The sequence below is a fragment of the Carex rostrata genome, chromosome 7 (assembly GCF_964058835.1).
Source record: "Carex rostrata chromosome 7, lpCarRost1.2, whole genome shotgun sequence".
Classification (NCBI taxonomy): Eukaryota; Viridiplantae; Streptophyta; class Magnoliopsida; order Poales; family Cyperaceae; genus Carex; species Carex rostrata.
The window spans coordinates 8235260-8305318 of record NC_135924.1 but is presented as its reverse complement, the minus strand read 5'-3'; the positions used below and the strand labels follow the sequence as shown (position 1 = coordinate 8305318).

General features: G+C 35.5%; 6 protein-coding genes, 1 long non-coding RNA gene and 1 pseudogene across 10 annotated transcripts; 6 read left to right on the top strand and 2 right to left on the bottom strand.

The window, feature by feature from the left end:
• The first annotated feature begins 3556 nt into the window (after window positions 1–3556).
• On the top strand, window positions 3557–7465 carry TTA1 (class I heat shock protein, putative (DUF1423)). Its single transcript, XM_078304813.1, has 3 exons — window positions 3557–5454; window positions 5860–6281; window positions 7041–7465. The coding sequence occupies exons 1-3, from the start codon at window positions 3777–3779 to the stop codon at window positions 7188–7190; spliced, it is 2250 nt and encodes a 749-aa protein (XP_078160939.1). The 5' UTR covers window positions 3557–3776; the 3' UTR covers window positions 7191–7465.
• A 1770-nt stretch (window positions 7466–9235) lies between these two features.
• LOC144556963 (uncharacterized) lies at window positions 9236–11341 on the bottom strand. Its single transcript, XM_078305477.1, has 4 exons — window positions 11070–11341; window positions 10600–10682; window positions 9906–9961; window positions 9236–9544 (listed from the first exon to the last, which is right to left on the bottom strand). Exons 1-4 carry the CDS (start codon window positions 11239–11241, stop codon window positions 9466–9468), a joined length of 390 nt encoding a protein of 129 aa, XP_078161603.1. The 5' UTR covers window positions 11242–11341; the 3' UTR covers window positions 9236–9465.
• Window positions 11342–26595: 15254 nt separating this feature from the next.
• Window positions 26596–30502, top strand: LOC144556711 (G-type lectin S-receptor-like serine/threonine-protein kinase At5g24080). The gene is made up of 4 exons (XM_078305109.1): window positions 26596–27338; window positions 28051–28916; window positions 29213–29784; window positions 30069–30502. The coding sequence occupies exons 1-4, from the start codon at window positions 26624–26626 to the stop codon at window positions 30316–30318; spliced, it is 2403 nt and encodes an 800-aa protein (XP_078161235.1). The 5' UTR covers window positions 26596–26623; the 3' UTR covers window positions 30319–30502.
• Window positions 30503–30653: 151 nt separating this feature from the next.
• LOC144557117 (glutamine--tRNA ligase-like) lies at window positions 30654–42203 on the top strand (annotated as a pseudogene). Its single transcript, XR_013512550.1, has 19 exons — window positions 30654–30684; window positions 31004–31065; window positions 31149–31247; window positions 31335–31427; window positions 37347–37499; window positions 37588–37643; window positions 37841–37931; window positions 38031–38117; window positions 38509–38706; window positions 38813–38919; window positions 39227–39350; window positions 39869–40005; window positions 40520–40619; window positions 40703–40798; window positions 40878–40978; window positions 41075–41184; window positions 41294–41383; window positions 41735–41864; window positions 42015–42203. The product of XR_013512550.1 is annotated as a glutamine--tRNA ligase-like (transcript).
• Window positions 32512–33441, top strand: LOC144556590 (uncharacterized). Its single transcript, XM_078304972.1, has one exon. It carries the CDS (start codon window positions 32512–32514, stop codon window positions 33439–33441), a length of 930 nt encoding a protein of 309 aa, XP_078161098.1.
• Window positions 42204–46079: 3876 nt separating the features above from the next.
• On the top strand, window positions 46080–54799 carry LOC144556473 (uncharacterized). Of its 3 annotated transcripts, XM_078304828.1 has the most exons (15): window positions 46080–46279; window positions 46477–46980; window positions 47223–47300; window positions 47684–47841; window positions 48017–48080; window positions 48158–48225; window positions 48602–48842; window positions 49389–49535; window positions 50392–50495; window positions 50664–50717; window positions 50832–50915; window positions 51203–51366; window positions 52360–52533; window positions 52951–54285; window positions 54404–54799. In XM_078304828.1, exons 2-13 carry the CDS (start codon window positions 46659–46661, stop codon window positions 52499–52501), a joined length of 1626 nt encoding a protein of 541 aa, XP_078160954.1. In that variant the 5' UTR covers window positions 46080–46279; window positions 46477–46658; the 3' UTR covers window positions 52502–52533; window positions 52951–54285; window positions 54404–54799. The 3 variants fall into 3 exon arrangements, with proteins under 3 accessions (XP_078160954.1, XP_078160955.1, XP_078160953.1); XM_078304829.1 differs by lacking the exon at window positions 46080–46279 and having other exon boundaries at window positions 46446–46980; window positions 54130–54285; XM_078304827.1 differs by lacking the exon at window positions 46080–46279 and having other exon boundaries at window positions 46446–46980.
• A 980-nt stretch (window positions 54800–55779) lies between these two features.
• On the bottom strand, window positions 55780–63979 carry LOC144556472 (FACT complex subunit SSRP1-like). Its single transcript, XM_078304826.1, has 16 exons — window positions 63812–63979; window positions 63145–63330; window positions 62367–62472; window positions 61755–61891; window positions 61303–61386; window positions 61088–61179; window positions 60896–61004; window positions 60531–60617; window positions 60321–60413; window positions 59774–59971; window positions 59285–59436; window positions 58564–58711; window positions 57528–57629; window positions 57002–57169; window positions 56153–56231; window positions 55780–56070 (listed from the first exon to the last, which is right to left on the bottom strand). The coding sequence occupies exons 1-16, from the start codon at window positions 63863–63865 to the stop codon at window positions 55949–55951; spliced, it is 1917 nt and encodes a 638-aa protein (XP_078160952.1). The 5' UTR covers window positions 63866–63979; the 3' UTR covers window positions 55780–55948.
• Window positions 63980–64213: 234 nt separating this feature from the next.
• Window positions 64214–65358, top strand: LOC144556471 (uncharacterized). Its single transcript, XR_013512462.1, has 2 exons — window positions 64214–64356; window positions 64715–65358. It is a non-coding gene; the product is annotated as an uncharacterized LOC144556471 (long non-coding RNA).
• Window positions 65359–70059: the final 4701 nt, after the last annotated feature.

The window sequence follows — 70059 nt, the reverse complement described above, 5'->3', positions numbered from 1 at the left end:
ATTAAATTATGAAGTACCCACTTTTACCTTTTATTAAATTTTTTTAAAAAATTAGCATGTTTTAGAAAAATGTGATTCTATTTCTGAGGTCATTAGTTATTTCTTTACTTCTGATGCTTATACGGTGCTATTTAGATATATGATTGTGTAAGTATCAAGTACAGAAATGACTTGCTCTTGGGAACTAATCAAGTAGAATGACACTTTTTTGAAACATGCTACTAATTTTTTTTTAATAAAGGGTAAAATAAATATTTTATAAATTTAAATTGAGTTTTTATAGAAAAGACACTAACATGGGTAAATTGAGTTTTTGAAGTTTAGAAGGGTACATTTGATATTATGAATCTTAGAGGGAGATTTGTAATTTCCAAGTTTTTGAGGGGTATACATGAAATCCCCCCTACAAATTAATGGTTTCCACAGTTTAATTGTCATTAATTCATACAATTTTGCTAAGGTCTATCAAAACAAATATACTCACCAACTTGAGAGAATATTTAAACGCGTAAATGTTGATTCATTTTTTTTGAAATTCTCTTTGCCATTTTTCTTTTCTTCTCTTACCCATTGAGCTATCCCTGCAAACTAATAATAGGCGACCGAAAACATACATGCTGGGTATTATTGTACCGGGAGATTCCAAACAAAGTTTTATCTTAAATAAAACGCAGTGAGATTCTTTCTAGCTTTATTATGTAACTTCTCAAGGCGGAAGGTTTGGCGAGAAAAATCTGAACAAATCCCATGTTATATATATTTTTTTTTGGTATATGTCAGGTTGTAGAAAAAATCGAGGTAGGGGTGTCCAATGGGCAGACCAGAGTATGAGTCAGATAGAGACATCTTTGTATTCGCAGTTTCCCACCCATATAAAGTTAGTTTAACCATAAACTATTGGGTAAATTTCGTTGTAGGTCACTAAACTTTGTTACTTGTTACAAATTGGTCACTCAAGTTTGATTTGTTTCTTTTTAGTCACTCAATTTTGTTATTTGTTCCAATCAAGTCTCTCAATACTTTTTCATCCAAAATCTCAACGGAATATTCCTATTCCGTCCAAAATATTAACGGAATATACTAATTCCATCCAAAATATTAACATAATGAATATATTCTATCCAAAATACTAACGGAATAAGCATATTCCGTTAAGATTTTAGATGAAAAAGTATAGAGAGACTTGATTGAGACAAATAACAAAGTTGAGTGACTAAAAATGGACAAATCAAACTTGAGTGACTAATTCGTGATAAATAACAAAGTTTAGTGACCCATGACGAAATTTACCCTAAACTATTCTTTTTCTTATTCGTTAAGTATTAGTCTTAGTCATAAGTTAAAATTAACGGGTAATGAACAAATAATAAAAAAAAGTATTGAATAGCTTATATAATCTAACTTTAGAGAACAAACAAATAAATATATTAACACCCCATGTACGTAATATCATAAAATATAGATAAAGAAGAGTTGAGCTATTGTATTTCACGAAATAAAGGGCGTGTTGTAATTCATGTTCATATTTTTGTTTGTAAAGTCTAAAAGATCAATCCGAACAGTTCAACACGATCTCTATAATAAAATGTGTCTGGATACCAAATTTATATTTTTTAAAATTTCTTTACTACTTTTTAATATATATTCAAAATCATTGTTTTCATAAAATCATGGCCTGTGAAAAACATCATTTTTAAAATTCTAAAAAGAATAGTAATCTTTCTTTTTTTTTCAAAAAATGTAAAATTTGGTCTACCAACACAATTTAATATGGAGATTATGCTAAACAGTTTGGATCGATTGTTTGAATTTTAAAATTACAAAATATGGACGCGGAGTAAAATACATCATTTAGTTCATGAAGTACAATAGCCCAACTCATTATAATAATTAAAATAATTATTTAAAAGTATAAATTAATAAAACAATATGTAATGTTGTATAAATTATTGATTAAAAAATTATAATCACATATTGTATAAATTAATTTTTGTCATAGATTATTAAAATAAAAAATTGTAGTGCATATTGTATAGAAAATGTCATGGTCGTCTTCATCGTTATCACCACCATCATTATTGTCATTGTCGTCATCATCATGATAATGGGCTAGGCTACTATGACATTGGTGTTATTTGAAATTAAATAACACCAACTTTTAAACCCTTAGATCTGCCTTGAGATTCGTACAAAATAAAGTGCTTGAACAGTAAAAACGGATATTACGAATCTCAAGGCAGATCTAAGAGTTTAAAAGTTGATGTTATTTAATTTCAAATAACACCAATGTCATAGTAGCCTAACTCCATGATAATAATAAGATATTTGTAAGAATAAAAGTTATTATTATTATAATTTTTATTTATATTTATAGTTCCATTCGTACACTTGTCAGATAAGTTGATGAAATTATTTTTATACCCATGCTCGTATTCTCTTAATCGAACAAACGATACCGGGTAAACAGTAAAAATGGTTTGATTCGAATAGTCATCGACCAATTTGTTAGGTAAATTTTGCTGACTCGGATGGTCGAATAAAACAAAAAGAGAAAATGATAATACATGGTCATATATGACAATTTGTCAACTGCGTGGGAAGGAAAGAAGTAATGCCATTATGCCAAGCAATACAACATTTTTTTCTTATTAGTTTTCCCTTTAACAACTTTCAACTTAAGCCAATCCGATTATTTGCGTGTTGAGAACGGAAATTATTTGCGCCAATCTGATTTGAATGAAAAGATGGTCCCACACTTCTATAAAACATTCTTCTTCATTTCTTTATTATAAGTGGAGCACTTTCATATCTATTAATTTATTTCGATTTCTAGGTGGAGAACTTTTGAAAAATAATAATATAATAAATAATTCAATAATGCTGCTGAGCTTGGTCCCACACAGTTGGCCGATAAGCTGCCCCATAGACTTCCACCACATTTCGTGTTAATTCGTATCCTCTGAGATATCTCAAACTTTGCGTTACTTTACGGAAAATTTTAACCGTTTAAATAAGTTCTGCACGAATCTTGAAGCACAAATAATACAGCCCCTGCGCTATCACTGAATAGACGCCGGACACGTCGGTCACGCAAAAATTGAGATATCACAGAGGATACGCACTCATTTCGTGTAGGACACACGGTCTCATTATAGTCTTGTTCCTCTGTAAAACATTTTGTGTGACCTTTGGTGTCCGAGTAGCTGTCATTTGGTGCCTGCTTTTGTGAAATACTCTATTTGAAGTAGAAAGACTTCAAAAGACTAACAAAAACAAAGAAGAAAACATTTAGTAATATTTTTTCTTCAGAAGTACAAGAGTTTGAAATTGAACTAAGAGTTAGAAGATTAATAATGAAAGGCTAAATTAAAAAAAAAATATAGTAAAATACAATTGGGAACACATCGCTGTCAAGACGAAACCGCGTTCAATAAGTCAAAACCCACAGGCACCAGCTCTTAATGGCCCTTCAACAGTACTCAAAATAATGATGAAACAGTCACAGGACTGTTTTCAAATATTTTTTCTACCGAGGGCTCATTTGCATATTTTTGATAAAGGGTCCGTGTAAATGAATCAAAATCACGGCGTACCAGCTCAACCAACGCCACCTCAGTCCCGTCGGAGAGATCAACCAAAAGAAAGGACAACGGGAGAAAAACATAGGAAAGAGAAGAGAGAAGAGAACGAGACAGGAGACTGAGTCAAGATCGGTTCTCTCTGTCTCTCTTCTCCTCTCTAACAGTTTGTTTTTTGTATTAAACCCTCTATAAACCATGTTTTCTGAATCGGACCCTCCGAAGCCGGAACCCTCCCGATCGGACACTCCTAAGGCCTCCGCCGCTGCCACCTCATCATCTCCGGCAGCCCCACAGGAGCTCACTCTTAGCTACCTTTGCGAAAAGGATAATAATACCCCCAACCCCGATCTCCTGTTTGCACGAAACAACAACAACAAAGGTAAAGAGATCGCGGCTGCGACGGATTCACCGCCTCGAGAGCACGATTTTCTCCAGTTGGGACCTGTTGGGGGTAACAAGCGCCGAGATGCTGGAGGAATCCAGTTGTCGGAGCCAGAGGAGAAGAAACCTAAGTTGGATTCCTTGAACTTGTCCCTTTCCCTTAATTCCGGTGAACAGGCTGGTCACGGCAACGCCACGGTTCATGGTGCACACTCTAAACGGACATACAGTGTAAATACCCGTACCAACACCATTAATTCTGATGATTTCAACCCGTCTATGTCTTACTCCTACTCGGTCCCCTTTTCACACAACCCGAGCTGCTCTATGACCCGCAATTCAACTGAGAATTTTGATTTTTCAAGGGAAAATGAGCAAATTTGGCACGCAGGCGAGGGCACTAATGGATCGGTGCACAGCAAGTTCAAACCGATAGGGGAGAGCATAGTTTTTGCAAACCCGGGAGCCAGTAACACTGCATTCCTCAGGGGACATGTTAGTACTGGAGGTAATGGTAGTATTAATGGGGCTGAAAATAGCATCTCTTTCTTTCCTTCAGAGCTACCTGCTCGGCCCTACCCGGCTGGTGGTTCTGGACCAGGTCCTGCTAGGGTTAACGGAATGACTGCAAGCTCTGATAGTGGGCGAGGCTTAATGCTTGCCCGCCCTGAGAAGGTTTTGAGGGAGATTGTCTCAGAATCTGTACCATCTGTGGCTGGGAAACTACAAGATCTTCCAATTGAATCTCTGGAGACATTAAGAGAGTCTTGCCGTGCTTTGGTAACCGTGCAGGAGAGGAAAGAGGAGTTTGCTAGCCTCCAAAGGAAGCTGGAGAGGCGATCTGACCTAACCCTAGAAACCCTAACCAAGTGTCACAAGACCCAGATTGAGATCCTTGTTGCAATCAAGACTGGGTTGGCGAGTTTTGTATCTGGGAAGTGCAGGGTCCCTCAGAATGAACTGGCTGAGATGTTTCTCCTGATGAGATGCCGCAATTTGACTTGTAAGGGGTTGTTGCCAGTTGATGATTGCGAGTGCAAAATATGCGTCGCTAAAAAGGGTTTCTGTAGCGCCTGCATGTGCCCTGTTTGCCTGAAATTCGATTGCGCAAATAACACATGCAGCTGGGTTGGGTGTGACGTGTGCTCACACTGGTGCCATGCGTCTTGTGCACTTGGGAGGAACCTGATTAGAGCTGGGCCCACACTGAAGGGGCCAGTTGGAACCACTGAGATGCAGTTCCAGTGCGTTGGCTGTGGACACGCATCGGAAATGTTTGGTTTCGTCAAGGAGGTTTTTAACTGTTGTGCCAAGTTGTGGAGCCCGGAGATATTATTGAAGGAGTTGGATTGTGTTAGAAAGATTTTTGCTAGTAGTGAGGATTTTGAAGGGAAGGGCTTGCATGCAAAGGCTGAGGAAGTTATTGGGTTACTCAGTAAAAAGATGGTCGCGCCAGAGGATGCATGCAATAGCATGCTCGAGTTCTTCAAATGTGAGTGTTCCTTTTACTAGTTCCTTGTTGAGGTCCTCATACTATTTGTCTTATGTTGCAAGTAACTATAGACTTTACTTTCTATAGGGTGAATGATTTCATGTTAATGCTTAGGGGTCATTCCAATTTCCATTAGGCTAAAAGGTTTTGCTTGTTTGGTATTCATAAGAAAATTCAATTTGTTATGATTGTGACGCATTGTAGTACCAAATTAACGAGTTGCTGCAGCTTGTAAGTTGCTCGAGTGTGTGGGAATTGTATTGTGTTGTTCACCACACCAGAGGTTGCACAATGCGGGTCTCATGGAACACGTCACCAGCTGAACCATTTGTGCTCCTGAACTTATTTTCACATTTCAGACTGTTTTAGCTTTAAGATTTTTTTTTCTTGCCTTAACAATTGCAGATGGAGTTACTGAGTTCTCGGTCACAGGCAGCAAATCAAAGCCAACCTCAATACTAGCCCAAGCAGGTGCTGACATGGCCATCCAAGCTCTCCCATCCACACCAGTTATAACACCCACAGCAGGCTTCAATTTCAAGCCATCCACCTCCATCCCAGATATCAAACCTAACCCTAGCCCGAAACCAATCCCTCTTGCACTGGATACCCGTTTTGCAGCATCTGTGGTGTCAAACAGTGCTAAGGAGGAGGAAGTGAAGAGCCTTGAAACTATAGTAAAGTGCAAGGAGGCAGAGGCAAAGCTGTTCCAGCGGCTGGCTGATGATGCAAAACGTGAGGTCGAGAACTACCGTCAGCTTGTGCGGGCTCGATCTGAGAAGCTTGAGGAGGAGTATGGTGCTGCCCTTACTCGCCTGTGTCTCCAGGTAATTATTTGACTGAGTGCTGGCATCCTTGTCATTCAATTTATTTAGAAATCCTTGAAATATGAAGGTGCCTTGCCACGGAATATACAAAGAAAAAATAACAGCTTTCAGAAATAGATTTAGTAGTGTAATGGAGTGAATTTTTTTTAATCAGTAGAAGTAATATGAAAATTAAGCAGAGGTGGAGTTGTTTTTTATTTATTGAGGAACTTCCTTTTTTAATTAAAGTCATGGCAAGTAATGGTAAATACTAAATACATCATGTTTGAGTTCTTAATAAACGGAGGCTAGTGGACAATTGGTTTGCTTATGTGGTTGTCATATTAAAAGTTTGGGGTGTTTTTTTTAAAAGTGATTGTTTTCTTGTTGGGAGGGTAATTTTTTTTTTTTTTTTTTTGAGTAAGTGGGAGAAAATGGTGTTGCCTTTTTCTTATCAAATTTTTGGATCTGTGGATAGCTCAGTAAAATTGAGCAAATGATTGGGTTGAAAATTGAATCTTAGCTACTAAAATAAAACACAATTAGATGGTGAGTTTTATTTGTGGAATTGAACCAGATCGAGTAACTGCATGCTTGAACTTGGCCTAAGTTAACAGATGTAGGTTAATAGGGGATATATTGGGTTATTAGTTAAATTTAGTACAGGGGCAGAAGTTTAGCTTTGTTGAGGCATAAGAAGAGTGGCCTGTATTGAGTTTTGTTAAAGCTTTGTTGATAATATCTAGCATGTTTTGAAAGTTATATCATGGGTTGTGACAGGAGGCAGACGAGAGGCGTAGGAAGAAGATAGAGGAGCTAAAAATGCTGGAGAACTCGCAACTGGACTACCAAAAGATGAAGATGCGAATGCAGACCGAGATCGCGAGTTTGCTTGAAAGAATGGAGGCCACCAAGAAAATGTGGGTATAGAGGTCTTTTTATTCCGTTTGTTTTGTTTAGGATTTCTCTGTTATTTTGTGTCATGTTTACCTAGAAAAATATTGTGCTCTAATTTATGTTGGTAATTCGCAAGGCATGTTATAATATATAGTGTATGCTTAATTCAGGCCTGGGGTCGCTAACTCTAAAAGGATTTCAATGCATCTCAAGCGATTTGCTATGATGCATCAGCTCTCTTTCTCTTTAAAATTCAATGTAATGTGTTGTGTTCAAAGAGATGCCTTTGGTGATGGGTCTGATGCTCACATCTTGCCTTTTTTTTTTTTTTTTCATATTTTCTGGGAAATCGTGGAACGGGGCTTCACAAACAATGCTTCAATTTGTATATAGGTAGAATAAGTTTAATCAGATACAGATTACTGATCCTTTACCTGCACTAGCAAGTAGCAAGCCTGCATTTGGATTACTAACAAATTCAGACTTGTGAGATACTAAAAAATCTAACCTAGCCAAAGAACATCTAACAAATTCGGATGTGTGCGATGCTTAAAAAAATCTTACCCAGTCAAAGAACACCGCAAGTACGCTATTGGAAATAATAGAACGTGCCACTAACACCGAATTTGGTCTGGAATTTAGTCTGCAAACGCATGTCTACTGATGTCACACGGTAAAAGTTTTATTGCTTTATTAGTTTCTATCCTTCCTACTTCCTAGACTTTAAAGAACATCAACAAAACATAATATTTTCAATTATGTTTACCACGCGGGAAGATAATTTAATGTTAAGGACTGCATATATTGTGCAGTGTTTAACATTATCCTAAATTAAACGCAATCTCTTCTTTCTGTTTCTTAATGGAAGGTATTCAAGCTAATATGAAGTTTTTCTCTGGAATACTCTTGATGATTTCTTAAGAAAATTATCATCCAAGTTTCAGTGAATATAAGCATGAAACAATAAAAATAAAAAAAATAAAAGAAGGCCAACTCAAGAAACAAGGAACACCAGTACCCCTAAAAAAAGGAAACAAAAAAAATATTCTTAGGATATAAGGACTAAAATAAATAAAAACCAAGTGCTCAATTACAAAGGAGTTCCCAAAAATATAACTAAAAATATGACGAAAGTACGAAAGTTCGTAAGTTAAAGAAATTGCTTCCATGAAAAATAAATAAAAAGGCTAGCATGTGAGTTGTGTTTTGATTTCAATCTAAATAAACTTGGCATCACTGTTTGTTTGGTACGTTTGTGTTGGAACCTCTTACTATGATAACACAAACCTCTTACTGTTATGATAAAGCAGAGGCTCTCAGCGAATTGGTATTCACCTGTGCATTCCAAAAGCTTATTGCTTTGACAGAATTGAATTAACAAGTCAGATATAAGAGTTGGATTAACCAACAAATTAATTTATCATATAATCAATAGAAATCATAGAAACAAAGTATTTAAAACACAGGAGGTAGATTAACCTAGCATCATTGGACTGAAACTCATTGCTCAAGATTCAATTTCGAAAAAAAAAAATCAAGACTCTTGAGCAATTATTTGAAAAATCATCAGGCTTATTTGCCATTGTGGAAAACAAAGTGTACACTGGTGTCCGGATATATTTCTTTTTACCGGAAACAAATATAATACAACCAAACAATTAATAAATATAGATCAAATATTAAATAAATACTAATATGACTCGGTTTTACAACATAAAAATGAAAATACAGATATTATTAATATGAAAATGGATATTATAAGATCAAGTATTAAAGCAATATCTAGAATGAACAAAAAAATGAAAAATATTCTTGATGGTACTACGAATAATCAAAGACATAACACAGGGAGTTTGAATGAAGTTTTGGTTGATCTTAAATTAATAGCATAAACCTTGATGGAAGATTAATTCCAGAAAAATAAAATTAAATTTGGAAGTACAACATTTCTGGACTGTTATGCTCCAACAAACCAAAGAAAAGTACACATCAGTACAGTTATACTTCCCCAATAATCCTGCATCAAGTTTAACTGAACTAACCTTGGTACACAAGTTCTTTATCAGAAAAGCACAAAATTTTTGTTGTAGAAATATTATTTGCATACTGAAAGTTTGATACATCCATAAGGACGAAAAGCACCCAAAGCAAGGTGGGTCAGAAAAGCAAAAAAAACTACGACATAAGCAAAGAAAAGTATTGACATAAAAATACACACCAAAATTAATACTTCTAATGAGTAGTTACCAAAAAAATACAATATACTAATGTATCGACTTCGACTCAGCAACTGCATAGAACATCGGATCTAATTTTCCTTTAGGCGCTTCTCAGCCTCCTCTAATCCTTTTATAACCTTGTGAAATTTGCAGATGCGGGACATGCACCTACATGTGAAACATAAGCTATATTAACTGTTCTTCAAGCACAGTTTTGAGAAGCATTCAGCAATTGTAGTTGTTGTGTTCACTTTCTTTGAAAAATAATCAACCCCACAGTGGAACTAGATTTGCAAGGATCACCCTCCTCCCTCCCCCCTCCCCCACCAAAAAAAGAAAAAAGAAAGAAAAGAAATAAACATGAGATAAGAAAACAAAATAGACATCCGGTACACAAGAGTAACAAAACATGTACTTCTAATCTTCTATTGGGTAATTTTAATTTCATCATCTAGAAAGACTAGCATCAGAGAATGCTCCAGCAGAACTTGTGGTTAAGAGACAGTTTGATTGTAGTAAATAAACATACCAATAAAGGAGGCAAGCTGAGACACAAAGAATTGCATTTCTTTGAGCTTTGAAGATCTACATATATCCATGTGAGAAAAGTTAATTAAATAATTAAACAAAACGAACTTAGGCAAATGCATTTCCATTTATCGCAAGAGACCAAAAATTACAAAAAAGCTTAAAAAATTCTACATTTTCCTAGGAGTATGGGAAGCACTACATTCCCCATTGTAATATCCTTACCATTAAAATTAATGACCAAAATAACATTCCTATTTCACACTCACTCATAAAGGACAAGCTAAGATTGTTTCAGCCTTTTTCTGAAAGAAACATGAGGGACATGAAGCCCCATGGGTCTCTCATGTTTTGGTCCTGTACATGTATCATTTAGCGCAATAGAACATACAATAAAAAGTACCAGTTTTAGTTAAGATAAGATACACTTAATGTAGCTCATGCTTCATCATGAAACAAAGGGTAGCCGGAAGCTATGCTACTTTAAAAAAAATATTTTACTGCAGTAATTCAATTGATACTTGACTATGTAACAGTACAATAAAATTGTCAAGAAAATATATACATGAAAACAATAAAAAAAAAAAAATTGTACAGAATAATCAGGACAACTCCAAAAAGGAACAAAGCGATAGATGCAGCAATATAAATAATATATGCTGCAGTGGTACAACAAATAGCTTTTGAGCACATACCGATTTTTCATAGCGAGTTCTTTCCTCTGAGGTGCACATCTCTGAGGAGCATGTAAGCCTGTGCTCATTCTTCCAATACAGATCTAATAGTAAAAGAAGAATCATAAGTTCACAACAACAACACAAAGAGGTACAATTACATGAATTAGCTTCCAACATAACAACTTCCATAATAAAAGTAATATTTGGAGTGTAGGACTCATCCATAAAGTACGCAGCTTAAAACCTTAATTAACGCTAAACACAGCCAATCGCCATCATTCAGTTAGCAAATTAAAGAAACTTTCCTTCTAGCATAGAATTCCCATAAGACACCTCTTAAAATGACAAATTTGGAGACATCACCAGTCTGTCTTATGATAAAAAGCACCTTATTCCGGCTGACAATCGCGAACTACTCAATTGAATCAACTCTTCGCAATACAAATGGTATAAACGAAGAAAGAGGAAGAAAGGGAGAGAGTACTAACCAAGGAGCTGGAAGGCAGCGAAGAAGAGAACGCCAGCAGCAGGCCGAAGAATCAAGGAGACGAGAGAAACGATCTGAGATTTGATGAGGCGAGGCCAGGGGAGCGTAAGCAGCAGCGACAGCACCGCCTCCGCAGCCACCACCCAGGTCAGTATCACCCACTGCAACGCCATCGATCAATCCGAGAGACTGAGAGAGAGAGAGATAGGAACGGTTACGTGTCAATTATGAAATTTCGAAGATCTTCTAAGTTCGTTTCTTCGTGGCGAAGAGATCTGGGAGTGCGTATCCTCTGAGATATCTCAACTTTTTGCGTGACCGACGTGTACAATGACTATTCGGGGATAGCGCTGGGACCAGTTTTTTGAGCTTCGAGATTCGTGTAGAACTTATTTGAACGGTTGATATTTTCCAGAAAAAACACTGAAAGCTTGGGATACCTCAGAGGATGCGAATTCAGAGATCGGGGGGGAATGCGGATCCTCTAAAGTAATGCAAATTTTGGATTTGGATCCAGACCGTCCAATCAGAATTCGGTCAATCCGGTTCGGGGTGGAATTAGGAGTGTAAACGGATTCCGTTCGGATTTAAATCCGAAAAATTACCTAAATTATCCGATGCGTAGCCAAAAAATTATAAGTACAGTAAAACTTTTAACTATTCGTATCCGATCGTTTACACTTTTAAATCACAACAAATATGCTATATATATTGGCAAAGGCTTCTATGGACATAAGTATCTATTTGTAAAATGAACATATTTTTATTTTTAAAGTTCAAACAGTCGATCCGAACCGTTCATCTTGTTCTCCATATCAATATGTGCTTGGAGACCAAATTTTACATTTTTCTGAATTTTTTTACTATTTATTAAGATGGGTACAAAATTCAATGGTCTGAATTTGATATTTTTTGTACCCATCTTAATAAATAGTAACTAAATTCAGAAAAATGTAAAATTTGGTCTCCAAAGATATATTAATATGGAGAACAGGATGAACGGTTCGGATCGGCTGTTTGAACTTTGAAAATAAAAATATATTCATTTTACAAATAGGTCCTTATGTCCATAGAAGCATCACTCATATATATTTATTAAATTGCATATTGTACTAATAATTTATTAAATTGCATATAGATATATATATTTTGATGAACAATATAATGAAATAATTAGTGACAAATATTTTAATATATAATAAATGTTTTGTAACTAACAAGCTAATTATGAAAAATATCCCAATCCGTTCAATATCCGATTCGTATTCATATCCGTAACATTTAATATCCGATCCGTATCTGTATCTGAGACCATCTGTATCCGTATCTGTATCGAAAAATTATAACGCATATGGATACAGTAATGCCACTATCCGATCCGTATCCAACCGTTTACACTTTACATCCCTAGGTGGAATGCACGTCACCCGTTTAATAGTCCTGCCAGAGCAGATCGGACTGTCCAGATCCAAACTCAAATTTTGGGGATATCGGGTGATGATAATAATTTAGCCAAGCCCACTAGTAGTAGGGAAGGCCTCATAAGGTAAATATTAACCCAATCCCAATTTTGTAGAGGGCCTCAAAGACCCAATAATGTAAGAAGCGTTGTAATTAAAACTAGCTTATTCTATTAACAGACGGGAACTTCAGCAGTACGTAATATCCCTATATATTTTATTCATAGTCAATCGACTCTAAACTAGAGTGGCAAAAATGGCACGGCAGAGCGGGCTCCGTCACGGAATGGCACGACATGTGTGACTGTTTTGTGCTGTGATTCGCGTGTCTCATGCTATGACTATTCGCGTGCCGTGATCAGCTTTTGAAAAATTTGGCACGACATGACACGTCATGCGAAAGATCCGATCACGGCACGGTACGTCACGTAATCACGCGAGTCACGTGTAATTAGAACCGTTAGGTCTTAATCAAATGGTGAATCTTGAATAAACTAACTTAAATTATGAAATAAATAATTAAACGTGAGAAACGTAATCAGTTACGTTTGGACACGGCACACGAATAATCACAGCGTGACTCGCGTGCTGTGACTACCCCTTAACATTTTGGTCATGGCACGTGTAACTGTTCACTTGATTACGGCACAGCACAACACAACATGAAATCAAAATCACAGCGTGCTAGTCACGGATGTTTTTTCCACACTACTCTATACCATACAGAACAGCTGGTCAAAACTTATAACATGATGGGATGGATGATCACAGCCGTCTGATTTTCGACAAAACTGTTTCCGATTTAGACAGACAGCAGCTGGTCGCTTCTGTACAAGATAAGATAGCAGCGTATAATATAATAAATGAGGTTCCTGATATTAACAGAACAACTTGAGAGCGTAGAGGACTCAACAATTGACTTTGACCAGTCACAATCCCCTCGTCAATTCTATTGAATTCGTACAATTGTTCTTCTTTGTTTTTTTTATTACCCCCGTAAACGGGCTAGAGAGAAGAAAGTGAGCAATTATTTTGATTTTGACAGGTGTTTGTGAATAGGGGAGATTAATAAGCGAGCATGAGTGAGTTAGGGTATCCTCATGCTCGTTTATTTAGTAAATGAGTGAGTTTAAGCGAGTTGATAAATGAGAGAGTCGGAAATGAGCGAGTTATGAGTACTAAAATTTAATAAATTGTCATAATTTATTTAAATAAAATATAATAAAAATCTAACAAAAATAGAATTATATTACAAAAATCAACAGTATTATCAATACTTCAACGGTGATACTTTCACAGCTATCGTCCAATAAACAACAATAGAATATAACAAAAATCAATAGTATAATCCAACAAAGTGTAATAGTTTCAACTTATTTTGCCGAATTAAAAAAAAAATGTGTCACACCCCGCGGCCACGGGTAGTAACAGTCCCCCGCCGTAAGCATACAACGCCGTGTATGCTTACAAGGCTAATCAAAATTTAAACCAACAACACGCAATTCAAAACAAGTTTCTAATATATATAATCAGAGTACACAGTCTGGACAGTAAATAATACAATATAAGTATCTCATCCGGATACCAACCACGAGGCCTACCCTAAATCTATACAACAAAACATATCTAGGGTCGTATACTGGTAAGCTACTAAGGCCTACTACTCTCGTGCCTCTCCGGAATCCATCGCACCAATACCTGTAAAATAACGGGGAAGGTGGGGGTGAGAATAAATTCTCAGTGCGAATTTTGCCACATATGAATTATTGGACTTGCAATCAAACTCTATATTCAATAATGAAACCCAAACAATAACAATGCAACAGTATATAAGAAAACATAAATAACAGAATGCCACTACTCGACAACAGTTAATCAACCTGAAACACAGTTTACGGAATTTCAATATGGATTTCAAAACACAACATCTATTTTGGCTTAACTCGATTCCTAACTCAGTTCATTAGGGCTGGTAGCAATTACAGATGTTCTTTCGAGCTGAACCGTTATCAAACCCACATCTGTAGGGTTACAAGCACCTACAGATGGCCAACCAAGCTGAACCTTTATCGGACACCCATCTGCAATTGCTGTTTGGCTTAACCATTTCCTAAGGTTCGGTTACAAGTCACCAATACAGGTCAACTTGACACAAATGCAACACACGGAATCAAAGTTACCTATACAGGTCAACTTTGCTAAATCTCAAGCAAATATATCTCAAAGCCACACATACAGGTTAGTCTCACAAAATCATAACACATGGTCAACGGATAGCTCACCGTCACCTTATCCAGCCACCTTAACAGGTCGGTCTGGCAAATCCATAACAGGTCAAACGCATAAGTCAGCAGCGTCACCCTATCCAGCCACCTAAACAGGTCGGTCTGGCAAATTCTAACAGGTCAAACGCATAAGTCAGCAGCGTCACCCTATCCAGCCACCTAAACAGGTCGGCCTGGCAAATTCATAAACACCGGTCAACGGATAGGCCACCGTTACCTTAACCAGCCACCTAAACAGGTCGGCCTGGCAGATTCATTCACAACAAGAACAATTCATATAACTAAACAATTAATAACCGTACCAACATGCCAATCAACCTTAACTAAAACCATTCAATCCTTCTCATTTATGCAAGAATCAATATGCAGTATGAATTCCAAAATATGCAACAATTAATCATTCAACATGACAAACGAATAAACAGTTTAATTCCTGAAAATAAAGTATCAAACAAGTCCAAGAATCCCGCACCTTTTTGACGAGCGTACCGCTTAAGCTAAGGATCGGACGTCTCGTATGGTCTCGCAAGTTCTTACTCGACCGAGCCTACACCTATATCATACGTATACTAGGTTTAACATTGGTTCAGGGTCGAGAGGTTTACTCGAGTTACTTCTAGGGCTTATACCTTCCCTAATCAATTTCGATGTTTTTGGTATCAATTCGTTCGGTTCATTATTTCTTACCAAAATCCTCTAAAACCACACAAAATTCATCTAGGTCCTCGGGACCATACAAACTCCATTTGGTGACCATAAATCACCGTTTCACTACTTTGGTTCTCGGTTCAATTCAATCCACCGTTTGGTTAACCCTAATTTGGTCAAAACCTCAAATCGGCCGTTAAATGTTCTAAAAATTCACGATCAGGAGGCAACCCTACCGATTACAAGTCTAATTGGTCGGGTTAGGCAAATCAAATCACGATTATGCCAACTTTCAATTTTGGCACGAAACCCTAGAAATCAGATTTCATAAATCGGAAGAAATCGGGAAAAAGAATGACAAACAAACTAGTAAGAAGTGTAGAGGAACTAGTCCTCGAGCAATTCGAGCACAAATCTCGGGTTTAAAACGAGAATCCGAGAAATCGAGAAAATTCGAGGTTTCGAAAGTAAAAAGGAGAGAAAGAAATACCAAATAGAAGGGTTCTGAGAGATCCTCGGCTGCTTTCTCGGTTCCAAACTCGATTTCTCGCAACAATCGGGAGTCTGGAAGAAACGGAAACTCACGGGATCTTTTTCTTCTCTCTTAACCGAAAATAACTTAGAAATGGGGATAATGGTGAAGTGAGAGAGAGAGAAGGTTTAATTTGGGTTTTAGGGTTAAAATTACCCTGAATGCGGATTAGCTAATCCGCACTGCGGGTGACTTAATCCGCACTCGAGACTTAGTCGGTTGTCAGCCGAATCCAGGAAAAGTCCGAGCCTACTGCGGATGAACCTGATCCGCACTGCGGTTCAACCTCATCCGCACTCACTACTTAGCCGATTTCAGAAAAATTCACTGCAATACAGAAATTCATGAGTGCGGCTAAACCCATCCGCACTGCGGATCCCTCACCCGCACTCACTACTTAGTCATTTTTTTGTCAAAATTCCAGAAAAAGTCTGAGCCACTGCGGATGACTTCCACCCGCACTGCGGTCAATCTAATCCGCACTGAGCCTATAAAGTTCCGAAATCTCGAAATTTCGACGCGGTTTCAATTCACAATTAACTTACTTATTTAGGGAAACCTTGGTTAAGGTTTAAACTTCCATTTTATTAACACAATTAACTTGATTCTTTCTCTTAATTCATTTCAATTTAATTGTAAAAATTTCGTAACGTAACAAAATGAATGTATGATGAAACTATGAATATTACACATGATTTAATGAGGCAAGGCTGATGTGGCAGAAATTTATTTGAGATTGAATGTGGCAGGAATTAGATGTAGCAAATCCTAAATGAACGAGTTGGGAAATGCTCATGCTCGCTCATTTAATAAATGAGCGAGTTGTTAATGAACGAGTTTAAGCGAGTTGATAAATGAGTGAGTTTAAGTAAACATTTAATGAGCGAGTTATGAGCGACTCACGAGTTATGAGCAATTTACTCTCCCCTAGTTGTGAAACAGTACACAACGGTAGTTGTTTTAGAAATCTAGAGTTGGATTGTGTTTTTTTATTACCCCCATAAACGGGCTAGAGAGAAGAAAGTGAGCAATTATTTTGATTTTGATAGGTGGTTGTGAAACAGTACACAACAGTAGTTGTTTCAGAAATCTAGAGTTGGATTGTGGCGTTTGTTGGATCCGGTTTATTGGATTTTTAACCGAATCGATACATTTTGATTAAATAGTTTGGCTCGGTTGAATTTTTTATTACTTTGATTTTTCGGTTTAATCTTTTATAATTTGGTTCAACTAAATAAATCGAAATTTATTTCAATTACTTTGGTTTTTTATATTTAATTCTATTTAATTAATCTTATTTCAGTTCGACTGATATATATCTTGATACTTATTTATATTATTATTGCATGTATCTGTCTATGTATTGAGTTTTAAGATTTTGAAATTTAATCTTACTTATTTCGACTTTATAAAACAAACCGAAATTTAATTTGGTCTTTTTGATTCGGTTGACAAGTTGAATTCAGTTGATTCAGCTTAATCAAACAATCTGTAATTTACTTTGTTTTTTTTTGTTTGGTTGTTATTCGGTTGACGAGTTTAATTCGGTTGATTTGGTTAAATTTTTAAAATCTAAATAAAATATTGATTTGACTATTTTAATTCGGTTTTAATCAAACCGACTGTTAAAAAACCCCTAGTAGAAATAATTTAAAAGCTAAAAATGTATTATTTAAAATTACAAACTCCTGCCAAGATTATGCAATGCCAATTTTCTGAATACTTTGTGCTATGCTTAGCGTATATTTTTTAGGTAGAAGTGAAGGTCTAGTGCTCTAAGCCTTCACTTTTTCTTATTAAGAAAAGATATTCATAAAACACCTTAGAAAGCAGTTGCATCATTAAACAAATCTACATACTCTAGATGCACATCTTTCGTACATTGAATGGATGCTTTTGATTTCTGTTCAATATCTCTGTGCATCTCTCCATCTCTCCCGCCGAAGTAGTGAAAGAAGAAAGTTCATAATTGCCAAGTTTTGTTTTATTATTGCCAAATTTTGTTTTATTATTGCTAAATGGGTGTTTGGCCAGCGACACTCCATTGCACAATGCAGTCTTTTTCTTTTTTTTCTTTTGAGACTCAGACTCTATAAGTAGACCTCCATTGGACAGTCACACAGATTTTTTTTGAAGAACAACGAGGGTCAAGCCCTCCTTTGGACAGTCACACAGATTAAAACTTGAAGATATGCTCGACAGTTTTTTCCTCATTTCTGCTCGCATTTTTTTTATAATTTTCTTTTGCTTAATCATTTATAATCCGTTTGGTAGTTTCTAATGTTAATGATTCAATCATAATTTTTTAGACGTGGGAAATGAGTTGGTCAATGATTAGGTCGAATTTCAATTCAAGAAGGGAACTTTGACTCGTTTATTTAAGGGAGAATTTCATGTATACCACTCAAAAACTATGAAATTACATATTTACCATCCAAATTTTTGTAATTACATATTTACCACTTAAAAATTTAAAAACTCATATATTTATCCAATATAAATCTAGTATATATCAAATATACCAAAAACTCAGATTAATTATGTTTAACTTTCTTAAAATTATAATTAATCAAGGATTAACTTAGCACCTCTCTTTTTTTCCTTAGAACCGTTCTATACCCAATATAAAAGATTAAAAATATATATTTCAAACTAAGCCACTAATAAAACACAGATTCTCAAACTCAGTTACTACTTTGATAACGGTTTGTGATATCATCGTCGAATTCAATATGAGTTATTTTGTTTGAAAAGTTTGAGTGGTCACCTTGTTTTTAGACAATTAAGCTGGAGTTTGAATCCTTAAATCTGAGTTTGCTACCCCTTCTCTTAAAGTTTAAGCGGGAGCGACAAGATAAGAAGAGTTTAAGCGAAAATGAGAAGTTACGTCAAAAAAGACGAGAGAAAAATATGTGCGCAAAAGAGAAAGGAGGCGGAGAATGAGAAGAGACTAAATAACTTATTAATTATAGTTTATATAATCTTAAACTTAAATTAATTTTATTTTTTGATTAATTGAGTAAATACGTGAGTTATTAGATTTTTAGATGGTAAATATGTAATTATAAAAATTTAGATGGTAAATACATAATTTTATAATTTTTGAGTGGTATATATAAAATTCGCCCTTTATTTAAAATGGGAGACAATCAAAGGGTAGATTATCAGTCATCAATACATTGAAAGCTATTCAAATCCTATTCAAGATGGAGAAAAACCTCTACCTTTTTTGTAATTAAAAATAAAATAAAACTAGAGTGTTCTTTTAAGCTCATCAATTTTTTTTGGTGAGTATAACTTCAGAATTTATCGAAATAACTTTAAATTCGAATCTACTCCGTTGAAACTCATCTACTTCACTAGCGATGCGTTTACATGTCAAATTCACTAATTTTAGAATTAATTTAGTATAGAATCAAAGTGGTAAAAAAGTTTATAAATTAATTTTAATACATTTTATGGTTTTTTATCTCTTGATTTTATACTAAATTAATTTAAAATTTTATAAATTTAATCTGTAAACACACTACTCTTTGAAGTAAATATCGGTTTCAACAGTGTGAATTTGATATTTGAAGTCACTGTGATAAGTTTTGAAGTCAAACTCACTAAAGAATTGGTCTACTCATAAAAAAAATATGGAGGTCAGCCAAGGACTTAGTTGATTGTTACTTAGTATTGAAAAGTAGGAACTTGAAAGTGTTTTTGAACATGACTGTAGAATTGAAAGTTATATATTATCAGGTAGATAAGGTGAAGTATACTGGTGATGAGGTGAGGTGGCGTTGGTTTTTTCTTTCACACTTGATTGTGAAGTAAGAGGTGGAGTGAATTTTTAATTCACAGTTAAGTTGTCAAATGAGATATTTTTGAAGAATTTTTTTTTGAAGGAAGTTGTCAAACGAGATATAAAACATGAGGAGTGAAATGGAGTTACAACGGAACAATTTAACTTACATTTTCAAGTGGATTACTTTATTTCACACTTATTTCACATGTAGATTTCACTGTTATAGATAAAACTAATTTTGAATTTTTTTTTCTCTCCTCTGGTTGGTTTAATTTAAGCTGTTAAACAAGATGTAAAACAAGAGGAATAAAAATAAAGTAAAATATGCTCTGCCATCTACTGGAGAGTTCTACGATTGAAATTATTGGAGAGTTTTGAGTACACATGCACCGTTAATTTTAAATTTATTGGAGAGTTTTGAGTAGATATAGTTCGTTCATTTTAGATTTATTTGAGAGTTTCAAGTAATTGTATTACTTGTGTATCCATTCTTTATTAGTCTGTTTTAATCGATTTTTAAATATAAATTAAGACTTTTTTGGCCAGGTATAGATATAAATCGGGTCAAATTTTGTAATTATTGAATGACGGATTAGGTAACATAAGACGAGGCAATACGAGAAAATAATCATTGATGGATTGCGGATCTAAAACAAATATTAAATTAGTTAACAAGGCTTTGCAAATGGTATCCGAAATCCGAATGATGATTTTTTTCCAGTAGTTATTTTTTAGGGTTAAAAAGTGCATGTATTTTCTTTCTTTTGATTTTTTTTTTCACTTTTCCTTCACCTTTTTATTTATATTTCTTTTAGTTGATTTAGTAATTTGTAGGCAAATTACCTACTTTTTAGAAGAATTAATGTCATTAAAATGCTTTGTTCTTTTTTAATTATGTCAATTGAAAATACTAATGGAATGATTGTGTAGATCAGTTCTCAAATTAGAATTAAACTTACATATAAAATACTAAATTTTATAAAGAACATGCACAACTTACCCAAAATAAAATAAAACAAACAACTAGCTCTCTGTTTTCATCTACCAACAGGCATAAAAGCAAAAAAATATACATATAAAAGAAACACCTTCTATTAGCACAAACCTTTTGGTTACCCAGCAGCAGGAGCAGACTATACTAGAAAGTATGGGTCAATTCAATTGACTTCTAAGTTTTTATTTTTTTATTTTTTATTTATACATAAGTTTTTATATAATTTAAAGTAAAATATTATGATATTATAAATTTGATCTATATTTTTTTTCTTTGTAGAAAAAAAAATATGATTGACATTTCAATGTGTGTGTGTCTGACCTCTATAGTCTGAAAGTATTACTCCGCTCTTGTTTAGCAGGCTTAATAGTAAAAAAGAGAAAATTCACTCTATCAGAGGCAAAACTAGAAAATTTAGACAATGAGTTGGAAAATAAATGTAAAAATGAATAATGTTATAGTACGTAGGATTTGAACTTAAGTTCTCCCACACCTGCATAAGCAACTTTAACTACTAAATTATAAACAAATATTTGACAATTTATAAGAAAAACTGGACTACATTAAAACTTAAAGAAGAAGAAAAATTCAATTAAATTTTAATTTACAAAATTAAAAAAAATTAGAATCATGAAAGTAATTTAATTCTCTTTGGAGTAATAATTGACATTACTCACACCCTACCCATACCCACTAAGAATTTGCCTTACCCTACCCTACTCATACCCGTTAAAATTAGCGGATAATGAAACGGTAGTGGGCGAATAACGGATAATATAAATATAATAATTTTATTAATTTTTTAAATAAACCATCAAAACTTATCACATACATATACAATCACAATTACTAATATAAAATTAAAATATAAATATGCAATTAATTCTAAGTAATAGTTTTTTATTAAGCAAAAAAAATCAAAATCACAAATATCTCTTCTAACAAATTAAATTCCTTAACTAAATAATAAAACATTCAAATAAAAAAGTAAAATGTTTAACATAATATTCTTCTTATGATATAATTTATTTTATATAATTATCTGTTACCTAACGGGTACAAAATCACCTTTACCCGTACCCATACCCATACTCAATAAGTTAATCAAATTTTTTTTTTTATCCATACCCGTTTTATCGAATACGATACGGGTAGAGTAAACGGGTAAACGGGTGTCATTGACACCCCTACTTGAAAGGGAATTTTTTTTTGATAGTAATTAGCAGAAAAGAAGAGAGAGAAACAGAAAGAGTACAGTATTTTTTACATGCATAGTAAGATCGGTATGAACAGTACCGATCCTAACTTTTTTTTTTTTTTTTTTTTGTGAAGTTAGGATCGGTACTGTTCATACCGATCCTAACTTTTTTTTTTTTCTAACTTTGTTCTATTTTAAAATATCAATTCAAACTCTGTAAAAAAAAAAAAAAAAAAGTTAGGATCGGTATGAACAGTACCGATCCTAACTTTTTTTTTTTTTTTTTTTGTTCTATTTTAAAATATCAATTCAAACTCTGTAAAAAAAAAAAAAGTTAGAATCGGTATGAACAGTACCGATCCTAACTTTACAAAAAAAAAAAAAAAAAAAAAAGTTAGGATCGGTACTGTTCATACCGATCTTACTATGCATATAAAAAATATTGTACTCTTTCTGTTTCTCTCTCTTCTTTTCTGCTAATTACTATCAAAAAAAAATTCCCTACTTGAAAGGTACTATGGTCAAAATCTAATTCCATCCTTGAACGATACTATGGGCAACTCAGTAGTCTTCTTTCCCGTGTTGAATATAATTATCTTTTTTATAATTTATCAAAATTCACATCTCTCCCGACCCGAATTTCTGTGTTTTAATCAAAGTTTCATCAAATTTAACTCAAGACGAAATTTAAATAATAAAAAACACGGATCCACTTGCTCCGTCTTTGGATATATTTGATCAAACTCGCAAGTTGCACGGTTGCAACCGTAGACCATTGTTGGATAAGAAATATCAAGTACGAACCCAATATGTACACATAATTGCTAGAACTTAACTTTTTTGTTTCCTGCTCTTCACGCTTCTCGGCTTCTGTATTGTAAATTCTCGAATGCCTTTGTATAGCTTTTATTTTTCTGCGACTATGTAAATTCATCTATCACAAAATTGGCAAACTCAAATTCTTATTATTCAAATTTAATCACGTAGTTTTAGAATTCATTTTTAATTAAAAATAAGAAATTTCAGCTCCTCCAAAAGAAGTTCATTTATGGTCTGTCCTCTTCTGATACGCCGAAATGTTTAAATATACCATCATTCCAAAAAAGATAAACCCAAACACCCCGGTTTTGAAAATTTTCGAATTTTGACATGACCGCATCGCCTAGATGCGGCCACTTTTCTGTGGACCGCATCTAGGGACAGCGGCCCATTTTTTTTTTTTTTGCTTTGTTTTTTTTTTTTTTCTTTTTCTCATGTGACTTTGAACTGAAAACAGGGTGGCCGCTCCCTCGGGATGTGGTCGTGTCAAAATTCAAAATTTTTCAAAAAAAGGGTGTTTGGATTTATCTTTTTTTGAACCATGGTATATTTAAAAATTTCGGTCTGATACGTCCATTCTCCTACTAATGTTTACCTCTTCAAATTTCTTATTTGTTTAACTTTTCATCATTTTCGAATTTTTTTTAAATTAGCACCCTAATAAATCACAATTAAATAATTATCACCCAATTAGTCAAATTTTAATTGTTACCACCCACGCATACTCAGTCGGTGCATCAAATTAGACTGATATGCAAATTGGAAATGCGCACCAATTTGATGCGTCGACTGAATATACCTATCAATTTGATGCGCTGACTGAATATACCAACCAATTTTTTTTTCTTTCGGTTTTGCAATTCATTCAACATCTCATGGGTCCATTTACTCTCTCAACGAAAATAGTATAATGTTTTGATTCGAACAGGTTGGGTCCCATTTATATGATTTTCATGGAAGTAAATCTGCTACGATCCTAAGGGATTGTAGGATCCCTACAATTTCAAATTCAACATTTTATTTTTTGAGTTGTACAAATCTCTATAAAAGTTCTTTTTATACACGATTTTCAAAACAAACGAAAGGTTGGATTTGAGATCGCAGTAGATTTATTTCTGATTATCATTGGCCTACGCACTACCAAGTGCTAGATTCCATATTATATTATGAGTGTTAAAATGTACTCTCCCATTTGTGCTTCTAACGTGTACTCTTCTCTCATATCTTTATTTTCAAAGTTTAAATAGTCGGTTTGAACCTTTCAACGCGTTCTTCATATTAAAATGTGCTTGGAGACAAAATTTTACATTTTTTGGAAATTTTTTACTATTTTTTCAGAATTTTTGAAAATCATCACTTTGCTGAATTTTTTTTATTGTTTAGTTCAATAAAAAATTCTGAAAAAATAGTAAAACAAATTCCAAAAAATATAAAATTTTGTCTCCAAGCACATTTTAATATGAAGAACGCGTTGGAAGATTCAAACCGACTATTTAAACTTTGAAAATAAAGATATGAGAGAAGGGTACACGTTAGAAGTACAAAAACTTAAAGATGGTGCATTTTAACCCTCCTCTTATATTATTTGAACCTCTAAAGTTTGACTATAGTTGAGCATCAAGTTTGCATACCAATGAACTACTCCCAATGAATTGCAAAACAAAAAAAAAAGGAAACTTGGTGCGGATACTCAGTCGGCATACTAAATTAGTGTACATTCTCAGTCTGCGCACAAATTCAATTTGATGACCGACTAAGTATGTGTGGGTGATAGGATTTTAAATATAGTTAATTGAGTGGTAATTGTTTAATTCGAATTTAGTGGGGTGTCAATTAAAAAAAATTCTGTCATAATTTTGCTTATTTTGGTAAGAAATTATTTACTTGAATATTTAGAAAAATAGAGAAATTTTCCCATGTATCTAGTTTGACAACTGACAAGCAATACAAAAATTAATCAAATACTTTTTACTTTGCAAAAATAATATATTACACTATTAGTAACGATAAATACATATATTATTCTCCGAGAATACATAAACTCTTCATATTTCTAGATACTTATATATTTTTAAAAACGTCAAACAACTTGCTAATAAAAAATATATTTTGATAATAGCTTTTTAAATTTGTATATGTAAATGTAAATAAATTACTTATTTTTTTTTATCCCTATGTGTTCATCTTAGATTTTAAAATTTAATATTTCAAGTAGTTTGAGAACACAATTTATATATTGAGTAAGGCTTTGGTTGCTATGGATAGCACAAGGGCATCCGCAAATAATTTTTTATCTTTGCATACACGTAGATACAGGAGCTATTCTAGTTTTATTTCCGAAATTTTTATTAATATCCAAAAAAAAAAGAATTTCAAAAACTATCCAGTTTTTTGAGTTATTTCAAAATCTACCCAAACGCAATTTTTTTTTTGCGGTTTTAGGCCTACTTTCCGCAAAAAAAAATTTGCGGTTTTGTTTTTTTTTTTTCTTTTCAAAACTCCCTTTCTGCAAAAATTATTTACAGTTTTGTCGTTTTTTTAAACAGAAAAATTTATAATTTATTTATTTTTTATATTAAAATATTAGAAATATTTAATATATTTCTTTGAAAATAGATGGAATATTATATAATTTGATTTATTAGAAAGACTGCAACAAATAACCCGGATCAACATTTTTCAGGCTGGATTTTTCACGACTGTAAGAAAAATTAATATATTTCTTTGTGTGTTATTGAAAAAAGATAAAAATGCTTGGATTATGAGTTATTGACCTGGGTTCAAAAGTCAATTCTAGATAAATACAAAAAATATCATGATCCTTCTAGTATATTTAATTTTTAAAAAGTTGTATCTATTTTAAAAAAACAAAAACTTTAAGTTATTTAATGATTATTATTCAAAAAGAATTCTCAAAATAGATACAACTTTTTAAAAATTAAATGAACTAGAAGGATCACAATATTTTATGTATTATCTAGAAGTGACTTTTGAACCGCGATCAATAACTCAGAATCCAAGCATTTTTATTCTTTTTTCAATAACATACAAAGAAATATATTAATTTTTCTTATAACCGTGAAAAATCCGGCTTGAAAAATGTTGATCCAGGTTATTTGTTGTAGTTTTTCTAATAAATCAAATTATATAATATTTCTAATATTTCAATATAAAAAATAAATAAATTATAAATTTTTCTGTTAAAAAAAAGACAAAATCGCAAATAATTTTTGCAGAAAGAGAGTTTTGAAAAAAAAGAAGACAAAACTGCAAATAATTTTTGCGGAAATTGAGTTTTGAAAAAAAAACACAAATTTTTTTGCAGTTTGGGTAGATTTCAAAATAACTCGAAAAGCTGGATAGTTTTTTAAATTCTTTATTTTTTTGGATATTAATAAAAATTTCGGGTTTTATTTCAACTTAAAATTTATTACTATGTGAAACGTCCATGTCATCATTTATCAAGCAATTGAACATTTCGGAGACGTGAAACATTGCCAATAACCTCTTGCGAGTTGCGAACTTGCGACCAAAGATGATTCCGGCGGCTTCAGACTGAAAAAAATATTTAAACAAAACTGAAAAGAAACTTCAACGAACTTGAGAATTCATATCCTCTGAGATATCTCAACTTTAGCGTGACCGACGTGTACGGTGTCTATAGTATTATTTGTGCTTTGAGATCGTGTAATATGTATTTGAACAGTTAAGATTTTCCCAAAAGACACTCAAAGTTTGAGATATCTCAGAGGATGCGTGGTGCGAACTTGACAAGTCCATAAACTTATTTTTTAGCTCCACAGCTAACACTGAATTCACAAAGACAATAATGTCTCCTTCCTCTCTTCTTCTCCCCTCTCACTTCCCAATTCTCTCTCTTATCTTCTTCTTTCTCCTCTCGCCGGCCTCCGCCGCCGCCGTCATATCCTCCTTCTCTGTCTCCAACTCACCATGGGGTCCTACCAACGGCACAGACCTCATTTCGAAAAACGGCACCTTCAGCGCTGGCTTTCAAAAAACCACTTCAAATGGAGATTCCTATTTCTTTCGAGTTTGGGTGACCAATTCCAGCGACAAATTCGTTGTTTGGTCAATTTTCAGGGATTCCCCGTTTGATTCCAAAACTCAATTCTCTATCTCTTCTAAAGGGGAATTATTCCTCACCAACATCTCCTCCAACCAAACCTTGTGGAGTGTCCTTACCAATTCAAGTTCAAGTTCCCCACAGCTTGTCTTGACTGACAATGGAGAGCTCCAATTCAATACATGGAGTAGCTTTAACAACCTCAACGACATGAACAACCTCAACGACACTATTCTTCCAAACCAGACAATACCCAAAAACAGCTTTATGAGAAAGGGTCAGTTTCGGTTTGTGAATGCATCAGTGTTGCTTTCTGGATCGAATGACAGTTATTATAACACAGCAATGATTACGAACTTGACAAATGATGGCCAGCTGATGCTATCTGATGGTACCAGGCAGGTCGCATCTGATTATGGAAAGACAGATCGATTGAGGAGGCTGACGCTTGATCCAAATGGTATTTCAAAAATTTAACTTGTTAATGCGTTGCTCTATTCAATTTAAAAAATTATGGCTTCTACACTAATAATCTGATCTTGTACTGGCTAGTAATATTTAGCCTTGAGTGAGGCTATGGTCCTATGGTAATATGCATATTACACAATGACTCGCGCTATAAATTCATATCTCCATTTTTAAACTTCAAACAGCCGATCTGAACCTTCCTACATGATCTTCATATGGAAATGTACTTGCAAACCAAATTTTATATTTTCTAGATTATTTACTTTTTTTTTTAGATAGGAAAAATACCACTTGATTTGAAAATTCTGGACCATCCAAAAGCAGCTATTTTCTACCTAACTAAAAAATAGTAAAAAAAATATAAAATTTGCTCTACATGTACATTTGATATGAAGATTATGTTTAATGGTTTGGATTGACTGTTTGAACTTTAAAAATAGAGATATGTATTCATAGTACGAGGTGATCCGTAATATGCATATTACCATGGTCTCATTTTTTAGCCTTTGTTTATTTGGGCTTTTTCTTCAGCTTCCTGCTCAAGAAAATTTTCTTAAATTTAATTACCCACTTTATCAAACTGTTATGGGTACCAATGGGATTTTTACATCCACTTGATGATAGGAGTAACTAATTTAGCAAGTACTAATTTCATCTCTTTACCAAACAGCATGTATCTGACAAATGCTTATACTTAATTACAGGTAATCTGCAACTCTATAGCTTGAACTCCACCTCCGGCAGGTGGCGTGTTGTGTGGCAAGCCGTGCAAGAGCTATGCACCATCCGTGGCACTTGTGGTGCCAATGCCATTTGCGTACCAGTTGAATCTAACAGTACCCAGTGCGTCTGTCCTCCTGGATACAAGAATAACATTGTTACCGGCTGTACACTAAAATCGAAATATTCTAGTTCATCAAGCAAATTCCTTCAGCTAGATTTTGTTAAGTTTGGCAACTTAAGCCAAAACTCGACATCCTTAACTCTGAACTTTGCTAAATGCCAATCGAGATGCTTGCAATACTCCACTTGTGTAGCCTTCAGCTACAAGTTCACCGGCCAGCGTGAATGCATAAACCTGTTTGGCCCCTTGTATGATGGGTACTGGTCCCCAGCTACTGAAACTGCCACGTATATACGCGTGTCAGAATCAGAAACTGATACAAGTAATTTCACCGGCATGACACAAATGATTGAAACAGTTTGCCCAGTGCGTTTATCCCTACCAACACCACCTAATGAGACCAAGACCACGGCACGTAATATTTCCATAATTGTTATACTGTTCTCACTTGAGTTGCTGGCCGGGGTCTTATCCTTTTGGGCATTTTTGAAGAAATATTCCAAGTACCGAGACATGGCAAGGACTTTTGGGTTGGAGTATTTACCAGCAGGTGGGCCCAGGAGATTTAGTTATGCGGAGCTCAAAGCAGCAACAAGCGATTTTTCAAATATTGTTGGAAAGGGTGGATACGGGGTTGTGTATAAGGGGCAACTCCCTGATGGACGGGCCATAGCCGTTAAACGGCTTAGAAATATCGGTGGTGGTGAAGCTGAATTTTGGGCAGAGGTATGTTCAATTTACTTAAAAAGTTAAAAAGGGGATTTACCTATACAGGCGATCTTCCCTAGTATTAATATGGCCCTTGTCTTAATATACAAATTTAAGTATGATAAATAAGTAAAATTAGTAGTAGTTAGTCAAAATGGAGTGCTGCAATGATGTTTAATTATAATTGATAATTAACTAAAATGATATTCTTTGAGAATTTTATTATGTGTTCGGCATATCGTCAGTAGTAACATGCTCAACAGTATTAATCTATTATGTTCCCACTTGTTTACAAACATTTTAATCATTTGAAGGTTACGATAATTGCAAGGATGCACCACCTAAACCTGGTACGCATGTGGGGCTTCTGTGCTGATAAAGATCAACGCATGCTCGTCTATGAGTATGTCTCCAATGGCTCCCTTGACAAGTTCATTTTCCCAGCACACACCAACCTAAACGAGAACGTAAACAGAGAGGAAGGTGATGCTAGCACAACCCTTCTCCAACCCCCTAGACCCCTTCTAGACTGGAATACACGGTACCGCATTGCGCTTGGAGTAGCCCGAGCAATTGCATATTTACACGAAGAGTGCCTCGAGTGGGTGCTTCATTGTGACATAAAGCCGGAGAACATTCTTCTAGAAGACGACTTCTGCCCCAAGGTTTCGGATTTTGGGTTGTCAAAGTTGACTAACAAGAAGGATAAGGTGACCATGTCGAAGATACGTGGGACCAGGGGCTACATGGCCCCGGAGTGGGTTATACACCGGGAACCAATCACGGCAAAGGCTGATGTGTATTCCTTTGGAATGGTTCTTCTTGAGATCGTCTCGGGGCGGAGAAATTATGAATTCCAACGCGAGTTGATGGAGAGTGATGAATGGTAAGTGGTGACTCAGGCAGAATTTTTTGTAAGTTATTTTATGCTATATTCAGTGTAGAGTGCTAAATGGCTTATCAGAGGTTAGGTCGGTTTCAATTGGTACCTAAATGCTAATTAAGTTTTAATTTAGTAAGGAGAAGCTGAGACATAATTGAATTGAAATGAGTATGGATTAACCCCAAATTTGGAGTACTTACACATACCGCACTACATCCTTACTATACCAATCGGATAGATAAAGCACGTCCTGTTTCTCATACGATCACTCTGCATTCACTCTCTAGGTATTTTCCAAAGTGGGCATTTGACAAGGTATACATAGAGAAGAAAATGGAGGACATCGTGGATCCGAGAATAATTGATGGGGCAAATGACGAGGCGGTGGAAAGGATGGTGAAGACGGCTATATGGTGCGTTCAGGATAGAGCCGATTCGCGGCCTTCAATGGGAAAGGTAGCAAAAATGCTCGAAGGAACTGTGGAAATTACCGAGCCTCCCAAGCCGGCCATCTTCTGCATGCCTGATGATGAGTAGTAATAATTTTTCTTAAAGAGTTTATACCATTTGTAGCGTAATATTGGAGGAATTGTAAGATATCAGATAAGATGTTAATAAGATTCTCTGTAAGGCTAGATTTCATATATAGGTCTATTATATATATTTGGGTTTTTCTGAGTGTAACACTTCGAACAAAATAAATCGAAGTCTGAGAACAATTGTAGAGAACTGTGCATAATCTATTTTGTGGATGAGCAGAATGAATTTATCATTATATATATGTAATTTGTATCATGTAATTAATTATTGTTCTATCCTTTTTAAAATTTACGACCTGCTTTTCAGTTGGACTGTTTCACTCAAGCCGAACAATGCAAATTGTACATGGTGGTGATGTCTTCAGTAAAATTTAGGCAGACAGTCAAACAGAACACAAAATAAATATAAAAATAATGCAGCTCGAAACCATAAAATCTTAAATCTAAACCTAGACAGTCAAAAAAGAGAAAAGAAAATAAAAAAGATTGGTTTTAGCAGGAACCTTGATATTTATATATGAACTGGTGAGAAGAGCAGGGGTGATGTTTACTTGGTGGCTTAAATATATGAAGATCTTTCTATCCTTAGTTTATGAATTAGGGGTGTACAGTACACGGTCCTTCTCATAATATTCTTGAAAATGCATGCAAATGGAAATAATAATTTTCTCTTCCATTTTCAGTTGGTAAATTATGTGGACAGGTCAGAAAGCGTCACCTTTGGGCTGATGCAAAAATCATAAAGGTTTGGAGCTTTTGGTGTCACAATGTGCTAGAACACCAAACACTAAGTCAAATATTCCTAATAAATCTTTGTTCTCTTTTTAGGAACTCATTGAAAATAAGTTGTCTGAGATCCTAGGTGAAAAGACTGAAGCAGACAAAGAACCTGTGAAAAAGATGAAAGGAAAGCCTGTGAAAGTTGAGGTATTTTGTATGCTGGCAGGACTAGCATGTTTATTCAATAAAGAAAATTTGAAAGCAAGATAAATCGTATTTTCTGCATTAATTTAGGATAAATCTGAAGTCATTGTTGCCTCTTCTGTGCTGTATGAGGTAGAAGCAAATCCATTTTCCATATTCCCTGATCCCAGTGAAAACATTAAGGTAACTTAAAAAAATAAAAATAAATAAATAAGCAACTTACAACAGTTAAGGTAATTTTTGTTCAATCATTTCACTATCTTGGTTGGGGAAGCTGCAAGAGAAACAACAGAAATAAATCAAGTAATGATATTAAAATTATTGAAATTAATGCTCCTGGATAAAAATAACCTATCTGTTTTAAATGGTACCAAGTACAATCAGGTACAATAAAAGTACTGATTGTGACCTGTGTGGTACTGATATTTCACAAAAGAAACTCTATTATGCTGCTTAAATTCTCATATGAATATAAGTTAATGTTTGTTGTTATGTTTATCGTATTAGGATAGTTTTGAGGACCTATCGGTGAATAGGTCATTATGAAATGGTTAAGGGGTTATTTGTAAGTTTCGTTGTAAGGCTTATAAAAGCCCCAATCATTAATCAATAAAGTAATCTTGTTTTTGGCTAAAAACCTAGTTGGTATCAGAGCTATTTTTCAGATCTAGGGTTTCGCATCAAAAACTGTGCAGCAGCCACCACCTCCGCCCGCGCCACCAGGCCTCCGCCAGCTCCGCCAGGGGGTTTGCTCGGCCTCTAGGGGCTCCGCCAGCCCTCTGCCACCTCCGCCAAGAGGTCCGCCAGCTCCACCAGGGGTCCGCCGGCTCCGCCGGGCTTCCAGGGGCTCCGCCGGCCCTGCTGGTGCTCCGCCAGGGGTGCTGGTGCTCCGCCACCCTTGCTGGTGCTTGGCCAGCGGCTCTGTCAGCAGATCTGGTGACCCGCCAGAAGTTCAGGTGACCCGCCAGAAGTTACTCCACCCAGATCTGGCCTCCCTGACCTGAGAACAGCTTTTTTCTTCAATTTTTCCTTGATTTGCTCCATTTTTTCCTTCTCTTTCTCTCTACATCTCTTGTGATTGTTATTTTCTGATTTGGATCGGGTTGGTTTAGCTCGAATCTTGATGTGCTAAGATCAAGATCGGGTTAAAGGAAAGAGGAAGAGGTGTGCAGTGATGAGGTTTTAGATCTTGAGGGTTCAAGATCGGGTTTTGGGGAAGAAGAAAGAGGATTTGACTCAATCTTGTGTGTAGATCGGAGTCAGATCAATGGAAGGCGGAGAGTCGAATCCCATGAAAGAGGCCTTGAGTAAGCTGAGTGGTGATGAGATCGCGATGTTGATGCGAGCATTCAGTTTTGCCTCTAGTGATATGGCACCGAAACCAGCCCCAGCACCAGCGCCAAGGGTGGAGCTTCCACCTTTTGATGTAAAGCTTGATGGTCCAGCTTCGTATCTGAGCTGGTCACGTCGGGTGAGGTACACTCTAGTAGGGAAGAAACTAGAGGGGTACTTGACTGGAGCGATTCCTGAGCCGGCTGAGGGTACTCCAGCATGGGATGAGTGGAGGTCCACTCACATGCTGGTGTATGTTTGGCTCTTGAACTCGATGACTCCACCGATTGCGGCCAATGTTGATGGTATGGAGGATGTGAGGTGTGTCTGGGAGAAGCTGAGGAAGACTTATGATGGAGTGGGGAACAACCTGAGGGTTTATCAGATCAAAGGAGAGATCGCTGCTTGTATACAGGGGGAGAGGACTGTGCAGGCGTATGCCATAGAGCTGGAGCGCTTATGGCTGGACCATGACTACTGCACGAGGACATTGTGTTGCCCTGATCCTGCGTGCAGGAAGACTGAGGCTTGCATGCAGGATAGGACCATGGGATTCCTTAGGGGTTTGGCTCCAGCATTCGAGCAGAGGACTGCGATGTTACTAGCTCAGCCGAAAATTCCCTCACTTGAGGAGGCAGTTTCGGCAATGATACAGGAGGAGACCCGAATCGGGCTACAGACTGGAGCAGGGGGACTTCCAGGGGCGAAGTCAGCCCTAGCCGTCTCCAACTCAGGTGGTGGTACCAGGTCTAAGGGTGAGACCCGGGAGTGCTACAACTGTGGAGAGGTAGGTCACTTGAAGTCGGTTTGCACTAAGCCACCAAAGGTGAGGAACCCTGGGGGGCGCGGACAGTCTGGAGATTGAGGCCGTGGTCGTGGCCGCAGAGGAGGTGGAAGAGGGGGCTACCGGGCAAACCTGATGGTAGCAAGCGAAGAGGAAGAAGGGGGTGTGCATGATGAGGATCTTTCTGCAGAGGATCAGGAGCTCTTGAGAGCCTACTCCCAGCTACTTAGGAGGAAGCAAAAGGGCGCAGTAGAGGATGCATCCACCTCGGGTAACATTGCCTCTTATGCTCATTCAGTTGCAGGTACGAGTGACACACACGCTCTTGCCTCTATATCCACCATTAGTTCACCATGGATTGTTGATTCTGGTGCTTCCAGACATGTGACGGGTACTGCTGGGGAGTTTTCTTCCTATACTCACCTGGCAGTCCCTGAGAGTATTCAGACAGCCGATGGTACGGCCCAGCCTGTGGTGGGTAAGGGTACTGTGCGATGTACCAACTCCTTGACTTTGTCCAATGTTTTGCATGCTCATTCTTTTCCTGTAAATCTCTTATCCATAAGTGCTATTATTCTTCAACTAAAATGTGTTCTCTTTTGATATTCCCAAGATGGTCTTCCAGGAGAAGGGGACGGGCCGGAGGCTTGGGACTGGCACATGGCGTGATGGCTTGTGGTTCCTGGATAGAGAGGGGATGGACTCAGCCCTTTCATCTGTGGTGGAGAGATCTGGAGGAGTTGGGAGTAGTGTAGAGGACTTATTGTTGCTTCACCACAGGCGTATGGGTCATCCTTCTTTTAGTCTTTTGAGTCGTTTGTATCCATCTCTGTTTGAAAAGGCTAATAAAGAGAAACTTGTTTGTGATGCTTGTGAGTTTGGCAAGCACACCAGGAGTTCATATGTCAGTTCAGGTAGTAGGAGCTCCTGTGTTTTTGATTTGGTACATTCTGATGTGTGGGGACCTTGTTCCACAACTTCTGTGAATGGATTTCGATATTTTGTGACTTTCATTGATTGTTTTTCTCGTGTGACTTGGCTTTACTTGATGAAAAATAAGAATGATGTGCTTGCTTGTTTTAAAGATTTTCACAAAGAGGTTCAGACTCAATACGGGGCAGTAGTGAAGGTATTGAGGTCTGACAATGGGACAGAGTACACGAACAATGCGTTCAGAGAGTACTTGTCCTCTCAGGGAATCCAGCATCAAACCACGTGTCCATACACACCAGAGCAGAATGGGGTGGCAGAAAGGAAGAACAGGCATCTCCTTGAGGTTGCGAGGAGTATGATGATTTCGATGAATGTACCAAAGCACTTGTGGGGGCAAGCAGTCCTGACAGCTGCGCGGCTAATCAATAGGATGCCCTCACGTGTGTTGGAGTGGAAGTCTCCATTTGAGATATTGAAAGGTGGGAATGGTGATAGTCTTCCTTTGAGAATATTTGGTTGTGTGTGTTTTGTGCAGGACAACAGGCCCAATGTGGGTAAACTGGATCCGAGGGCGGTCAAATGTATCTTTGTGGGATACTCGGCGACCCAAAAGGGCTACGTATGTTGGAGTCCCTTGGAGAGGAGATTGTTTGTTAGTATGGATGTCACATTTCGAGAACATGAGCCATACTACTCCTCTCAGGTTACATCACCTTTTGGAGACTCGCTCGATACAGGAGGTATGACGCGAGAGGGGGAGAGTAGCAGTGGTAGCGAGAGGGGGATTGTGAGTGTGACTGGGACCCCGATTGTTGAGGAGTCGGCCGTTGTAGAGTCGGCTGTTGTGCCGGGTGTGCCAGAACAGGGAGGGAATGGTGGCACTCAAGCTCAGGGGGAGCTGCGAGTGTACACGAGGAGAAGAAAGCAGAATGAGGGAATCGTGCCTACAGTGCCCATTGTGCCAAGTCCCGTGTCCCTGCCTACCCCGACTCCTGAGACACCTACACCATCCACAGACTCAGAATACACAGGTGATATGATTCCTCTCTCTACTCCTCCCACTCCCCTATCGGTAAGGAGGACTTCTCGTGTCAATGCGGGAGTTCCCCCTGATCGATATGGTTTCCCAGGTGTTCCACATGATATTGCCCAGTTTGTTTCTTACTCTCACATATCACCTGCACATGGAGCATTCATTGCATCTTTGGACATTGTTTCTATTCCTAAGTGTTGGCAGGTTGCTAAAGAAGATCCAAAGTGGAAAGCTGCCATGCTTGAGGAACTTGAGGCTCTCGCTAAGAACAAAACCTGGAAGCTTGTGTCACTACCACCAGGCAAGAAGGCGGTTGGATGCAAGTGGGTCTTTACTGTGAAGCAAAGCCCAGAGGGTCGGGTTGAGCGTTACAAGGCTCGATTGGTGGCGAAGGGGTACAGTCAGACTTATGGTATCGACTATGATGAGACCTTTGCACCTGTGGCGAAGATGAGCACAGTACGGACACTTGTTTCCTTAGCAGCGAATGGGGGGTGGAAGTTGCACCAGCTTGATGTGAAGAATGCATTCCTTCATGGTGATTTGTTGGAGGAGGTGTACATGGAGGTCCCACCGGGTTTTGGCACAAAACAAACGGAGGGCAAGGTGTGCAGGCTCAAGAAATCTCTTTATGGGCTGAAACAGTCCCCTCGAGCCTGGTTTGACAGGTTTAGGAGGGCTATGGTAGGCATGGGATATCGGCAGACCAATGCAGACCATACAGTGTTCTTCAGACAACATGGAGTTCACATTACGATGCTTGCGGTGTATGTGGACGACATGATTATCACTGGTGATGATGAGGGTGAGATTGCCTCGCTGAATGAGAGATTGGGTAAGGAGTTTGAGGTGAAAGACTTGGGGCAACTCAGATATACTTCCTTGGAATTGAGATAGCTCGTGGTGCAGAGGGGATTGTATTATCTCAAAGGAAGTACGTGTTAGATTTGCTGACTGAGACAGGTATGCTAGGGTGCAAGCCTGCGGTGGCTCCTATCGATCAGAAGTCTAATGAGTGCTAAGGCAGGTGAGCCAGTTGATAAGGAGAGATACCAGAGGTTAGTGGGTCGCTTGATCTACTTGAGCCACACTCGTCCTGACATCTCATTTGCGGTGAGTGTCGTGAGTCGCTACATGCATGATCCTAGGAAGGGTCACATGGATGTTGTGTACCTGATCTTGAGATACCTGAAGAATGCACCGGGAAATGGATTGATTTTCCGTAAGAATGGGCATCTGAATATTGAGGGATATTGCGATTCAGACTGGGCTAGTTGTGCTGATGATAGGAAGTCCACGTCTGGATATTGCATGTTTGTAGGAGGCAATCTGGTCTCCTGGAAGAGCAAGAAGCAGTTGGTAGTTGCGAGATCCACAGCCGAGGCAGAGTACAGGGCCATGGCATTAGGTGTTGCTGAAATGTTGTGGTTGAGAGCGCTACTGGTGGAACTCAAGATGGATCGAGGGGCCCAAATGAAGTTGTGGTGCGACAACAAGTCAGCTATTAGCATTGCCAATAATCCAGTGCAGCATGATAGGACCAAGCATGTGGAGATCGATCGGTTCTTCATCAAGGAAAAACTAAATAGTGGACTACTTGAGCTGGGACATGTAGCTACTAGAGAGCAAGTGGCTGACTGTCTCACTAAAGGGCTTAGTGCGTTAGATTTGTCGAGACTATGTGACAAGATGGGCCTAGTGGATATTTTTCGTCCATAGGCTCATCTTGAGGGGGAGTGTTGTTATGTTTATCGTATTAGGATAGTTTTGAGGACCTATCGGTGAATAGGTCATTATGAAATGGTTAAGGGGTTATTTGTAAGTTTCGTTGTAAGGCTTATAAAAGCCCCAATCATTAATCAATAAAGTAATCTTGTTTTTGGCTAAAAACCTAGTGTGTTGTATTTCAGGTTCAAGACTTTGTTACATGATAGAAAAAATAATGAACTTATCTGTAGCATTGATCTGACATATCAGATTCTGATGTCTCTATTCCTATGCTTCTCTTTGTTTCCATCAGGTTCACACGGAAATATATTTCAGTGATGGAAACATATGGAGAGCTCACAATACCAAGGAGATACTAGACAAGCATCTCAAAGCGACTGGAGGAAAGGTTTTCACTAGGTTTCCTCCTGAGCCTAATGGTTATCTTCATATTGGTCATGCTAAGGCCATTATCTGATTTATAATAGTAAGGTTTTCATTTGTACAGTGTTCTTATAATTACATTTAGTTATTCTTTGTCATGATAATTGCAGGCCATGTTTATAGATTTTGGTCTAGCCAAGGAGAGAGATGGCTACTGTTATCTAAGGTATTCTCTACAAAAAAAGTTATTAATATTCCTAGGCTTTGGAGTTAGTCTTTTAATGATTTTATTCATGTTTGGACGTCTTGTAAGGATAAGAAAGTGGCCTGTACTTCTTTCACAAAACCATCAATTTAAATCTTAGTCCAATAAAAGCCTTAGCTGATACAGTGATCTACCAATATTAACAAACTTTCTTTCAGGTTTGACGATACCAATCCTGCAGCTGAGAAGAGAGAATACATAGAGCACATCAAGGAAGTTATAGAGTGGATCGGTTGGAAACCTTTCAAGGTACAAATCAAGCACTACATGTCCACATAACTCTCAAATTAGGGTTCAACCCTGTTGGAACAAGTACATTATATTGTCTAATTATCCTTTCTTTCATAGGTTACATATACTAGCGACTACTTTGACATTCTGCAGGAGCTAGCAATTGAGCTGATAAAAAAGGGTCTAGCTTATGTTGACCACCAGGTTTGTAATTTTGAAAGTTTTGATTTAGTATATTATTGCTACAAATAATTATTAGCTAATAGAAGCACACTATATTGTAAGATTCCGACGTAGTACTTTAGCTCAAAATGTGACTGTTCAATATAAAATATACCTGCAATAGAAGCACACTATGTAATTGGGCACCTCTTGAAATTGCACTTGTCAGTTTGCTCTAAATTTATCAATAAGTCCATTATGCATTTATGAAACAAACAAACAAAAGAAAAAAAAAGGCTTAAATAAAATCAAATTACCATACGACTAGGAACCAGGAACATAAAAGAACTGAATGAGCACCTCGAAATCTGCTATGGTTAAACTTGTTGGAATGGGATTCAATAAACCCTTCTCTTGAATTTTTTTTAATCAGACTCCAGACGAGATAAAGGAGTACAGAGAAAAAATGATGAATAGCCCGTGGAGAGATAGGCCCATAGAAGAGTCACTAAATTTTTTTGATGAAACGAAGAGGGGCATGATTGAAGAAGGGAAAGCCACTCTCAGGCTGAAACAGGACATGCAGAGCAATAATAAAAACATGTGTGACTTGATAGCATATCGTATAAAAGTAAGTAAATATATATAATGAGTTGCTTTCTTCTTGTACAATTTTATCAGTTGTACAGAGAAATTTTAACATTCCTCTTCAATTTATTATACTTCTTATTTTTCAGTTCAGTACCCACCCAAAAGCTGGTGACAAGTGGTGCATATACCCAAGCTATGACTATTCACACTGCATTGTGGATTCTCTTGAGAATATTACACATTCGGTTGTTACTTTTCTTCTTCTTATTTTTTAATAAATTCTTGTAGCAAAGATGAAAACATAAAAATGATGAAGGATACCAAGACTATTACAGAAAAAAAAAAAATTCATATGCCCTAAGTGGTATAAAAAAGGTTGAGATGGAAAGTAAAGATAGTAATGGGAGGCAAAAATCAAGTAAAATTTGACAGGTACCATCTTTGCAACACTAGCTACTTCCTGCATTTATTATAAATACATCCTGCATTTATACTTTGTAATTATAATCTATGTATTTTAAATTGTGTTGTCCATTTTTTTTGTAAATTGCAGCTTTGGTACTTGAATTTGAGATAAGATGCCCTTCCTACTACTGGTTGCTTGTTGCATTGGGGCTATACCAGCCCCATGCTTGGGAGTATTCACGCCTAAATGTTTCTAATACTGTTATGTCCAAGCGCAAGGTAGTTGTACAGCTTTACTTGAGAACAAAAAAAAGAAGTCAAACTATGTATCTTGTAGAAATGCCAAAATATGTTTTATGAAAAAAATATTGTGTGCCTCTGGAAAATATCAAAAAGGGTTTATGTAACTATTCAAGAAGTGAAATTTCGTGTATAACCTTCAAATTAAAAAAAAAAAAAAAAATCAACCTTTTCTTGGTCTTTTATCTGGTTAGGATAATGGAAGGGTAGTGTGGGAGCACTTTCTTGAGGAAACCAGAGACAAAGGTACAGTTGTTATTTGCCATCTCTTAGAAAGGATATTTTAAGGTTTTTAAGGCCAAATCTGAAACTTGTACCAAACAAAAATATGCTTAAATAGTCGTTGCAAAGTTGTTTTATCCTATACCTGTTTTTCCCAGTACGGAAAAATGATAATTAGATATGGTGCCATGCTCTTAGATATGGTATGTATAGATGTTTATCTTTCTTCCTGACCTTGTTCCCTTTTCCTTTTTTATTTTCTTTTATTTTTTTAGTTGAACCGTTTAGTAACGGAGAACTGGGTCGACGGCTGGGATGACCTTTGTCTAATGACACTGGCTGGATTGCGCCGAAAAGGTGTTTCTTCAACTTCAATTAATGCTTTCATTCGAGGAGTTGGAATTACTAGAAGGTTATATATTTCTTACCTTTTAGTTCAAGAGTTTTTTCATACCATTTATGGGTTCTAGAAAATACTAGGATTTACCAAAATTTATCCATGGGACCATATCATATCTTTAGATAGCCCCTTACGAACACCTTCAAATATTACTTTTGTGCTCGTATATATTGAATAGCACTGTATATTATAAAGTTTCTTTTGGTTATAATTTAATATTTTATTTCCTTTTGTTTGGTTTAGTTTGAAGTTTGTTTTTTCTCCTTTTTTCCATGGGTTTTACTTCATCTATGCTACCAGATGAGGTTTGAACTGTTTCTTTACTAATTAAGGAGCTAGTTAGATTAATTAATAAAGTGGCAAAACTAAAATGGAAGAGAGAACCAATTTTATGATTTCACAACTTTTATTATAGTTGTAATAAAGTTTTTAAATTTGGTTTAGAACTTAACTAAACTAGGCATGTAAAGTTTATTATAGTTTTTATTAGTTGGTTACTCATAGAGCATGTAAAACTCAATTACAGTGACAATAGTATGATACACACAGACCGACTTGCGTACCATATTAGAGAAGAGCTAAACATAACTGCACCTCGCACAATGGTTGTATTGCATCCTTTAAAGGTCTCTCAAGTTTTATTAAAACTATCTATTATGAACTTGTTGAATGTACTTCCAAGCAATTCACCTATCACTAAATAATTCAGGTTGTCATAACTAATTTGGACAAAGAGTCAATAACAAACCTTGATGCAAGGATGTGGCCACATGCTTCTCCTGATGATGCTTCCTCATACTATAAGGTACCCGTTCTGACATTAATTTTGTATTTAATTTTCTTTGGAGCTAAGTTTTACTGTAGATAAAACATTTTCTTTGCAGGTACTTTTTATGAGAGTAGTCTATATTGAAAGTTCTGATTTCCGCCTAAAAGACTCAAAAGATTACTATGGGCTAGCACCCGGAAAATCCATTATGCTAAGGTATATTCACACTAAAATTTATGTTCAGCATATCAATCTCATAATGTTTACACCTTTAAACTTTTATTATTTATTCTCTTAATTATGGAAATTCAGGTATGCTTTTCCAATAAGGTGCACAGAAGTAATACATGGTGAAAATTCAGACACCATTGTTGAATTACGTGCAGAGTATGATCCTTAATTTGAAGGAAACCAAACCCAAGGTATTAATATAATTCATTATTACTCCAATATTTTCCATGAAATTTTACTACATATGAAGCAACAAACATGACCAACTTTTATAATTAACACCTAATAATTTTAATGTAGGGGGTTCTTCATTGGGTTGCTGAGCCCTCACCTGGAGTTGAGCCTCTCAAGGTGGAGGTTAGACTATTTGAGAATCTATTCCTTTCGGAGGTATGTTTTTGTTTGTTTTATTTTATGCTACATTTTTACTACAAATATTGTAAATTTGTCGGTACTGGATTTCTGCACAAGTTTTATTTTCATTTTTGGAATATGAATTATTGCACCGTCTCCCTTAAGCTTTGATTGAATCTGCTTACTAAAAAATAGTGGCTAATTAAAAAAGATTTGACTCCACAGGTGATTTAAAATCAATATAACTATTTATTAAGAAAATTAACTGCACTGGAAAACTTAGTTGGGCTTCTTCTTTCTAAGGTTAGCAATTTCAGTGGGCATGATCAAATGAGCTGGTGGTTGAGTGGTAATACCTTATATTAATCACATTATTGCATGAATCAGAATCCATCTGAGCTGGAGGATTGGCTTGGAGACTTGAATCCACACTCGAAGGTGGTAATACCTAATGCCTATGCGGTGCCATCACTTGCCAGTTCGACTTTAGGGGATAAGTTTCAGTTTGAGAGACTTGGTAAGTTTCCTTGTATTTTATTTTGACATTTGTGCTCTTGTTTTACTTGTTGTAAGTATTGGCATGCAGAATGCCACATAACTAATTTCATACTGAAGAAATACCAAGACTAGTTTCGTTGATCTAACTTCTCTCCTGATATGATTTCAGGGTACTTTTCTGTTGACCTGGACTCAACTAACAAAAAACTTGTATTCAACCGAACTGTAATGCTTCGTGATTCTTTTTCTAAAGGTGGAAACAGCAATCCAAGAAAATAGGTCACTATGGTTGTATAAAGTATAGCTTGTACAGCAACCTATTTATGTAATATTTATCTAATAATCTTATTCTGGTGGATGTGTATATATGTAAGTGTAATCTCTTACCTTCAATTCTTGCTTTGATCTCCGCGCATGATTTGCCAATTCATGTGGTTTCTGCAACACCTTCCTTGTTCTCATGCAAAACGCTACAGATATATTTGACCAGTATAGGATCCAGAAGCAATATCAATTAGATTTTATTTTAATAATGATTCTTATTCTGTGTTAATATATGCACAGCCCATGTTGTCAAAAAACAAGAAGATGTTAGAAAACAACAAATGTCCCTTTATTAAAAAGTGACATTTGCAATTAAAATGAAAAAGAGAAAGATACAGGAAATAAATTAGAAGAATGGAATTAAGAATCCCCAATATCCAACTGAAATGATAGTGGAACAAAGAGGTACCAGTTAAGAACTACAAGCTTCTACTGACTAGAAAAAATAACTGAACAAAAACAAAAATTACAAAATAATAGAAGCCTAGCTAGTTAATATCACCTGTTACCAAATTTACAGCTGCAAACTGATACACATAATTATTCCTCAAAAGAACAATATTGAGACCGGCACTTTTCCACCATAAGCAGCAGCATAAGCTTTGCCAAGCCCAGGCACATCGTTCTCATACAGCATGGCATTGATCTCGAGGAAGCGCCTTTCAGAAGCCAAACAAGCATTGAAAAAACTGCAATTTTTCTTCAGTCCCTTGCTTTGCAGTGTACTCAATACAGTACACCTCAGGATCAATACATTTTGTAAGCTACACCTGAGTATCCGCAGTTGCAAAGCTATGCTCCTTGCCTCAACCCAGCTTTACTCATAAAAAAGTTCATAGTCGACCTCACATTCTCTTCTGATATTCTGAGTACCAAAGGGCACTTCTGAAAGGCAGCACAAACCTCTTCCTATGACCAGCCATATGTGTTCTTGAAGAACTTTGCATTGCTTTTAATCTTACCTATGCTGAAATTAGCAATAGCATGTAACCCCCATAAAAACATCCCGGATCCCCTCGGAATCCCCAGCTTCTCAATTAGATCGAGTATCTGGTTTAAAGAATCAAGGTTACGGCAAAAGAAGCTTCTTTCCCCTGACAATGAAACTATATCTTCATTAGACAATCCATATTCTTTCAGTAAATTTATTTTCAGAAGAATATGCTCGTCAATGTGAAATACAATTGAAGTACAGCCGGGTTGTATCAGATCAATTGAACCAGTACTTCTCCAGGGATCCCCTTTTCCATGATTTCACGCACCTTTGGTCTCAGGGTCTTATCCACATTGTATCCCAGAAGAGATGGTCGGAGCAAAACAACAGATTTGATGTGAGAATGGGATAAGCCAGTGTGAGTTAGGAAGTTTACTACTGCTTCAAGCCATGCCGAGGACTTGATCGCCGTAAGATTACTGTCTGCCGCAGCCTTGAGCGCTCGATCGAGAGAGAAGCCGAAGGAGGAGATGAGATAGTCGGCAATAAAAGGCAACTCCTTGGCTGGGTTTGGGTTGAAAGAGGAGAGCGGAGGAACTGGAAATGGTATTGGGGAGGAGAGAAGAAAGAGGAGTAAATTGCTCTATTTTTTTTTGATTAAAAAGGTCAAAAGACCCATCTTCATTGAAGAAAAGAAAACGTTAACTTACAACATTGATGTCAGTTGACTATTGCACCTTATGCAAAGATAACTCATCGAAAACCGAAAAGCCCATAAGGCAGATACTGGAAACCAAAAAATTCAGCATGAAAGCTGAAAAATCCCATAAAGATGCATACCACAAAAATAAAATCAAAACGATAGTCACAGAAAACAACCATAGTAGCAGAACACAAAACCAACCAAGTGTATATCTAAGCCTCACAATGGAGCTGAGGGAATCAAAAGTAAACACAAGATATGGCTGAAAAGCCCAGGACCTGCTGCTGGCTTCATTCTTCATAAATCACCATTTGTAGCCCTCCTTCGTCAGTTCCTTGAGTCGCAACTACTTCATCATCGGGACTCCAAACCGCAAGGGGTAGCACATTCAGATCCTCTGAAAGCCACAATGCAGTTGCTTCAGCAATTTGGGGTTTCACCTTACCTGACCAATAATGGACAAGAGAGATAATAAGTAAAACTACTTGTCTAACTGTTTTTTTATTCCCTTGAGCAAAACAAAGATCATTTCGATATTTCCATAGAGTCCAACAAAATGCACTTATAACTAGTAAGAAAGCTATTTTGTGTTTTTTGGGGAGGTGATTAGCATATTTAATGACATCTGAAAATCTATGCCAAACAATACTAATATTTTGGCAGGACCCTAAGTAGAACCATATTTGTTTGGTAAATGTACATGACACAAATAAGTGGTCAACAGATTCTGGTTGTTGGCAAAACTGACATCTATCAGTTCCTACCCACCCTTTCTTTTTGAGGTTTTCTGTTGTCAAAATTTTGTTTTTGTGGGTAAGCCACATGAAAATTCTAATCTTAATTGGAATTGGAATTTGCCACCGTAACATGACATTTTTGGGGGTCACTCCTCTAAAATTGAGAATCTTATAAAGGGATCGAACATAAAAGTGTCCATTGGTCTTCCATCTCCAGCTGAGTTTATCCTGTAAATGAGTATAAGAAAAATGACTAATAATATCTAGTATGTTCAACCATTCTGTATATTGGACCTCATCGAAAGATCGACGAAATTGAAGGGCCTCCCCTTGAGAATTAATGACAAATTGCAAGGAGATGGTTGGGTTAGAGCATATATTAAATATAAAAGAGAACCTAGAAGCTAGAGGGCAATTTTGGTACCAAATATCAGTCAAAAACAAAACATTGGAGTTGAGACCTGGTTCATATGAAACACTGATGCTGATTGGAACACATATGGTCCGATCAGAAAGAGTCCGAGGAGAATAACCCTACGTGTCGTATCGTGTTCCATCCGTTGTGTTCCTGACACGCCGTGTCAGCATGTCAAAATTATGGATCCTATACTGGTGAAGCAAAATAACGCACCAATTCCTCAATTGCTACCGGAATCGATTTTGAATCACTGATATCTGGGACCCACTTCATCAGTTCACGAAAATAACCACACCACACGGCGCCGTTCTATTATCTCTGCAAGTAGGACATAGGAACTGGTCCAGTTTTTGGGATAGACCGAGGCTTTCTCTTGGGTTCACGGCTTCACACTTTCCCCTTATTGGGCTAATATCTAGTTGGGCTACAGTCAAATTCTACGGAAAATACAAACTGCTTTGAATTCAACAATTAAATTTGAGTGAGTTTATTGTACTATGCATATTTCGATTTGACCCGTAATATGGCTCAATATTTGATTTTTTTTATTTTAATGGTCGATTCGAACCGTTTATCTTATTCTCCATATTAATATTTGTTTGAAGACCAAATTTTACATTTTTTGAAATTCTTTTACTATTTTTTTAGATTTATTGAAAATTACTGTTTTTGTATGGTCCAGAATTTTCAGATCAAGTGATTTTCTAAATATCTAAAAAAATAGTAAAAAAATAAAAAAAAAATGTAAAATTTGGTCTCCAAACACATATTAATATGGAGAACAAGATGAACGGTTCAGATCGACCGTTAGACTTTTGAAAAGTCGAATATTGAGCCGTATTACGAACCAACCCGTGATATGCATAGTACCATAGACTCACTCATTAAATTTTGTTACCTCTTCTATGCTGATATCATATAATGAATCGGGATGACCCGCAACATCCTCTGAGGTAACTCAAATTTTGATTTTGGATATGGACCGTCCGATCAGAATCCGAGCCAATCCGGCTGAAGTAGATTGCACGGGATCCTTAATATTCGTGTAATGTAGATCGGACGGTCATGATCTAAACTCAAATTTTAATTTACCATGGCGATATAAATTCCATTATTTACTCACCTCTCTACGGTGTTCGCTTTCATCCAGATTTCCTCCATTGTTGCCTCTTGATCAAAACCCTTTCTCCTTTCTCCGATTTGAAGAGGGGGGGAATTGCGCTGCCAAATCCTGCTAATATAGTTGCTATTTCGCGAGAATCGTACGGAACCGAGTGGCGATCCTTCTTACTGTTCTTCTTTTTTACGCTTTTTGGGGGTAAGGCGAGAAATTTTTTCTCTCTTCTCCGATAAATTCACAGTATAGTATTGTTGTTCTTCGTCTGTGAATTCCTATTCTCTCTATTATTTGTTAATTTTGCTTTTTTAGCATAAACTGAAACCTAGATCAGTGGTAAGACTGTAAATTGAATGAAAATTTAGGATTTCTAATTGAATTGTATTGAAATTTTGTAGAAGCTCATTCTGATCAGAGTAAACCCCAACCCACCAAAGTTCTCCCTTCGATCCTACCGCGTGCCTTTCAGAGAGACTTCTCTGTTTGATCCCCACCTGTCCTTATTGATTGCATAGCAACACAGTAGTTTGTCTTTCCAGATGGCCTCCTTTTGAATGGGAATATCTTGTTTCCTATCGAGATGTCATTGTCTTCTCTAAGGATCTCGTCTCTCATCAAAAGTGTAGTATGGGGTGAAGAAACCAACACAAATTCATCAAAAAAGAGAGATGTTTCTCCCTTTATTAAGCTTTTTACTGACAAAGAGGCGTATCGTCCAGGAGAGGCTGTTACAGTCAGTATAGAGATCTTTAACCCTAGAGAGCAGAGAGAAGGGCAGGAGGAGGAAGATAATCTCTCTCTCTTGGTTGAGGGGCTTTCTTTTGAGGTTAAAGGTTTGGAGAAGGTTGATAGCCAGTGGTATGCAACTCAGAGGCCCATGCCTGGTTCTAAGGAAAAGAGAGGTAATTCTGCATTTTTAACTTCTTCTTCTTTTTATATTGCAGGCATTATTTTCTGAATTCTGAACAAATACCTCAAATTAAGAGCAGGAAGTCAAAAGTGTACTTTTAGTGATTGTAAATGCAAGGAAGAGGATGTAAATAGAAACATAAATTGCTGGATGCAATATTATTGAATGATTGAGTTGCTTTGCTAATTTTTGGTAATCTAGTGCTTATTACAATATTTAATTTAATTTACATAGGTGAGAATGTGTTTTTGGATTCGTTGGCACCATCTGTAATTTCTAAAGTGGTTGTTTCGTCTGGAAGTACAAAAACTTGTAAGTACTCTCTCTTGCATCTTTTTATTCATCAGATAGAACAAAAAGTATGCTTATTCTACCATCATTCAGGTAAATTTGAATATTGTTCTTTTCATTTTTACTTACTGAAGGTCGTGCTTCCCATTACTGTTACATCATGTACCATATTGCTGATTGTACATATTAAAATTTGGTTTTTTATTTGCACTTAATTCTATTTGTAGCTGAAGTATGTAATTAAAACCTCAGTACAATCAACAAAATCAAAGAATAACAAAAAAAGAAAAAGAAAAAAAAAAAAAAAACTGTCATATGAAGCAAAAAATTGGTATGTCTTTAGTAGGAGATGGTTATCCATAGCAATTGCTAATAAGCAATCAATAAAATATATTTTCTTTTAGATATTTTACGAGTAGACCTGCCGAAGTTATTGCCACCTTCATATAGAGGTACCAGCATTCGATACGTTTACTATGTTAGAGCCACATTGTATGCTAGGTGGCTTCATTTAGATGCAGAGCACCGGAACAACGGGCCCACCAGTAACTTCTTCAAGTTGGTACGTTCTTGTTCTACTACTTATTATTCAAATTTTTAATTATTTACTGTACTGTTTGATGCATTATATGTAACTAAGAAGTTTTGTTGCAGTAAATGCAAATATAGTCTACATTTTTTGTATTAGTGCTTAATAATTCATTCTTGTTTTCTATGTTGGACTTGAAAATTTAAAGGAAGCCCGAGCTCCATTACAGATATGGGTTTCTCAAAAAAGTGTCAATTTACTGAGTGAAGAAGGTAAAATTTTGTCTATTTTAATTCTAGCACATGTAGCTACATCAGGTAAATTTTTCTTCATTTCCTCTTAAATTTAGGAGATTTACCAGTGATTACAGATCAGTTGTCTATGTACTGGAAAGAGAAAGACGAAGATTCTGAATGGGTTAGTACTGTGTAACTTTGTTATTTTTTTTCTGTGCCACCAATTTTGTTATACAAGTAATGGTTCACTTGGTCGTTTCTTTTTTTGATGTTCAACAAAAGAAAATTGAGTCTAAATAGCAGCTGGTAGAAAATAAAAAAAGATAAAAATTAACATAAACTTACGTTATTGTTTTTTTATTTTGTATTTTTTAGTTATGTTATTTATATTGTTTGCATTTAATCATTTAAATTTACCATAGAACAGAACAACAAGTAGTAACAGATTAAGAGGCAAGTTGTCAATGTCAAACTAGACTAATAGGATACCAAAATGGTATACTCCAATAATTCTTTGTTATTACTTTTACTATTGCTTAATCTTTGGACTTGTTCAGACAAGGGTTAATGAAAATGGAGAGGAAACGGAGGAAGGATATGATAGCTCAAAGGATGAGGTGTCATCAATTTCGTCTTATAATCCTGCAAATGCAAACAATCTCGAATTCTCTTCCCTCAGAAATTCCCTTTCAAACCAGTCATTTAGTAGTTCAAGGCTTCCTGCAGACCCTGCTTTTCCCCCATACAAACAACTGTCTCAGCTCTCTGTTTCAGAGATTTTGGAAGAACCTGGTCCAGGTAAAGTACCACCACCTAATTGAGAATTATTATAGCTTGAATTTAAGTGTGTAATGAGGTGTCATCGCTTACTCTGTTTACAGTATGTTGGAACTTAATTACAACTGGCATTGATTCCATGATCTAGCACTAGGGATTATCACCTATTGCGATTTCTTAATTTTTCTGATAAATGCTTTGCTACAAATCTTTTTTCACCGTAATGTTTTATTCCTACCAGTAGAGTATTGTTATGGTTTGTACCCTATTTAGTTTAAAGGAAACATCTGGGAGATTAAATAAATAATATTTATTAAATAATAGAACTTAACGGATCATACTTGTGTAAAAATGAACGATTCTTTCTAGTACGCTACCCTTGTGGTATATTCAAGCACTAGTCTCTAACCATTGCTATCGTTTTGGATTTAGCATAAGAGAATTATAAAAGGGATACCTTGAAAGGCCTTGTTGTTGTTTCTGTTCCATTATGTATAGTACTATACCAGTGTGACCAAGAACCATTAAATTATCTTAATATATTAGATATTTTAATATGACCTACAGGTATAGTCTCACCTCAAAGAAAGCTGAGCATTTCTCTGTCTAACATATCCTCAAATGAAGGAAGGAATTCTTTGGATTTACAAAGTAATTTCTTGAAAGAAGATCCGGGACCCCCTTTTACACCTAGATATTTGGATCCAGCTTCATGTAAGTTGAGTTGTTAACAATTTATTTCCTCTCTTATATTTTTGCTAAAATTCAAATAATAAAGTTTTGGTTATGCTTGTGGTTAGCTTCGAACTGATGGATAGTGTATAGAATATGGTGGAATTGCAGGGTAATGTAACACCTTAACTAATTTTTTAGTTATACCTTTTCTTTGTTTAGTTGTTTTATTTTGGGTCCCTACATTACAACTAGGTAAGGTTGATAACCATTTATTTGTGCTTGTTATTTTCAAAAGTGTCTTAGCTATTACTTGTTAACATCAATACGCTGAATTTTGTTGCATTTGTGATTACCTCCACAATGTCTGTGCCTCTTTTGGAATCTTTACATGTTGAAATTTATTCTTTTGAGGGACTGTTATTTTTCTGTTTTTGTCTTATAGAAAGTTAATCTTTCTGATAAATGAAAAGTTCCTATTTTGGATTATTGCTTCTAAAAATATTGAAATTAAAAGTTAAAAAGCCTTCAATAACAGTGAGAGTAATGGGGAGTTTCGAAGATCACTAAGGAGGTCCTTGAGGTTGATTGCCAAGTCTTTGAGTGGGCTTCAAACGATTAATCTGTGTATGCCCAAAATTTGTTAATTTTTAGTTCATATACATGCTTAAGATAATCAGGTATGAAAACTTAGAAGTTTGTTTAGCACATCAACTTTCAAAGAGTCAGAACTCTTAATATTGTACGAACAAGCTAACAGATCTGCAAATTTACGGTGTATGTGCCTCAATGTTGAAGTAGATCTTGATCAATGGTTAGGGCTTGTTGTTGGAAGCACAGCTGGCAATTTAAAAAGTTAGCAGCACGAAAGATATTCATATTACATTTTACTGTGCAGCAGAAGGGTTCAGAGGAAGATCATACAATATAAAAATTGATGATAATGTTCTTCTACGTTTCTCGCCTAAGAACTCTGACTCCACCTATTACTTTGGTGATATGGTAATTTCCCCAACTCCAATATCTGCATCTTCCTTCTCTGTTGATTAGATTTTATTGCTCACCATTGATTGTTTTGCTATTGTAGTTCTGGTACAATCTTATGAAAAAATGAAAGTTTTGCATGAACAATATGCTTTATTTAAATTGTGAAAATTTTCTCCCGAGCAGATTGGGGGCACACTTAAATTTTTTCATGAAGATCAAATGCGGAGATGCCTTGAGGTAATGAAAGTAAATGAAGAAAACATGTATCTTTGGTTTATCTTATTCTTTCTGTTTAGTTTCTCATCCGTATCAAACTTACGTTTCAAAAATTCCTGCCTTCAACTTGTGAAGGTTTCTGTTACATTGGAGACATCAGAGTCAATAAATCAGCAGTACATACATCCTTCTAGAAGAGGTTCTCCTACAATAAGAAAGGTAAGTAGTACTCTGTTTTTGTGGTTTGTTCAGGTACCAGGTGACAATACTGCATAGACCCTAGTACAAGCCAAAGCCACAATATAAAATAATTGTTACTATTGTGGTCAATAAGTATTAGCATTGACTGTCATGGTTTAAGAGCAATATATCAGCATAGTATAAACTATTGGAGCTATGTGTCTACAAAATCAAGATGTACTGGTTAGTTACCAACTTCTGGCTTGGTCAATCTCTCTCTCTCTCTCTCTCTCTCTCTCTTTCTGATATTGTAGTATATGGTTTAGGTACATAGTGAGCATCATATGGTGGTGGCTGATATCCGTCAGACGAGTTTTCTGTTTTCAGTACCAATTGATGGGCCCATGACCTTCTCTACCCCTAAAGTCTCTGTACAATGGTCTCTTAAATTCGAGTTTTTCACAACCCCTGAGGGTTTGGATATCTCTAGGTAACAACTTTGTTTTCTTTTTCTTTTTATAATTTTTTACATTTTGCTTTATGTGATGGAGCAATTTCATATGTGCCCTACATAACTTTCATTTTGTCTTAGCAATTCATAGAAAAAAAAAGGTTGTATATGCCCCAGTTCTCCCTCAATTTTTTTTATATATATATAAATGGCCCAAACCACCTTTTCCACCTCAATTTTATCTACTTTGAAGAAATTTGAAAATAAAGGAGAAGGTTCATGTTTTCTTTCCTTCCTAGGTGTAAAATTTTAGATACTTTGCCATTTCCAAAATTTTCTGTTGGGGCACATATGAAAAAGTTGCTTCATTTTAGACATGATTTAATTTATTTATTTATTGATGCAAAAATGGAAAGTGTGGAATATAACTTTTGGAAAGCACCCTCCATTTTCTAATCTATAGATGCCCAAGGTCTCAAGTACCTTTAATAAATGCAAGGGAAACCCAACCCTATGTTACCCGATACTTCATATTTGGTCCTGTACCCATATCCGATACGTATCGTATTGCTGTATTGACCCGTATCATGTTGAAAATTGTGTATCGCCGTATCCCGTACAGCATTCAATACGATACCCGTACCTGTATCCATGCAACATAGATTGCCCAGGGATTGTTTGGTTATCTTTTTTATTTTTTTATTTTTCAAGTACCAAAGAGATGATGGAAATGGTGATGTTTACCTTCAGCAGTGGGGGGAGAAAAATACTCTTAGTGGTGTCAATAATAACAAAATAACATATTTAAAAACATTGGTGAAAAATTCATTAAGCTTCTATATATTGCAAGGTAATTTTGCAAATACCAGTTGGGTCATTTGATCCTCCTCCACCATGTGGCTTCACTGCAGTTGACAATGTTTTTGTTGGTGGTATTGGGGTTGTTACTTGTTCTGCAAGGTGTATAACATGAAATGTTCTATCATTTATTAGTTAACTAATACTTTTTGACTTTTTTTTATGAGTTGGTAGGTATGAGCATCCTCTACTTGTAGAGACACGAGAGAAGGGGGAGTGGGTCCTGCCAATTACTGTTTATGCCCCTCCTTTGAGGAGGCAAGCAGGACAGTCAAGAAGCGACAAATCCTCGTCTCTTGAAAATCTCTTTATTTAATGATTCAAAGGTTGACACTGATAAATGTAAAGGTATGACCAGATACAACATCTACCCTTGGCAGAAGCCAGAGTGGGATATTTTATTTTTTTACATATTTCACAGGCAAAAGGCAAAAAAAACTGGTAAAAATGGGTGGTTTTAATATTGCTCATCTAATCATTCAGAGGGGTGTAGCTGAAACTAATAGGTTGATGCAGACACTAGATACTTTGACATATTTTGATGTAGGGTTTTTTCTCCGATTGGAGCCAATGTCTACACTCTGAATACATGAAAAAAAAACACTCTTACGTACAAATTAAAGAAAAAATCACAACACTTGATAACCCCTAAACAGCCTACATATTCTAGTTGGAGTAGAACTAGGGTGGGCGGGTTAACCTTCTAATTTTGACCGCTTGACTTTTTACTAAATTAATTTGAATGTTTAAATTTTTCACATGTAGACATATCACTCGTAAGGTGGGCGGGTTTCAACGGTTTGGATTCGTCATTTGAAGCTAATTTAATGGATTTTAGACTTGAATTCACCAAGAAGTTTGGTGAACTTAAGAACACCCTAATTCTACTCTTCTAGTTGAATGCGAAATGCTACAATAGATCAAGTGTATATATATCTGGACAACAAATTAGAGTCAAAAGTATAATCTAAGCCCCAGTGAACTGCTCTCAACCTTCCAATCAGTAGCAGAATGTGGTTATATCTAATGTCACTAGTGAAGCCAGAACCCCAGATAACCAAAAAAACAACACTGTAAATCTGCTTGTGTAGTTTCTGCACAACATGTTCCAAGCTAGCCAGAAAAAAAGAGGAGGGTTCGTGATAGGCTTGGCGAGCCAACGGTAAAAGAAAAAAAAAAGCCTCTTTATAGAAATGAAACCCTCATAAATTGAGCAGAAGTAGTACTAGAATGGGTGACCTCCTGGGAAGTCCATGTGTTGTTAATTCAGGTTGGGTTTCATTTCTAGCCTGCTCCAACTTATTTGGAAATAAAGGCTTTGAGGAACAACAAGTTGTAGTTTTATAATCCGTTTTCTAAACAAAAAACTAATCTTTGCCTTCTAATTGACAAACTAGTCAGCCACATTCCTTCTATTAACATAACTGAAATTAATTGCTTGAGGGCATTAAGTACTTAAAAACAAAATCCAAGGATATTTTAAGATATCATTGTTAACTTTATTTAAATACTGATGAATCTTTATTCACTTTTTTTCAATTTATGAAAACAAATCAACACTATAGAATGAAAAGTTTGTTGCTTAGTAGTTGGACTAAGTCAAGCTAGGTTAGCTTTCCAGTGGGTTGAGTTTTATATGTTGCATGTCTAGCTAGCTAGTACACTAATTAGTTTAATAAATTAAAGGAAGCTGATAACAGTATCTGCATTGTTGAAATGATGTTGTTAGAATTTTAGAATAATTAAGTATAGATACTATAGCACGGATACTATGCGGATACTGTAGCGCAAGTACTAAAATAATTATTTTAAATGAAAATGAAACTTTCTTTGAATTGGTCTAACCAATAAAAAATTGTTGCCAATCTAGGCGAGGTCAAGTACTCATATTTTTGTCAGTGATTCTGTCGCAACAACTATAAATGATCTCATTTTGTCAACTAGCTTCAAACAACAAGAGCTCACAAAAGGGAAGAAAAAAAATGGTTCATCAGTGTTTCAAAGTTCTCTCCATTGTCATGCTATTGGTACTTGTCCTTTCTTGCGCTATCTTCCCTAGTTCTTCAGCTGCTAGAACTATTGGAAATACTCTGTCACCCGGTGAGTCTGATCAACCTTCCTTTTTCCATTGTTTGCACAATTCTAATTTGTAAAGCTCTCAAAAAATCCATTTTAATTTCTTTCATTTATATTCTCATAATCTATTATTACTTTACAGTTAAGGAAGGATATGATGGGATGAGCAATGGTTTGTCCAGCAAGGTCGGAGAACATATACGAGTACGCAAGCTGAGTGACACCTACCCCTCAGATCCATATTACGGTTACCAACCTTCAAGAAGAAGGCCATGATCAATGGAGGTCCCCTATAATTTGTTGAAATTGAAGTATGGCATCAATAGTTATGTTTAGATTGCATATGTCAAAATGTAATCTTGAAAATTGAAAGTGCGTCTATTGTAACTTACGTTTCAAATTTTACATTATTTTTAAGCAGTATGTATCAAGAAGTCTGGGAAGCCTTAGTTCCAGCGTACTATTGTTTCTTGCATTAAAGTAACATGTATTCCTACAGAAAACAATTAAAAGTAAATAGCTTATATTGTAGATTTTCTCCGTAAGTTGCTTTGAATATCTAAATCCAAATGCCTATTGAACAGTGATGGTAGAGAGTTGCTAGCGTTTTATGTGACCTGTTCAATTAACATTTCATGGTTCCAATCAGAGTTTGACAGTCCGGATCAAACGGTGTTAAACTGAATGGCACAAATAAAATACTACTAGTTGTAAAGGCAGCCGATATGGATTCACATCCTTCACTGCACACAGATCCAACAGATGACTGTACTGGTACTGGGCTGTCATGATAAAGCCCCTTCTAGATCTGAGAGGAAAACAGTCCAAGCAGATATGGTACTCAAGAGGCGTTAATGAATGGTAGATAAATGATGAATCGACAGAAACCACAAATCCAATAAGAAACAATTCCTATAAATCAAAAGATCAAAAGAATAACTCTAAAGACACAACGCCTAACCAAGATTAGACAGATTGAGTCAAGTTAATAAATCTTATTTTTTCCAATAACCAATAAATAAATATGAAAGAAAAAGAAAGAACCTCATATGTATTTGTTGTGCTTCTGGAGGAGCTCGTATGCAAGAAGAAAGTTTTAGTGTCATAACATAGAAATATCCCTAAAGTGATATTATACTATAATTATTTACTATGATTTTTATCAGGTTTTATCTTAATAAGATGTGATTCGATAAATGTTATTTGAATCAAAACCTATATATTTAATTCAGGATCTTAATTGATTAATCAAATAATCTTAATTGATTATTAAAATATTTAATACAATGGGAAGACTTTATGAAGTGAGATTTTTTAAATAAAAGGAGGTATCAGCATCTCCGACCCTTGCCTGATGATTTTCTTTGAGTCTATAATAGGCTCTATGACGAGCGGATAATAATTCTAAACAGTGAGCTTTACTCTAGAAGGCTAATGCAGCTAATAGTGCCAGACCTCTTAGAGTTTTACGATTCAAAAAGTAAAGCTCGGTGCGGGCTGCGCAAGCGGTACCAAATAGACAGGAAAAAAAAATATGTATACTGTACTGGATCCAACTGCTAGCTAAAAAGTGCCCAATACAATTAAATTAAAGAGAACAGAGAGAGACATCAAAGTTCACTAAAAATGTGCAAAATCTATCCAACCCCCTCTCCCTCCCTCTGACAGTAACATTTCACAGGATAATCTAGTCAGAATCATTGCCAGAATTAACGTTGGCAGCAGCACCACTTTTGTACCCAGCCATTTCCTCTCTGTACCGCTTTGAGTCTGCCTTGGCCTTAGTTTCAAAGGGCTCTTTCTCCTCAGCTGCTCAGAAGAGAACATAAATTTACATATTAAAAATAGTAGGATGACAAGAAAATAAAAAAGGAATATAGCTCAATATTACCTGACATTTTCTTCCACTTCTCACCAAGTGCCTTCCCCACTTCAGTAAAGGCCAATCCCGGATTGCTTTTCTTTATATTCTGCACAATTATATATAATGTTAACAGATTATTTTTGTGGCTTAACAAAAACACACAAAAATGCAAAAACTTTCCGGCAACAAATAAAATTACATGAATAAAAAAGGTCATAAAATAGGGTATTAAATTTTTTGGCATGCTTTGCAATAACATATATGCACACTACAGCAACATAAATACAGCTGTTCAAAATTACTATGATGTTTGCTTTTCCCTGCACTACGTATGCAAAATTGTGGTAGAGATTCTTAAATATTATGACTAGGGGTGCAAACGGATCAGATACGGATCGGATAGTGGTAAAACCATATCCGTATCCGCTTTTAATATTTGGATACTGATACGGATTGGATATTAGATGGATATATACGGATACGGATCGGATATCCGTAGATATATGCATAAATATTTTAATTATTTATGGTAAATTATATGGTACATATCTACTATTCGGATACGGATAATTAAAATTCAAAACCATATCGGTATCTGTATCCGCACAGATATTCGGATATCCATATCTAATTTTCGGATACGGATGCGGATACGGTCGGATAATATCCAACCCATTTGCACCCCTAATTATGACAGAGTAGATGGGTTACCATTGCAGTACAACATATATTCTGATAAGTGAAAACAATGACATGAACAGCCTCAAGTTTTGTTTCCTATATCAGTACACAACCACTTTTCTTTACCAATCTAAACAACATTATGGCTACAAAAGTACATAATAATATTTCACAAATAAAGAAGAAAAAACTTGCCTCTCTTTCTGCATTGGAGAAAAACATGAAGCCACTCATGCCCCTTTTAGGGGCATTTGGGTCTTTTTTCTTCTTCGGCCTCTTCTTTGATCCCCCTTCATCTCCATCCTTTGCTTTTCTCTTGGATGATGATGGCTTGGTAACAGTTGCTTCCTTTTTCGGCATTTTCTGTTGTTAAAGAACATTCATATTACATCTCTTTGAAGTTCTAATATTTAAGAAAGCAGAAATATTACAGTTCCATATAGATTACCCATCTATAATATTTCTAAGAGAAAAGGCATCCTCATAAAATCCATAGTAGCAGGTACAGTGGTAATCAAATTTAATCAAGAAGACCAAAACCAACAACAGGTGAATTGCCCGCTAACAATTGTATTGATAAAAAAAAAGTTTTATAAATTAAGGTACAGTGGTATCATTTTGTTACGTCTTTTAGTTTTCCTTGCATCAAAAGCCAAAGTATTGAAAATATTCGAGTACTAAGAATGCAAACAGTGAAAAATAAAGGCATAGAACATGTTACCTCTTTTTTCTCGCCTCCACTGCCACTGGCATCAGAATGTTCTTCGTCTGAATCATCTGTGGGGGACCCACTGTCATCCTTCTCAGCAACAAAATCTTCATCCTGTCATAAGCAAGGGCAAGATCAGTTAGAAAACCAACAATGAAGAAAGTCGCTTAGATCCTTGCATAATCAATATCGCAATTAAAAAATTGAGCTTTACAAGTGCATGCAAGCAGAAGCAAGAAATTGTTCTGTACATTCTCATTCAATGATACTAAATTAAGAGTTAACTGATAGTCACATTTTCATGAATTATTGGCTTTTCTCAAGGAAATTTTCAATGTGTCTTCATAATGTAATCTTTCCTAATGATCTACCCAGCCCCAAACACAAAGTGAACGAACATATACCCAAGGTAACCAGACCAACCGATACAGTACCAATGATAGGAATGTTCTTTTCTGGCTCAACTAGAGCATTTTTATCACATCAAAGGTTGTTTGATTAGTTTTTAAGTCTCCACATGGGCTTCAAAAGATAGATCCAGACAAATGATCTTGATCTAATTCACAACAGAGTCAGATACAGCACCTCCCAACATTGTTAAATACCAAGTTTGTTTCGTACAAGATCACAAAATTTTAAAAATGAGGGTTGAGAAGTCTGTTTGGTACTTTTAACATTACCATCCTCTTGATCTTAGACACAACAAAATACAAAATAAAAAAAATGTACAGATATTAGACATTAATGCATCATTAACAAAGTAGATAGATAGATCATGGCCATCAGTTCAGACTCTCATTTGAAGCCCATCTGACAGTTCAAAGGTTAAGCTCAAGGCTACCTTCATGAGCTGACCCAAAATAAAATCTTCTCTAATGTTTTTCGAACCAAGTCAAAATTAAAACCCTAAAGACCAGGCAACCTGAGAAAAGAAAACCAAAATGAAATAACAAAATTGGCAAAAAAGAAGACCAGGAAGAAATCATTATATACAGAGGCCAGAAAAGAAAAGTAATAATATGCATCATGAGTGAAGTTAGGTAATTACCTCTTCATCACTTTCATCATCACCAGCTTGGTTCTTAATATCCTCAAGATACGGATCAACTGTACTGTCATCTGTATTTTGAAGAACTGCAGCTACGCCAGCAGCTGTTTGCACCTCCCCTAGGTTGAGTATCTTCAAGCCCTTCGCACTTTACAAAAAGGAGTAAACCAAATATTGTGAAATTCTTCCTCATACAATGTTAGCCTTGTTTATTCAGTGAAATATTTGCAGCCTTAACCTCAGCATCCTTTCAGATGCCTCTTGCGAGAATTGAACCTGCATCTCCATAGAGATGCGAGGTTCATACAATGTTAGGTAGATCCCCACAAATATGTCTGTTACTTTTGGCACACATTATCAATAAAGGGGAGAATTCCTAGAACAATAATTATCACATACACCCCTGACTGCAAAATATGGAAGTATCACTAACATAACTTTTCCTCCCAATATCTTTAAAAACCAAAATAACAACAAGAACGATGAAAAAAATCATATAAGTGCCCCTCTTTTCTGCATCATTCAAAAAAGAGGAAGCAAAGATGAAAAAGGATTAGTTGGGGACTGAGTGAACTGTTTTATTTTTTAAAATATAGGCCGTTTTTTTTATATTTTTCAGGCATTTCGAACATGTCTAGTTTAACATAAATATAACAGTTTAAGTAACCTTTAACCACAGGAATTAGAAAAAAGTAAGAAGAGAGGAAGGAAAAGGATATACCTAATGAAATTAAAGAGGCTGTGGTACTCATTCCTTTGGATATTTCTGAACAAATGCTCCTGTTCGCTCTTAAGTCTGACTAGTAGATCAAAGTAGTGAGATGACACACTTGAGCCACCAGCACCATGTCTTTCAAATTCCATATAATCAATCTGCGTCATTTAATTTTTTAAAGAGGTTTACAAGCAGCCTATTATACTTAAAAAGAAAAGACCATAATAAACAACTTGTACTGTGTACACTATGGAAATACAAACCCTTGTGAAAAACAACTCAAATCAGACTATATCTACAATTTCAACTATGCAATTAACAAAAAGCATCCCAAAGCTCACAATGGCACCATGAAAAATTAGAACACACCAATCAGCACTTTAAGGAAAGGACAAACTTATCCAAACTACTTGTGAATGTGACCCTGAGTAATGAAAAAATGAAAAAAAAATATAATATAATAAAGAGTGAGATCAAAGCAGAAAAAAATTGTACCTCATCGTGAAGTATTAGAGTTGGAGGTTTGGGAAGAAAGAAGAAACCCTTTTCAAGCGGGTATAACAGCCCATCTTCTGCCTTAAGAGAAGATTTAACTGCATACCCATCTTGAGCACTACGGAATGAACTAGGTCTTGTCACCTTTGAACCCGATAAGCCACGTAAAATTTTGGTGAAGACCTCATGTATTAAACCCTGAACAAAAATGGGACAAGATTATGGCTAGCATCATTACAGGATTTAGATTTCATCTAGTAATGAAATCCAATTTTTGCAATTGCTCAAAATAATGCCCAACTTAGCAAGAGTTAACCCAAAGTTGTGCAAACCAAGATTAGTCCTCAGTGTACAATGCAGTAGTCTAACCCCTAGCTTCAACTTACCCTCGGTGGAAAGTCAGATGATGAAACAACCAAGAAAGGGAATCACAAATTTATTAAAGCATGGGACCAAAAAGGTACAGAGCCCAGATTACAAGTAATTCCTACGAGTAATAGAGACATTCACAATATGTGATGTATACAAATATATATGCATATATCACCTTGTATGTTGGCTCCAGTCTGTCCTTGTATTTTGAAGTAAGTTGTTCCTCACTTAACGTCAGTTCCCTTTCAACAACAGCCTCCGTCTCAAACTGAGTTGAAATTAAAATGAAAACCAAATGATAGAATATGTGATGTGTTGTAAAATAAATTTCAACAGTAAGTAGATATTTAATTGAGTTGTAAACTTGTAATTCAAAAGGATGTACCTGAATAACAATATGCGGATACAGAGTTTGTCCTTTGCGGATTGGCGGATCAAGAGTAATCACAACAAATGTATGAGGCTGGTTGGACTGCATATATAATAACACACGTATATAATAATTATTATCTCCAATAGTTTCATAAATGACAAAAAAAATTGATCTCTTACTCCTTTCCAAATACCAAACTACTATTGAAGAAGGGTTAAAGGTTTAGGCCCAAAAATACTTCACATTTTCAGGGACACCTGGGAAATTATTCAATTCAATGGGTATGCAAGGGAAATCCTCTTCCCAAAATCTAAAATTCAATATATTCGAATAGAAGAAAAGCAAAATCAACATATTCACATAAAAGAAAAGCAAACCTTCGGCAGCAGGAAGAGGCGAACGACACTGGTATATTGAATTTTAAAATCATTTGCCTGCCCTTGGATTCGCAAAAATGACATGTACAGCTCAATACTATATCGTCCCCTGAAAAACACAAAAAATTATGTTAGCCCTCCTTGGGGTTGAAACAGCAGGTGAAAGAGCATAGAAATGCCATTTTTGTCTACCTAGGTGTGAGAATTGAAATTCCTTCAAACGTAACAACAGGCTCTTCCGATGATCCTACATCTGCGAACTGTTTTATCTTATCCAGGAAAACCTGAAAACAAAAATAAATAAATTAGAAATTGGCTTAAAACTAAACATCTGAAGTCAACTGACGGCTTTACTGTTAATTTAAAAACTACCCTTGAACGTAATCAGATTGACAACAAACACTCACCTGTGCAGGAGGCCGGTTCTCATCTCCAACAAATTGGGTATTGGAGGTGGGAATATGGAAACTCACATCCATCAACGAATCTTTCTACATTTGACCACAAAATTAATTCATAACGATTAAATCAATGGAAATTGATATTGAAATTGCCCCTCAAATTTCATGTTAATTCAATTGACATCAAGTATCTTTCCAACCATATTTTGGAACAGTAACAAATTGTTCATCAAAAGTATACTAGCATTAATTTAGGGAACTGATATTTTTATTAGGAGAAAAGCTGCCAGAATTTAAGGTTGATACTTCTCCATATCTTTTCCAGAAGACTATACTAGCAGTTCGGTATCATAGCAAATAACTTATTTCTTTTATTTGTCAATGAGAATCTTGTATTCCAGAGAAATTTAGAGTGAAAATTTTATGCAATTTAACTAAACTAATAATGAATTAAGCACCTCATTTGCACCCGTAGTATCATCCACATGGAATTCCAAGTACACGTCTGTTTTCCCTTGCAACTGTGTCTGCGAAACATCAGCTAGAGAGACCTCAAATGCTTGTTTGTTACTAACCATGAATGTCAGCATGTTTCCTACAATATGAAGCAAATTTTAGCACGTTCTGCTGGTATACATAAAATAGCTAATAACATTAATTATTTTTCTTCTTCAAAATGAGAACAGTTTTCTGCGTCTTTGCAAATATCATCTAACATTATTTATTTATTATAATTATAATGAAAAGGGAATATTTCATTATATATTTAGATAGGTTTTCCTAACTAGAGTTTGCTACTTGTTTCTATGTCCAATCTTAAAAACAAGCCAACTAGATGTTACAAGTTATACTGCAAATTCATGTTACTTATAAGTAGATTGAAATTAGGGGCTATTCAGTCACCTTTTTCTTCAGCATACCTTCCAAAGGTTTGGAGTGATTTACAACTTAACCATACAATCTTGTATGTCATTAAAATATATGAAATGCAGCAGAGAAGGTTAGACATTGGGCTAATTTGCAAAAATGTCTGACATTAAGTACTAAATAAGAAAGGGAATGAAATTTACCATCTATGTCAACAGCTCCCCAATTATGGCCACTGACAGAAAGCTGTTTCTCTTCAGGCGTTGCTCCAATATTCTTTTGTATAAAACTATTCAAAGTGCCAACATCCTTCATATCAAAAGTACAGTATAATTGTTAGCTTATCTAGTCAAATATCATTCTTAATAAATCCACAATGGGTCAAATTTTGATCCTAATGTATACAAAGTGGTTAAACGAACCAAGCAAGGATTTAATGCATACCTTGCAAAAGCTAAATATGTCACGTATTCCCCCCATCAACATAATCCCACAACATAAATAAAGACACAAACAGTCAAGAAGGACAGGTAATTTGGGCCCCGGGTAGTAAGAACGATCAGTAATGGATAGTATGCTTCGCTCTTTGCAAGTTTTACTCAAAAATTTAATTTCCATATTTGTAGCGGTAGCTGGAAGATTTCACGTACGGTACATATGATATATTGATATTTTAAAAACTGAAATTTCACCTGAAACGGGGGAAGTAAATTTCAGCGAATTCTTTTTATATCTCGAAGAATTCTTTTTATATGTCATGCAGTACATTTTTGCATTCACATTTCAAATGGGAACAACAATGAACTTATATGAAACCACTGGCAAAATTAGGCTAAACCCAATGGACTTATATGAGCAAAGCATCCCTCTATGAAAACATTTCATCTTTTGCAACCCAATTTGTTATACTGTCGTGTTTACAGTATACTAATGGGTCTATTCAAATAAACTGGTAACCAAAATATTAAGTTGAACAATTACCTGTTCTTTAAAACCAATGAATTTATAGAATACCCCATCTTTTCTTCTCACCCCAAGTTGGTAAGCCCGCGACACTTTCATCCAAGTGAGAGATACTATCTCAGATTTGTTGACAATTATTTCCTTCCCACCACCTTGTTTTTTCCATTGGAGTCCCCCGGAGTTTAGGCGAAATTGGCCCGGGTTCTGAAAAAAAAAATGGCAGACAAAAGGAAACACACTCAAGCTCAATTTATTGTTTATTAAATTATTTTCACTAAAATCAATAGCACCTCAGAACTTCAAAGCTCCAGAAAACTAGGGCTAAACTATTTGGAGCAAACTTAATAAATTATCTTTCTTTTAAAAATTAATATGACAGCACACAGAAGTTCGTTTATATCAAGTACAAGCTAATATTACACCTTCACCAAAAAAAAAAAAATTGTCGGTGCATGTAAGGCAAACCCTGAAATCAAACCCTAATGCATTCCAAGCCAGCTACTGAGGCCTGATACTCAGAAATTAATCCTCAGTAATATTCCAATTTCAGCTATTCGAGCATGGTTACAGCAAAATACCGAACCGAAATCAAACCTAAGAGTCCAAAATCCAAAAGAGACGCACAAATTAAGAGAAAAAAAAATGTAACAGTTAAAAGGGATGAATCAAAAGCGGCTGTTCTCACCGTGCCTCCTCGGCCACCGAGGAGAATACCATTAAACTGATGTCCGTCCGTCATTTCTCTCTATTCCCCGACCACTTCTCTCTCTCTCTCTCTCTCTCTCTCTCTTTCTCTCTTTCTCTCTCTCTCTCGTTCTCTTTTGGTCCCTCTCCCTCTCAGTCTTTAGTAATTTGAGGCGCGCCCCCTTTCCAGTGAATCCGTATCCTCTATTACCCTAGCATGTACATTGGGCAGATATCTGGACCGTCCATCTAATCCAGCGGACCAAAAAAAACGCTGCCCGAGGCTATTATACAAGCTGACCGACCGCTGACCAGCTCTCTCCGTCTCTCTTTTTCTTCGCGAGAATTTCTCACCGTTAGAAGCTCGTCTCTCTCTCTCCTCTCAATACTTTCTCCTCCGACCAGCTCAGCTCGACCTCCCACCGATTTGCTTTACTTCTCTTCCTACCCCCTCCTCCCATCTCGCTGGCCTTCGACTATGTTCATGTCAGTCTTGGATCTGATTTAGCATGTATTTTCAGGTCGGCTATTTCGTCTCAATTCAAGGTTTGTACTCTCTGACATTTGCATATATGCCCCTGAGTGCTTTTCCTGGTGCTAATGCTCTTCTAATGAGGTCAGAAGATTGTCCTGTAAGAACAATGCTTCCCTGAAATTAGGGCCGGCTTTTGTAGGCTGGTATGTTACTGGTAGACGGAATCTAGTGTAACTGGTTTCAATAATTTCAATCAACATCTGAGATCGGTACAGCAGTTTTGTAATGTATTATTTATCAGAAGAATACTGGTTTCTGGTAAAAGTATTTATCTCTGGACTCAAGACTGGGGAGAATGAATAGTGAAATATAAATTGCCGACTTTATTCACATATGCCCAAAAATCAGAAAGCTCATTGGTCACTGCAGGATTTACTTCGAAACCAGGAGATGACAACTCTTCAAACCAAACCTGTCGCATCAGGCCGGCCATGAATTTCAGGTCCTCTGCTAACAAGGCCCGATTACAGCTGCTGATGTCAGACATTGGAACAAGCCGAGCAGAAAGAGATGATGCAAACTAGAAACCAACTACGGATGGAGCTTTCTCAGTAAAATCTGTGTATATTACACTCTCAAACACGTCCCAGGATTACATCTTGCATCAGTAGGATTTGGAGTTTAAATGCCCCTCCAAGAAGCAAAGTATTTACCTGACTTCTTTTGAGCAACAAAATTCTGACAGCGGAGAATTTAATAAAAAGAGTATACAACTTGCCAAATTTTTGTTATTTGTGTAAAGCGCAATGGAGCCAACAATGAAGAATTCTAAATGCTGGATGATATTACACAAGATGTAGCATAGTTAGCCTTTCATTTTTCATTTTTCTGTTTTACTTTTTATTCTCTCTTTTTCGTTTTTTGTTCTCTTCCCATATTTCACAAGATGTACTGTCAAATTGTATTTTGTTTCTGAATTAATGTCATGTATTAACTTTATTTTTGTAGGCTTAAACTCTTGTAAATTTACACTTATGATGTCAAATTAATAAAATTTTGGTGCTAGACCCTCATTTTTTTTCTTCAAAAATAGATTCAGATACATAAAAATTACACAAAATATGATTCTCACATTATAAAAAATATGGATATACACTAAATTAAGCATTCCAGAATAGCATATAGCAAAATTTCTCTTATTTACCAGAAACAATTGTACAATAAGAAATAAGAAACGTGTAAAACAACAAGCCCTTCCATAGATTATCAGGGTTGACACTACCATAATACAATCACATCTAAGCCCTTCCATTGATTCTCTAAGAACCTATATAAAAAGAGAGATAATTAGCAAATAAGGCACAACAGATTGTTTACATGTAAGCCATTGTAGAGAATAGCTGCTTCTGATTGAGCTGAACTCTCCTCAACATTATGATACTAGGGGCATTGTTGTCCATTTCCTTAAAAAAATCACATCTTTTTATCCCTTATGAATTTCTTTCTAAAATTTTCACAGCATATAAAGAATATTAGAAGCATTTTTACTGATTAATAAAGCAATTATACAACTTTGCATTAGACCAGAAAAAAAGCACAAGTCTAGCATATAAAGCCTTTGCATTAGACCAGAACAAAACACCAAGTTTGCATTAACCTTTAACCAAATAAAATTATTCAATAATAACCTATATCTCTCTCCACTAAGAAGGGGTCAATGTAATATTTTTGAAATATGGATCTGTGTTCTCCTTGAAATCTGAATTCTACATAGAAAGACAAACATACTTGGATTAGAATAAAAGAATTATAATGTGATTTAAAGGTAACTTCATAATAAAAAGAACCGTAATGTGCAACTTCAGAATAAAAAAACCAGCCTTGATCACATGAATAAAAGCATCATCTTCATGTGATTAGAAGGTAAAGTGAAGACCGAATTTGATAGAGTTGCATCCGAATTATAGACTAAATTTGATAGAGTTGCATCTGAATTGCATACTGAATTTGATACTTCAACTTGCTGAAAATAATTTTGTTGTGTTAGTACACAAAACTATCATAATATAGTTCTTAATAAAATGATTTTAATGAATTTACCATTGATGAGGTCAATGGCATTGTACTAGGTCCGTTGAAGCACTACACCATGATTTATAAATTAAATCCTATACATGAATTCTTCACAAAAGTCAACAAAATATTTGCATGATGAATTCAACCAGTAGAACCGAAAAGATTCAGCATTAATTATGACCTAAAGTAGCACAAACAAAGAGCAATTACCAAAAAAATGATCTACTTAAGTATATCATGAGAAAATTTTAGATAGAAAGAAAAATAATACCAATTAAATTAGCATGCACAAAGGAAGCACGGAACGGAGAGATGATCAGTAATTTTTAGGATTTAATGCTTATTAAATGTTATGTTATATTTATTTCCGTAAAGAAAGTATACCAAGACAGGCGAGTATAAAGTAATGGTTTTGGAATGCACTTGGTGTAGCACAAAATAACATTACTACTCTTAACGTTTCAATTTGGTAATTAGTAAACTTACAATCACTTATCTTCACAAATTAATAACTTCCATAAATATATATACAATCATTACATTAAAAACTTTGCATTTTTACTAAACAATATTAGTATATATAGCATATATATTGGTAATGTGTAGTGAATGAAAAATAGTCCAATATTGATATAAATGAACAATTATATTGAATGAAGATACAATTAATAATATCCAAACGGCATCTCTTTTTCCTTCTTTTTATTAGCCTCCTTACACTCTCATTATCGATCTATTACATTTCTCTCTTAAATTTTTATTTTTTGAGTAAAGTTGGAGATCAAGTCATCCAACTATTTAATATCCTTGTTATTACAACAAAATATTTCCTCCATCTGAATTTTGAACCCATTTGTCCCTTAATTCTTAATATTTCTAACATTAAATAATCATTTAAATATATAATGTAAATTTTGTTTTAATAATATTTAAGTAAAGTAATATGTAGCATAGTTTCCGCCTTAATTAGCATAACCCGCTATAGCCTCGACTAATTAACACCTTTACCGTTAGAGACCAATATCCGTTATCTAGAATATTGGTCTCGAAAAGTGCTAACAAACCGTTAATTATCTATGTAGAGCATTTACTTATACATGATTTACACGTGGCGTGACTAAATTTTGTCGGTAGTTAACTTGAGACACAAATTATATATCTTCAACTATTCGATGAAAAAACAGATATTTTCAAAATTATTGCAAATTTTTTTTTTACTTTTGTATGTCATAATGGCGCAAACCTTAATTACAATTACGATAATGGATTATGGATGCCATTTTAGATCTAACAGGATGAGATGTACATCGTTTCTCATTGTATTTGTTATAATATGAAAGGCTCTAGGCAGCTAATAATTAAGTTGCACGAGGGCAATAGAAATTGATGCATGATTTATATATATGTTCAAAATATTGTTGAAATTAATGCTATGAGCTAAGAGCTATATATTGTGAAACAATTATTTATGGCAAATGAGTAATACACTTATATATATTATAATTTCTTCTACTTAATAAATTTTTATGATTTATTGAACATATATATATATACCCTCGAAAAACTAATATCTCATGTAGTATTGGGTACGTACGTACGTACGTACGTAATTTTTATATTCTAAATAGATTAATTTGGTATAGTAGCTTTTATCTACAGGGTTTTCATTCCGTGATTAATTAATTCCGATCTTAGTTTTATAATTCTATGGAAATATTCCAGGAGCATGCACAAAATTATATATTATCTTTAATAGGAAGTGTGTCTTTCATGGCTTGTAAAAGAATGTTCTTAAGGAACGGGGCCCACGTGTTCATGCACCAACAAACTGTGAGAGAGTTGGTACGGGGTAAAATTAAAATTTTATTGTCGCATATATACTCACATCCTTCAAGTCTTTTGTATTTTATATTTTTTCTCTAATAAGTAATAAGGGCTTAATTTAATGGAAAGAGATTATTTTGCAGTGATTATTTTACAATGATTCATTCCGTTCATCTCTGTTTCGTTTTATATCAATACAAAGTTACAAATTCAATTTAATCCCTAATTTGAAATCCGATGATTCAAAATGGATCCGTTGGTCAAAACTACAAACTTTAACGGCTGTTAGCCTGTTACTACCTACTAACTCTACAACTAAATGTAAAAGCAGTAACGCTTAAATTTGTCCAGTCTATGGTGCCATCTGCCATGCATCCACTTCTTCTTGTTCTCATGATCTCATTTTTTAAATATTGAAATTCCTGGATTAAATATATACACTACAACAATCAATGCACCATACAACTATTTTCGGTAAAACATAAACTCAAGCATTGTGAAGTTAATTTGTTCATTGTTTTTTTTTCCACTAGCCATGCATATTAGTTTTTTTAAGGGTGTGCTCTGCAATTCGGCTCATTTTATAAAAAAAAATAGTACTAGTTTTGGATTATGTTTCGAAAATTTAATTTTTAAATTGAGACAAATGTTATCAAATAGAATACAACATCAAAAATATATAGAAATTTTAATAAAATGATCACCCAATAAAGTAATTTCACACATTAAATTAGATATAATCCACACATATATTTGGTGAGTATTTGATAGTAGAAAATTAAATAATTTTTAGTGGTAACATTACATTTGACAATATCCAAGGTTCTAAAATAATTGATGACTTATCTTAGAGATTTAAACTTAAATCATTTTTTTAGAATATTAATTAATAACACAAGATAATGTGCAGATAGATGAGATCCATATATGACTGGAGAACCAAATCTGATGTAATTGATAAACACAATGGGGTTGTTCGGCAACACCTCTTAATCCTAGTTAGGATTAAGTCTTAAGAAAGCTTAAGGAACCGATGTTCGGTTGTCTTAATCCGTGAGTGATAGCTAAGGAGGCTAAAGAAAGAGGTAGAGATGCCTTAAGACCCGGGCAGAGGATTAAGATCCGGACAAAAGGAGGCTAAAGGAGGTAATATTAATCCGTGCTAAGGAACCGGTATTCGGCAGGATTAAGCGGCTAAGGAAGCTAAATGAGACTCCTTTAATCTTAAGGAGACTTAAGGAAGACTTGCTGAACAGCTCCAATACTTTATGTATAAAAGAACATAGATTCAAATTTTCAATACTGATTAAAATTTATAAAAAAAAAAACGTAAAAATCCTTCCTTTACTCAAAATAAAAATTGACAACTTCGACATGACCAAATCCTCTCCACTGTACGCAGTACGGAATATTAGCAACTGTATAAATTTTTTTTTTAGCAATGAACTAATTTGATGTAAACATACTCAAAACATTACAATTCTTAGAATTTTGAATCAAATACTTTCAACGTGACACTAGATTTGTAATTGCACACCTACTTTCTAAATTTTTTTCACATACTTCATTTTTTTCTTACGAATAAGATGATGTTTAAATTTTTTAAATCAATTCAGTATGTTTACATCAAATTTAAACCAGGAACGAAGTAGGAGGGACTGATGGGGCTGCGGTTCTCCCAGTATAAAATTTGATACTAATAGAGCAAAAAAAAAAAGTAATTATTAGTAGTCATATAATAAATCATAATTTTGTATTTAACCAAGCATTATGTTTTGTATTTAACTCAATTTCAGTAATGAAATGGGCTTTTTGCCTCTTTTAAAAAAAAAAAAAAAAAAAAATCATAATTTTAATGTATATGCTGACAATAA

Excerpts from the sequence above, each read along its gene's own strand:
- LOC144556590 (XM_078304972.1), top strand. The coding sequence starts at position 32,512 with ATGGAAGGCGGAGAGTCGAATCCCATGAAAGAGGCCTTGAGTAAGCTG.
- LOC144556472 (XM_078304826.1), bottom strand. The coding sequence starts at position 63,865 with ATGACGGACGGACATCAGTTTAATGGTATTCTCCTCGGTGGCCGAGGA. Across the intron at positions 61,387-61,754 it reads ATACTACGGGTGCAAATGAG|AAAGATTCGTTGATGGATGT; the intron begins GTGCTTAATTCA and ends GGTCAAATGTAG. Across the intron at positions 56,232-57,001 it reads TCTCCAATGCAGAAAGAGAG|AATATAAAGAAAAGCAATCC; the intron begins GCAAGTTTTTTC and ends ATAATTGTGCAG.
- LOC144556963 (XM_078305477.1), bottom strand. The coding sequence starts at position 11,241 with ATGGCGTTGCAGTGGGTGATACTGACCTGGGTGGTGGCTGCGGAGGCG. Across the intron at positions 9,962-10,599 it reads GAACTCGCTATGAAAAATCG|ATCTTCAAAGCTCAAAGAAA; the intron begins GTATGTGCTCAA and ends GGATATATGTAG. Across the intron at positions 9,545-9,905 it reads TCAGCTTGCCTCCTTTATTG|GTGCATGTCCCGCATCTGCA; the intron begins GTATGTTTATTT and ends TTTCACATGTAG.
- TTA1 (XM_078304813.1), top strand. The coding sequence starts at position 3,777 with ATGTTTTCTGAATCGGACCCTCCGAAGCCGGAACCCTCCCGATCGGAC. Across the intron at positions 5,455-5,859 it reads CATGCTCGAGTTCTTCAAAT|ATGGAGTTACTGAGTTCTCG; the intron begins GTGAGTGTTCCT and ends TAACAATTGCAG. Across the intron at positions 6,282-7,040 it reads TTACTCGCCTGTGTCTCCAG|GAGGCAGACGAGAGGCGTAG; the intron begins GTAATTATTTGA and ends GGGTTGTGACAG.
- LOC144556473 (XM_078304828.1), top strand. The coding sequence starts at position 46,659 with ATGTCATTGTCTTCTCTAAGGATCTCGTCTCTCATCAAAAGTGTAGTA. Across the intron at positions 47,301-47,683 it reads GTCTGGAAGTACAAAAACTT|ATATTTTACGAGTAGACCTG; the intron begins GTAAGTACTCTC and ends ATTTTCTTTTAG. Across the intron at positions 48,226-48,601 it reads AAGACGAAGATTCTGAATGG|ACAAGGGTTAATGAAAATGG; the intron begins GTTAGTACTGTG and ends GGACTTGTTCAG.
- LOC144556711 (XM_078305109.1), top strand. The coding sequence starts at position 26,624 with ATGTCTCCTTCCTCTCTTCTTCTCCCCTCTCACTTCCCAATTCTCTCT. Across the intron at positions 28,917-29,212 it reads AAGCTGAATTTTGGGCAGAG|GTTACGATAATTGCAAGGAT; the intron begins GTATGTTCAATT and ends AATCATTTGAAG. Across the intron at positions 29,785-30,068 it reads TTGATGGAGAGTGATGAATG|GTATTTTCCAAAGTGGGCAT; the intron begins GTAAGTGGTGAC and ends TTCACTCTCTAG.